Raw genomic sequence first — 66,590 nt, forward strand, 5'->3', positions numbered from 1 at the left:
TTTAGGAAGAGAAAGTCTTTTCCACACCAATTCATTAGCTGGCAGTCTAGCTCAATGTACCAACAGCTAATTGTGCTTTGTGGACCTGAGCCCCATGTTAACCTTAAACCAAGCCTGTGTGTCCTGAAAACTAAGTGATTCTTAGGAACAGAAGCAGAAATCTGCAAAGTGTTGGGATATTGTGAGAAAGCTTAAAAGTGCCAGGGGGATTTCCTTCCAGGTTCCAAAAGCATTTTAGTCATAGCAGTGAAATACCAAGGGGAAAACCACCCATAAAACTCATCTGTTTTAAAATATAACAATCATAGAATTCCCTTACTACAAATATATAAAAGGATTAAAATATAATTTTAAAACGTTTAATCCTTCAATTTGAAAACCTGCTCTCCCTGAATTTTTCATGAAATCATCATGGGTGTGATTAGGGATGCACCGAATCCAGGATTCGGTTCGGGATTCGGCCTTTTTCAGCAGGATTCGGCCAAATCCTTCTGCCTGGCCGAACCGAATCCGCCTATGCAAATTAGGAGCGGGGAGGCAAATTGTGTGACCAAAGTAGAATCCATGATTTGCCTTTATTTATCAATAAAAAAAAACAGATCGGGAAAAACTGGGACTTTTTTTTTTTTTTTTTTTAAGGATTGTAGCATGGAAAAAACTTTTTCGAATTTGGCAACCTGAAAAACACGAGTTTTGGTGAATAAACCAGTGTGAAACTGGTTAAGGGGAAATCTACCATTGACTTTAACGTGAATTCGGCAGGTTTTAGATGGCATATTATCGGATTCAGACCTTTCACGGGTTTTTGGCAACAAAACAGATGCCACAAAAAAAATTGTTAATAAATAACCCCCTAGGTATAATGACAGAATGAACTTAAAATGATTTCTCTACAAGTAATCTGTACATTCAGTAATGCATTTGATTCCCAGCTAAATTGGGTCTGGAAATCGAGTGATGTGGATACAAACATGGTGCCTGCACCCCAGAAAGGTTTGCACCCTGAATCTTTGGTATTGTGAGAAGGGACAAAAAAGAGCTCTGCTGACTGTCAGTGAATTCCTTTCCAGTGAAAGGACAAGCAGCACTGGCCCTCTGCGTCAATGAAAAGGGGACAATACTAAAAAGGGATTTAATAAAACAAAGACATAGGATATGCCCTTGGCAGCTGGAGTTCTACTAAATCTGTACATTTTGACTTGAACCAAGTATTGGAAAAACTAGCCACAAGTTTCTGCCATGTACATTTCACATCCCCCCTCCCCCCATTCAGGGCTCTGTAGGTCCACACGAACGCTGTGCCCCATGTAGTTATAGTTTGTTTTGATAAAATCCTTGTTCATCGTTGTACGGGACGTCTCATTTTTTTCTTCTTCTTGGATTTTGTGTCGCTTCTGGGTGCAGTTTCAGGTTTCGATTGTCCAGATGGGGACTGAGGTCCATGTGGTGGAGACTGGGTAGCATTAAAGATGTTTCCATTGGGCATTGGACCAAGAGAGCCTTGGAATATCCGGTTGAAAAGGTTTTGCAAATCGGCAACAGAGGTGGGACAGCTTTCAGATGGAGCCCTGGGAAGAGAAGTTTCATTATTAGAAAGAGACCACATTTAACACAGCAGGAAGCATTTTTCCAATTTCACAAGTGCTTTTTTTTCCACCAAAAATTTTCAGCATCTGAGATATTGGAAACCATTCTAACCTATAGACAATAGCATCTCAAATTTGCACATGATAATTAAGCACAAAGGATGTGGGAAATGGTAAATGCACACAAATTTATAAAAAAAAACCAGAAATGTTGTTAACTATGCCGCATCAGCAGTTGAAAACCTTTTTATATTTAAATGTATATTCCCATAGTAAGAATAATTCCAAACCTTTGTCGGCCTGTGTTTGAGGGATTTCTTGAGCCAAATGAAATGTGATAAGGAACACGGTGAGTATCAGGTGAAATGACCACACGCTGGCATCCTGCCCATTCTAGAGAGGAACATAATGAAATGACTAAGTAAACAGTTCATTCATTTTAAGGTCAACCCTTAACTTAACTAGCATTATTTTAACTGCTAATATTTGACATAAAACTGTGTATTATGAACTTTAATTGTCCCATTCTTTACATATACAGGTATGGGATCCGTTTTCCGTCAACCCACTATCCAGGACGCCCCGAATTACGGAAAGGTTGTCTCCCATCGACTCCATTATATTCAAATAATTAAAATTTTTAAAAATGATTTCCTTTTTCTCTGTAATAATAAAAATTTATATAAAGGGATACTGTCATGGGAAAAAAAATCAAAATTAATCAGTTAATAGTGATGCTCCAGCAGAATTCTGCACTGAAATCCATTTCTCAAAAGAGAAAACAGATTTTTTTATATTCAGTTTTGAAATCTGACATGGGGCTAGACAATTTCCCAGCTGCCCCAAGTCATGTGAATTGTGCTCTGATAAACTTCAATCACTCTTTACTGCTGTACTGCATCACCCCCCCCCCCCATTTTCCCCCCAGCAGCCAAACAAAAGAACGATGGGAAGGTAACCAGATAACAGCTCCCTAACACAAGATAACAGCTGCCTGGTAGATCTAAGAACAACACTCAATAGTAAAAACCCACGTCTCACTGAGACACATTCAGTTACATTGAGAAAGAAAAACAGCAGCCTGCCAGAAAGCATTTCTCTCCTAAAGTGCAGGCACAAGTCACATAACTGGGGGCAGCTGGGAAATTGACAAAATGTCTAGCCCCATGTCAGATTTCAAAATTGAATATAAAAAAATCTGTTTGCTCTTTTGAGAAATGGATTTCATTGCAGAACCCTGCTGGAGTAGCAGTATTAACTGATGTGTTTTGGAAAAAAAAAAAACATGTTTTCCGATGACAAGATCCCTTCAATGTTTACATGATTTTCTAGTAGACTTAAGTTATGAAGATCTGGATTACAAAAAGATCAGTTATCCTGAAAACCCCAGGTGCCGAGCATTTTGAATAACAGGTCCCATACCTGCAATACAGAAATAATAATACCCAATACTGCTTAGACAATTAATACATTTAATTGAAGCTTCTAAGCTACTTACTTGTGCATTAAGGATAATATGTACAAATCCCTACGGTTCCTACCTGTTATGTCAAACACTTTTCCTTGCATCATGGCAAAGTATGTTATTTTCAGCCCAAGCATACTGGACTCTGCCCAAAAGTCTCCTTCTTCTGCTGAATGCATCTTTCCACACTCGGCACAGTAACGGGCATTTGCAGGGTCACGGTCCAGTTCAAACCTCCTTTAAATAGAAGACAAATTATGATTTAATGATTTAGCTTAAAGACAAGGTAGGTTTTAGATGGTTTAATCCAAGCACAGACTTAGGCTTCTAAGGCAGAAAGAAAAATAAAATATAAACCCTTCCTCTAATTCAGTGTATTTCTGACATTTTTGGTTCAAAATCCCATATAAAGTCAATCAATCAGGGTTGCTTTTATTAATAACAAGAGGAAACATCATTGTATCAGCCATTCAGCTATAGCTAAACAATCCATAGTAATTAGGTGTTCACCCTAGAATCTTGCTCTAACTACCCACCATAATCAACCTTCAAGCTTGACTTCCAGAGGTACCTAGAAGAAGAGCTAAATCTCAATCTAACCGGCCTATAGGCTGAGCCCCCTGAACCAATGTCCAGTGGTCCCCTAGGTAATCCAGCCACAAATTTTGAGTGCTTTAGCAGTGTTGGTAGCAAACCGCTTTAAATCTGCTAAGAAATCTTTCACCACTTCTGGAGTGATATCTCAGCATAGATAAACTAATCTTTTTAAACCATAGGTGTTGGCACTTCCCTTTGTACTGTCCTGATGCCCTTAGTAGCAGTAAAAATCTAAAAAAGAAAGCCAAAACAGAAATACCTACAAAAGTGTGTTTAACCGCACAACATATTCCGAGTAACAAAACCCTTTATCAAGTGTAATATAAACAATGCAAACAAGCATTTGACATCAAAACAAATTGCATTACCAAAACCCTGCCTACATATCAAATTAGAGCAAATAGCAGCAAATTTGTTTCTTTGCAGCCATATTGCAGCAGTTTTGTTTAGTATGTTTTGGTCAGCCAAAGCAGTTGTGTCAGCTTCAGCAACTGTGCTCATAACTGTATGTTCCTGATGTGGGTGGAGGAATGGTAGGCTAGGTTTAAGAAGAATAAAGGCCGAAAACACAGAAATCACAGCTTGATTTGATAGGTAAACATTGTGAAGGATTGATTTTCTTGTTCCATAGAAACCAGAGCATAAAACCCTTTAGTCTATACACTAATTGAGATGGACTGGACTTAAAGGGGCAGAAAACAATGTGGCGAGTCTACACGCTTGACTTATTTCTTTCCAGTACACCATAGGAAAAAAAACAGAATGAAAAGGCCTGTGACACATTGGACTATCCTGCTCATCTAAGGCAACTCTGGCAGTCAACAGGCCTTTCTCCAAGGTGCTACAAGCATTCATTGATTAATAAATAGACTGCTCATAGTACCCTGGGAATGTGAACATTTCCAAGAGAATGTCTCTTGACCTATGACTTACTCAGGGAATGAAGGGAAGGTTATCAAGTTGAGTCATACTGGAAGGGTTGGACAGTTGTCTTTTTTTCCCAACACAAATGATGCCCTATTCACATCATGGTATGATTAAAGATTCTGCATAGAAAAGTCTCTACAAAAAATCCTAGGATTAAGGCAGAGCTGTAAAGGCTCCAGACAGCAGTAAAAAGCAGGCCCGGGTACTAAAGTACTCAAACTGAGGGACAGTTTGTACACTATAAAGAGCCTCAACGGAATAATGTAATTCCAGGTGAATATGAAACTGTAGAGTTCTTTCATTCACATATAACCCTCTACTCGGCAACTCACTAATAAGGTGTTACAACAAGCAGCTACAAGACTTCTCAATACTAGACCAATAGAGACTGGACTGGAATGGTACAGTACATGCTGAATTTTACCTTACCAAAAAAAAAAAAAAAGTAATTAAAAGCAGCTATTATAGTTGATCAAAAGCCTAAGGGCAGACACGTGGAGATTTGGGGAGATTTAGTCGCCCGGCGACAAATCACCTCTTCTTCGGGCGACTAATCTCCCTGAACTGCCTTCCCGCCGGGTAGAATCTAAATCACCAGTGGGATGGCACTCAGTTTCCTCGTACATTTCAGGAAACTTCGGAAAACAAATCACCCTGAGTGCCATCCCTCCGGCGATTTAGATTCTAGCTGGCGGGAAGGCAGTTCGGGGAGATTAGTTGCCCGAAGAAGAGGCAATTTGTCACCTGGCTACTAATCTCCCAGAATCTTCACCTGTGTCTCTACCCTTATAGTGTGAATCAGGTGGGTGTCTCCAACTAGATACTAAACCAAACCTAAAGCAAAAAGGTGAACTAATCCTTATCTGAATCAATCCAAAAAAGTAATAATCCAATTGGAATCCTATCATTTTACTGTAGGCTCTAAGCACATGATCACATCAAATTTGCATACTTTTATCAGATGCTGCCTTAGGAACATAGGTGGAGTTAAACATACTTGTGTTTTCCTTGACACTTGCTACACATCATGCTGTTCATTGCTTCCTTCAGATCATCCTGCAGTTTGCCGAGGAACTCATTCATAGACTTGGCTAGCTCAGTTTCAGACATACGCTTCCTGGACAGAAATGAGACAAATGAAAGGAAACATTAACAATTTCACACAGAGGAAGATACCATATAGTGGGGGCAGAAGCTTAGGGTGAAATGTCCAGATAGTCAGTACCAATCAAACGTATTAGCTAATAATCAGCCTTGAATTCCAATAGGCAGATAATTCGTACCATGGAACTGCTGTAGCCCTTGTGCCATTTAAAGAAGAAAATTATTTTAATCTGCAAGCCGCACAGGGTTATCTCTACTTTAGCACCAGCTTCAATAGCCTGCAGTGAGTTTGTATATTTTTCCTGTGTCTGTGCAGTATTCTTCCTAGTACTGCACTTTCCTCCCACACATCAAAAACATACAGGCAGGTTAATGGACTCCTGATAAAATTGGCCCTACTTTGTGTGAATGTGATATAGACCTTACATTGTAAAATCCACTGGGGTAGGGACTGATGTGAAATCTCTGTAAGCACGGCAAAAGTGTCAGAATTCTATATAAATACCAGGAATTAAACTGCAATAAAGAAGCGATTAACAAGGGCATTTTAATACAAATCCAAGATTATTGGAACACGCTTCCAATCCAGCTACCTCTCCTCATTTACCTGAATAAGGAATAGGATGTAAATGGCCGACACTAGTATTTTCAAAATTTTTCAATGCTTACTTAGGATTTCCATCAAATTTCTGATGGCAGCACCATAACAGCACCAGTATAGCACATTTAACACCAGAGTAAAGGGGAAGTGGCTGCCTGCAATAAAGGTTGTTTGGCTCATCATGGTTTTCCCAGTGCATTGACAATTTAAAGGAGAACTAAACCCAAAAAATGAAAATCAATAAAACTGCCATGTTTTACATACTGAACTTATTGCACCAGCCTAAAGTTTCAGCTTCTCAATAGCAGCAATGATCCAGGACTTCTAACTTGTCACTTGTCATGTCAGTGGGCTCTGAGCAGCTGTTGAGAAGCTAAGCTTAGGGGTCGTTGCAAATTATCAAGCAGATAATAGGTTGGTCTGTAATATAAGCTGATGCTACAGGGCCGATTATTAAATTGCAGGTGCTAGTTGCACTCGTTTCTGCGCTGCCATGTAGTAATTATCTGTATTAATTACTAATCAGCCTTATATTGTGACATTTATATTCTAGGTGTATTTTGAGTGGGTCCCTAAGCTCATTAAGTGACAGCAGCACAGAGCATATGCAGTGAATTTGCAGAAAAGAAGATGGGGAGCTACTGGGGCATCTTTGGAGGCACAGATCTTTAGTGCTAAAGGACTGTGGTTGCCTGGGGCTGGTACATAAGCCCAAAACATAATGTACAACATTTCTAGCTACTTCTTTAGTTTAATTCTCCTTGTGCTTTAAATGACCTGTGTGCCATTAGCTTTAAACCACAAGAATTGGAACCAACAGCTCAAAGTGGTAGGTTATACCTGTACAATGTGCCAGCTGTGTCAGACAAGGTCATTCCTAATGTACCTTAACACTAATCACATCCAAAACCTAGAAAACTGAGAAACAGAGATGCCAAATTGGCATGTTTTCCAAAGGAACGGTATTCCTTGGTTAATGATAAACCAGTCAAATTTCTCTTCATCCTGAACACATCCTGAAAGTACATTTAGACTTATGCTTAAAGGGGAACTATCGCGAAAAAGAAAATGTAATATTAGCTTTAAGAATACTGAAATAAGAAACTTTCTAAATACAATCAATTTAAAAATTCTGAGCCGTTTCTGAAATAATAAAGTTTATCTTTACTATTCCTCTGTCAGCATCTGTTTCTCCTCATTCTGTCTTCATTAAGGAGTTGGGTGTCAGATGAATGATACAATATATCTTATGGGGGGGCTCCTTTTGCCTAGAAGATGTATTAGAGCTCACTATTAAAATCACCAGACATCATGTCTCTCTACATGCAGGATTTGTGCAAAAGGCAGTTATTTTGTTAGATTTTGTTTATACTGGAATCATTTATTTGAATGAGCTATAATACATCTGCTAGAAAAGGAAGCCCCCCCCATAAGATATATTGGATCATTCACCTGACACCCAACTCCTTAATGAAGACAGAATGAAGAGAAACAGTGAATATAAACGTGATTATTTCAGAAACTATACAGAATTTTTTATTGATTTTGTTTAGAAAGTTTCTTATTTCAGTCTATTAAATTGTAATTTTCGCGATAGTTCCCCTTTAAATAAAATGTTACCAAATGAAAGATTATAAATCTAAAACCTAAATCTTTGCACAGAGCCTTTAACCTAATGTATTAAAAACTTTCTTTTTCTCCAAACCTATATTAGCCTTACCGTCCTTTACACACTGATTTAGCTGCACCACATGGGGAAGCATTTCTGCTATAATAATAGGAAATGAAACTAGTATCCAAGCAGCTTACTTTATATAGAATTAGGTTGATTTACAGTGTTGAACAGCAGTCATTTTGAAAAAAACATTTGTTCAATTTTTTATAGTACTGTGTGTAACTTTATCCTGATCCTATAAGTCACTGGTTATTGATATACGCTACTATCTTTTGATAACATGGGGCAATACCTATATAAAGGTTTAAGAATCTGAAATAGGGGGAAGAGACAATATACTTTTTTTTGTTTTTGTTTTTTTTTGAGGGCCACATCTAGCCAACACTGCTCTAGGTGCATATTGTAAGGGAATTACAGTTAGGCCCATAAATACAGTATTTGGACAGGGACAACAGTTTTCTAATTTTGGCTCTGTACATTACCACAATGAATTTTAAATGAAACAACTCAGATGCAGTTGAATTGCAGACTTTCAGCTTTTATTCAGTGGGTTGAACAAAAAGATTTCATAATGTGATTTTTATAAGTAACACATTAAACCTCTATTTCCCCAATAGCTTGTCTGATGTCAGGATGGAAAAGCTACAAGAGCTCAATTATGAGCAATAGGCAATTTTGCACAAGTACAGAAATTGAGTGCATATGTTTTATGGTTACTGTGAGTTACTGTGTTGGTTAAAAGCTGCTCAGTTCCATAAAAAAAGGCACTGGATTCATTTCTAAACACTGAGGAACTTGCACCTGGCCAGTAACCCATGACAATAAGGCAGATGTTTGGTTTCAATGTTCCAACTGCAGCTTGCTGTGGGTTATTGCCCTGGTGTAAGATTGCCCAATGTTTATAAATGAGCCCCATAGGTAACAATATTTTAGGCGCATGCTTTAAATCATGAATTAGTTTATCATGGTGTTGATTTTGTCATCATTTACTGCAAGATTCTCACATTTCATACTCCCTGCGCTTCTCTGGGTTGCTGACAGTGTCCCAAGCGGCACGCAAAACTTTGAAAGCTTCTTCGGCACGTGGGTGATTATTCTTGTCGGGATGAACCTGATAAGTAAACAAAATTATGTGGACATGTATGAGCTGACTTTCAAATGTGCGAAGTTTAATCTAACATGGCTACCGCTTTATGTTAAACACATATATACACACTGCACTTGATATGTTTGCACACCATGGGGCAAATTCACTAAGATTCGTAGTTGCGCCAGGCGTAACTTCGCTGCACTTCGCCACACTTAGCCAGGCGTAGTTTCGCCAGCGCTGCGCAAATTCACTAAAATCCGAAGTTGCGCTCAGGGGTAGCGTAAGGTTGCGAAGTTGCGCTAGCGTAGATTCGCTAAGCGAAGCGAAGTTACGCTAGCGATGGTTAATTTGCATACGGCGCCAAGTTCAAATTTCAATGGAGGAATACGTACAATCACTACAAATGCCTGGGAAACCTTCAAAACATCAAATAAATTTTTTTTTTTGCCCTACACATGTGCCCACTGTATAGTTAAGTTGCCATGAGTTAGGAAATAAAGGGGGGAAGGAGGGGAGCCCCAAAAAAATTTTAGTTTTTTTTCAGCCTATCACCCATAATATAGAAAAAAAGCCAGCGTTTTTGGGACTTAGAAAAAATTTGAACTTTTTTTGAAGCAATCCCTATCTACTCTATTGCGCTGCGCCTGGTCTGAGGTGGCGAAGGAAGTCTAGCGTAAAAGGTAGCGTTCAGTACAATGCGCGCATTAGTGAATTTGCCTAGTTACATCCGTTGCACAAATTCGCCAGGCGTAAGGGTGCGAAGTAACACTAGCGAATTTATGCCAGCGTTCGTTAGTGAATTTGCGAAGTAACGAAAATGACCAACGCTAGCGAATTGACGCTAGCATTAGGCACTTCGGCGCATAGTGAATTTGCCCATGTCTGAAGTGAATTCCCCCCCAAAAGTAGAAAGAAGTGCACTTTAACAAAAATCAAACACTGGAAAATGCAAAAGGCAGAATAGAAAATTACAAAATCATATATTCAAACAGCTTCTTTTGAAATGCACATTTAACCTATATGCTAGAAATTTCATTGAGGAAAAACAGGCAGTTGAAATTAGAGGAATAAGAAGATTTAGCAAGCAAGAAAGCACATAATAGGTAAATGTGGGATTAAAAGTAATTTGATGACAAAGCACTTACGAGCACAGCCATCTGACGATATGCTTTTTTGAGCTCTCCTTCAGAAGCATTCATTTCCACCCCCAACACCAGAAAAGGGTTTAGGTCTTCCTCTGGAATATCCGCCATAGTTAAAAGACGTTCTACTTCCTCCCCAGGTTGGACCTTGCCCATTCTTGGAGATCCTGTTGATGCCCGTGAAGTGTCCTGGGCTTTCCTTAACTTTAAAGGCCATATACTTGAAGTCCATCGCTTGAGATTATTAAAAAATCGGCTAAAAGTTCTATTTTGGGTTATTATTTCCCAGACTGTGTGAAGTTTTAGTGAGAATCCAGATGCACGGTATTTGCTAACTATTAGTCTGTCCAGTGCTCTTTTAATGTACTGCCAACACAGACGAGCAGAGCCCACTGAAAGCATTAGAACCAGAAACAACAGGGCACAGGCCATTTTCATCATAGACAAAAGCCATAAACCACATGCTAAAGACCAGTTCCACAAATCCTTTTTCCAATGGTTTAACCACTGACCAAAAGTCCTAAGCTGAATTTTTAAAAGGTCCAGGTCACGAGCTGGCAGCCACACTTTTGTGTACAATAGCATTCCCAGTGTCTCTACATATTCCCCAATCACAAGCACGAAATTAATAAGCATATGGAAACAAGATGTTGCAAGCCACATTAAGGGCTGAGGAACCAGAGACCGTAGGTCATGTCGTCCATCTGCATAGCTTTTTTTGCGGCCAACCTTGTGCTTACCTCCAGAGTTTGAAGTCTGATGACCATCCCATCTAATATGGGTACGGCTTTTTCCTCTGCGACTTGTTTTCCTTCCCCCTGTCCCCTTTCCTAGATCCTCTTCACCTTCTATTTGCCTCTCACAGTCTGCATCTTCATCTCCTTCACCATCTAAAGGTTGCTGCTGGTAAGATGAAAAATGATGGCAGCCTCGCCCTAACGAATGATCATCAGAGTCTAAGTAGTTATCACAATTAGAATCATAGTTTTCTTTAACACATCCGCGATCAGACTGGAGAGTTGGCGAGTCAAGCTTACTGCACCCTACTGTCTCTGATACTGATTGATGCTCTGAATGTTTACCAGAATATATAATATTCTCTTCAAAAAGAAATGTTTTGCTCCCTTGTTCTCCTGCCTTGATAAAGTGGTCTGCTGTCAATTTCTTCTCATTCCCCTTTGCATTATTTATAAAACCTTGACTGGGCAAAAAGCGGTTTTGATTAAGTTTCCCTAAATCTGCATATGGCGTTCCTGTGCCATTCTGTTGTACATTAAGCTTCACGTCTTGATTAGTGAAAGGGCTATAGGCATTTTCTAACCTGAAGAACTCTTGGTCCTTATTAAAGGGTAGGACGTGGGGTGTGTCTCCATGTTTTTCCAAATCCCCTTGCATTTGTTCCTCCATACTTTCATATCCATCACAAGGATGAGATGAATTCTAGGTTATTGCATTCATTGTACCTCATCTATCCTGTATAGGAAAAACAAATTCAGAATTAATACATGGAAAAGTTTATAATTATCACTATCTTCTACAGTCATGCTTAAATATGCCCAAACAAAGTATTTTGATCTATTAATTTGGCAATAAGAAGTTTATTTAAAAAAAAAAATGTAAATCCATCAGTTATCAAGTCATTATCAAAAAAGAGGTCAGTTACATCTGTCAAAGAATCTGACAGGGTGCATTACTTATCTAGTCTGATGAAGATTACACTTTTTTATTCTGCTGGATAGCACAGAATGTAAATTTTTTTTGATCTGGCAGTTTTAAAACATTAAAACAAAAAGCTCATGGATTATTATGAATTCCATTTCACCGAAAACGGTCCAGTCTGCATAACAATTGATTAGTAATGTAACATGCAACATCAAGGTGCTTAATCCATGCAAAAGGGTGGTTTCTACATATGTTTGCCAAAAAGTCCAGAATATATTCTGGCGATTTAGAAATTGATACAGGAGACATGGGCCATTGAGCCTTAGATGCATGTTGTTGGTAATAATGCAGCCATGAATTGGCGGTCACATCAAACTCAGCCTGAACTTGGTCAGAGGTTTTAAGTATACAAGAACACTTTTAATTCTACAGTTTTATATAGAGCTATCAATTACATTTGAACTTTAGCCTATGACTTCATTCTTCTTTGTAAGTACTAAAACCATTGTGTTCTACAAAGCTGATCTACTATTTTATTTCTTAATGTGCTTTTGTTTTTTGTCCTATTCAGCTAGAACAGATGCCCCCAGTGCTACACAGCAGCTCATCTATATAAACTATAGTAGCGTTTCTGAAGCAAACATACTGTTTTTATCAGAAGAGAAACAGTATATTATATTTAAATGCATACAAAACTGCTTACTGGTTCTTTAAAACACCAGGTAAAATAGCAGATGTTTAAAAAAATTACTTAACCAATCCTTGGTTGCTTTCCATGTCAAATAAGGAGCAAAGTGAATCATATCCTGTGTTGGACCGGGTTCAACTGCAAAGTCAGCATTGATTATGTGCATAAATTATGCATAAAGTACCAGCTTATACCGAATTTCTGGAGAGTTATGAAGTGCATGCAAAAAAGACACTCAAATGGACAGCTGCATCTGGGGGTATGCAACCAAAATAAAGTAGACACATGGGTAATACAAACAATCTTATCTCTATTCTTTAGATGGTTTGTCCATATGTTAGTGCTTTATGAATACTGGTAGAGATGGGATGTTTTGTCTCCCATGATTATGTTCATGTAAAGCAGGCAATAAAATGTCCCTTGTTTTCTTTCCACTCCTGTCTAACATGAGAATCGCCATTGAGGATACATATCCGGTGCAAAGTAGCCCAAAGCACCTCGTAGGAAAGGGACACTGCACTCAAGATTAAACGCTGGCAACAACATGTCCCACCTATGATTGATTATCCTATGAAGATGCAATGCACTGGCTTGGTTCCTTAGAAGATATTCATAAGTATGTGCATAAATATAGATCATTGACAAAAACTGGTAGTAAAGGTTTTACAGATATAAAAACATGCTACTGAATTCATAGATATCTTCCTAATATAAATGAAGACAGTGCTGTACTGTACCAAATACAGTCAAGATGAGTCGTAATGCCCCCACACTCCAGCAGTGGATTGATTTAATAAATGCCACCCTTCCCCTAATCAAGCTGACCTATAATGCTCGGGGAACTAACAAATTTGGGAAAATATGGACCCCTTGGTTGGATGTCAATCCCCAGGCTTCGTTATCAGATTGCTAGACTCTGACTGCAAGTATGTGTTTGTGATGTGTCAGTCACTGTGTTCTGATATCACTTGTACCCAATCTACTCTATAACTGTCAAGTACGATGATTATTATTACTGTTTATGTTTTTTGATTTTCTTTTGTGTTTAAAATGCAAAAATAAAAAACCTTTTAAAAAAAATACAGTCAAGATTTACCAAAATGGTCAATAATCCAATTTTGTGGTTTTCAATAACTTTACATTTAAGAGCATGAAATGTCATACAAGCATGAAGTGCTTATTGTTCCTTGATTCCAGAATGATTCCTCAGGAGCTAGATAGCATGTGGGTGCAAGGGCGTTAAAATATATATGCTTGAGTGGTGTAAAAGTTACTGACACTGGATTCTGGGGTAGTGTAAATACCTTCTCTTGAATCATATCTATATGAAGTTTGCTATTTGAGCAGCACTCTCATAGCTATAGGGTAAACAGCAGGCTTGAACTGTAGAATGTAGTTTCCTTCATTAAAGAAAAAATGGATTTTGGGTTAAGAAACCCTTTAATGTGCTAGATTTACCAACAGCAAGCAACAAAGCAGTGGCTAACATGGTATAGCCACTGTTTTCTTGGAGATCAAAGGCATAAATGCATTACTAATGGGTCTAAACAACAAATACAAACCATTCTTGGGATAGTCAGTAGCTGTATGTGTTTGTTGAAAAGAAACAATTGCAAGAAAACATACAGAAAGTTTCCAAGGAGATACCAAACTTAAAAAAAAAAATGGTAATGTGTAGGTTTAACTCAACAAGAGAAATAACAGAGGTGTGGCTGGATAAAACAGAGGGACAGAGGCATAAAACACAGTAGCAATTTTAGGCATAATACATTGTTTCAGAGGACTATTAAGCAATATTTGCTACATTACACGTAACGAAAAACTGACATCCCTATATTTTGTATGTGTCAGTATCACGGATTGCGGCAGATGCAGCTGTCACACTGGATCCAAGAGGCAGTGCAAAACCACAAGAGGTTTGTTTACTTGGCGTGTCTGTGTATCAGGTGTTTGTACTGTCGCCAGGTACAGCGTGATGCCTACAGTGAGCAGCTGCTACACACCCAAACTGATACAGCACTTCTGCTTTTGTTACCTTTTGTACCTAGCATTTCCTTTATACTCAAGGTATTCCGTTACCCGTTACCCCCGATATATTTCCCTTACGGAAAACATTAATTTATGGATAAATATTTAAGTCAAATCATACCATGAAAGAAAGAAAGCGAGAGAGATGATGCCATTAATCAGATATAAGGCCATGAGCAGACTATCCAGAACGCATCCAACACTTCCATCCTGCCCATGTCCCTTGGGTGATATAAAACATTTCAGACAAGCTGCTGCTGCTGCATATACCAGCTCATATACACACCAGCCCATACACACCAGCCCATGCCCATAAACACACACACCAGCTCATACACACACACACCAGCTCATACACACACACACACACCAGCTCATACACACACACACACACCAGCTCATACACACACACACACCAGCTCATACACACACACACACACCAGCTCATACACACACACCAGCTCATACACACACACCAGCTCATACACACACACACCAGCTCATACACACACACACCAGCTCATACACACACACACACCAGCTCATACACACACACACACCAGCTCATACACACACACACACCAGCTCATACACACACACACACCAGCTCATACACACACACACACCAGCTCATACACACACACCAGCTCACACACACCAGCTCACACACACCAGCTCACACACACACCAGCCCATTCACACACACACCAGCTCATACACAGCAGCCCATACACACCAGCTCATACACACACACACATACACACCAGCTCATACACATACACACCAGCCCATACACACACACCAGCTCATACACACACACACACCAGCTCATACACACACACACACCAGCCCATACACACACACACCAGCTCATACACACACACACCAGCTCATACACACACACACCAGCCCATACACAGCAGCCCATACACAGCAGCCCATACACACACCAGCTCATACACACACACACACACACACACACACACACACACACACCAGCTCATACACATACACACCAGCCCATACACAGCAGCTCCTACACAGCAGCACATAGCAGCTTCTACTGCGTGTGGCCCTATAGATTTATAACACTACCAGTTGCCATCGGCTGAGGCAGGAGGGACAGGTAACCAGGGCGTGGTGGGTTTAAGAGGGGACCCTACTGTGCTGCACTTCCTTACCCCTGCTGCCAGCGAGCTGCAGACTTTGGAACAGAGGGCGAGGACATGCTGCCCGACAGCTCCGCTTTTTGCGGAACACTGCCGCTTTTCTTTACACAGACCGCACACTCGGATCGCTACTTCCACCTCCCACACAGCTGTTAATTGCAAGATCCTTCTCCTACAGATAATCCCGACAGCACAAATCTCATCACGCGAGATTGTAGAATCACGACTACACGTAAGCGCAGTGACGCGACACGTAACCACCTTGTGGGCGTGGCGAGCAGAAATAGCGTAACTCAGCGTTACCCAATCCGAATCTGCTAATAAGTGACTGTGTGGTTCCTTTGTAATTCGTTTTAACGCTAAACGCTGCTCTTACTTTTGTTTGAGAACAAATGAAGATTAAATGATTTTCTTTAATGATGGTTGCCTGTCATGATTTCTCTTCACTTCCCAGTATTTATTCATATATTTCCTGCTCACAGCTCCGTCGTGTGCCAGACTAAATAAAATACTTTTTTTTTATAGTTGCCAACAATACCTGTCACCAATAGAACCGCTACAATGTGACTACAAAGGAAATTGAGTTTTTGTGCAAACTAGTGAGAAAGAATACAATTGTGTGTGTAGATTTCCCCAGGAGTTATAATAAAATACATTTAATATTTTCACCTCAAGTGGTTTCTGGTTCTTAAAGTTCCACGACACTAGGGTTGGGTGAAATTAAGTCATCTTTTTAATGTTTTTTGTACTTTTGTATTTTTTTCACACAGTGGCTAATTTAGGAACAGACAATGGGTAAAATTCCCCAAAGTTGATGGTTTCCTCATACGTTCTTCTGGTCCTGACTCCAGGGCCGGATTTACATAGCGGGTGAACCTAGGCCCGCTGTCATTCGTCGCCCCTGTTTTATTTGCTCAAATTTCATCATCGGGACCAGAGCGCACAGGAAATTAAAAAAACTTTTGTATCTCCTGCTCATCCCCAGTGTTTCTGAATGTTGGTGCGCTTGGGTAGCATGCCACCCCCTAAAATCCTGGCACCCTAGGTGGCCTTGGTGGCCTCTCCACAAATCCAGTTCTCCCTGACTCCAAAGTGTAAAGGTTCCCTGTCAGTTGTGCAACAGAAAATGTTGGGACCCGAAAGCAGGGTCGGACTGGGGGCCCACCGGGGCTGCTGTCGTAGGGCCCCCTCTGGTCCCTTGCTGGGTTCCCCTACCAAGCCCCCCCCCCCCCGCTGCACATTTACGCGCTTTGTATTTGCGCAACCTGCTCACAGGAGCCATGGGCCCACCGGGCTTTTTCCTGGTGCCCCACTGGCCCAGTCCGACCTTGCCCGAAAGGGCATCCAGTGATTTATGTGAAGACTGAGACAATATTTTCACAATTTAGGGAACACATAAGGGCTAATTTAGGAGAATATAATGTGTACCACCAGTAATGTGGTACTGGCAGAGGCTCCCAGAAATTTCTCCTGGTTGCCAACAGTACCTACCACTATTAGAACCTCTTCTCACAGTTTGACCAGAAAGAAAAGAGATCTTGTGCAGCCTAGGGCCAGGTGAAATTAAATAATTTTTTTAGTTTTATGTACTGCAAGGGTTACGGTGTTTTTATGCAAACAAGAGCTAATTTAGAAGACCCGGGTGAAATTTACCAAAAATAATCTTTTACCCATTGTTGTTCTGGTTAAAACTCTGGTGCGGGCAGGTTTCGTGGAAGTTCTGCACCAAAAACTTCCAGGGCCCCAAAAGGGTTTTGCTAAAGACACAGAGAAGGTAGACCACAAAGGCTGTCTCCCACCATTACCTATAAACAGACAATAAATTATTGCGAGTTCCAGTCCAGATTTCAGATCAGATTGTGGCCTCTTGTGGACTACAACTAGACACCACGGGTGCAATTTCTACTTTTCAATACCCTTTGTTTATTCCAATACCCTTTGTTTATTGTGTATTCCACAGAATGCATATCTATTAAGGTAGCATGCAACAAAAAATTTAGGTGTGAATTTAGCTCTTACAACAACTTTTAGATTATATCTGGATAATTTTACTTACAAGTACTACACTATATTATTTGTCTGTTTTTTCCCCCTCAATGGTTTTTACCTTTGAGGTATACAACAATCCTATCTTGAAAAGTGTCTTTTAAGGATGGAGGAGAGCCTTCTTTGACTGCTGAACTGGGGAGACACCATTCGTTTTAGAGGATTAATTATCTGTATTTAAAGGGATACTGTCATGGGAAAACATGTTTTTTTCAAAACACATCAGTTAATAGTGCTGCTCCAGCAACATTCTGCACTGAAATCCATTTCTCAAAAGAGCAAACAGATTTTTTTATATTCAATTTTGAAATCTGACATGGGGCTAGACATATTGTCAGTTTCCCAGCTGCCCCAGTCATGTGACTTGTGCCATCACTTCAGATTGGAACTACTTTCTGGCAGGCTGTTATTTCTCCTACTTAAAGGGATACTGTCATGGGAAAAAAAAATTCTTGTGTTAGGGAGCTGCTACCTGGTTACCTTCCCATTTTTCTTTTGTTAGGCTGCTGGGGTGGAAAGGGAGGGGGTGTTATCACTCCAACTTGCAGTACAGCAGTAAAGAGTGACTGAAGTTTATCAGAGCACAAGTCATATGACTCGGGGCAGCTGGGAAACTGACAATAAGCAAGCACAGTTATATATGGTCCCTAGAATGTTGTTGTTGCAGGCTGTGCTCCCTGTTGAGCAACAATACAAACAGGTTTAGGAAAACTATACCCCCTCAAACAATGTAGGTCTCTATATAAATATATAAATATATATAAACAGCTCATATATAAAACCCTGCTTCATGTAAATAACCCATTTTCATCATAATATACTTTTTTAGTAGTATGTGCCATTGGGTAATCCTAAATAGAAAACTGCCATTTTGAAAAATAAGGGCCGCCCCCTGGGATCCTAGGATTCATGGTGCACACAAACAAACCATACATGTTAGGTCACATGAGCCAATTAACAGACAGAGTTCAGTTTTTTGCTTCGACACTTGTCCCTTTTACAGTTACAGCTGTAATATTTCTGGTCAGGTGATCTCTGAGGCAGCACAGAGACCACCACGAAATGGTGGTTCATGGTGGTTGATGTACAGTAAAAGGGCAATATTTACGTAAATATATATATTCCAGTTTGGTAAGATTCCTTATTATGCTACTTCATTTTATATAAACTGTTGCTTAAGTATTAATTTTGTGGGTTTATTTTTCCTTAATATAGATATTTCACGTAAAGAAATGATCTTAGAATATAATGTCTCCTTCTTTGTTGTAAAAAAAGTAGAAACTCATCAACCCAATAAATTACAAAACATGTAAGGCATGTCTTGTGGTATCTTCTTTGAATACAACTTTTTAAACTGCATTCATAATGTGAAAGTCTGGTCATTACCAGCCTGCTTTATGATGAGAAAAGTATGATTTACTCGCCCTAAGCTCATGGTCTAGGACTTGTGCACCCACGTTATCTACAATGAGTGTTCCACAATTATTAATGGTTACATTGTGTACAGTACCCTGTAGATATGCACTAGTTTGTTATGGTAGCTACAGATGTATAGAACTCTAATGTAAATACTTTGTTATTAAAGTATGTTCAAAACACAGATACTGGTAGAGCCTTACTCCCCTATCATCACTTGCAAAATAAATAACACATTACATACCAGGACTATACCAAGGCTATTCATGTTGGATGAGAAACAGATTTTATTCAAGTGATATTAATGCTCAAGTATACTTAGTATAATCTGAGGTGGAACCATGTGGAATATGATACAACAGTCACACTATATGGGAAATGTCAAAGAGAAAATATCTATACTGTATTAATAACACTAACATATGATTTAAAAAAAAACAAAACAATTGTTAGCTTAATTGCAGTGAAAGTACCAACATAAACCAGAAGATGTCCCTAAATAGCAGAAAAATCACATTTTTGAGATCCACTGAAATCAATCTAACAAATCCAAGGTGCAGCAAATTACATTTCACAAAATATTAAGCCAAATACTGAACCATACTTTATATATTCAGAATTGAGCATAACTGGTAAAAAAAAAGCCTTCTATAAATAAAATCTTTCAGCTTCACATTCCAACATTTTTAAGTGACTATTAAAAGGGTTTGTTCACCTTCAAACACTTTTGAAGTTAGGTTGGTTTCAAATTATTCACCAAAAATAAAGACTATTTCCATTTACTTTCTATTCTCTATTTGTGACCATTTTTCTAATATTGAAGTGTGAATTTTCATTTTTCACCTTCTGAAGCAGCTCTGGGAGGAGGGAGGTCGCCGATTCTATAAGTTTAAAATTGATATATTTAGTTGATAGAATTCTTATGTTTGTCCCTGCTGAGAGTAGTTTCCTTAAAGGCAGCTGTTAGAATTGATACAATAATTGCTAATATTTAACAGATGCTGGTGAGAAATGTATAAACTAAATCTATAAACTAAATCTAGCAAATTGTAACAATTCAGAATGCTCCTGGATCACTGAGCTGCCAGACTAAAACACTAAAGACAGGAACATTAAACTTTAAGCGGTAAAAAAATTAAAACAGTCTGTGTTTATGGAGAACAATCTGAAAGCAACTAAACTAAGAAAAGTGTTTGAAAGGTGAACAAACCCTTTAATCAATAGAACACATAGTGATTAAGCACCGAAATTGCATGTGATGCTTATATTTTAGGGCTTAGAGAACTGCCTATACCAGAGTTTTCTATTTAGGTTGTTGGAATGCCCATGTAGCTTCAACCATTCTTTTAAATACACTTCTAACAAACAGCCCTGTGTGCTATTACCCAGGTGTGCACTGGGGGTCATTTTAGGGGCTGAACTTAATAGACTTGTGTCTTTTTCCAACCTAGATTTACTGTGTAACTACTGTATGTGCAGCATGGATGCTAAAATTTTCCACCACAATTTTTAAAGACGCATGATACAAACCAGGACAAAAGACATCTTGGCACAATGGCAGCAAAATGTATTTAAACCAGCTGCTCTTTCACAACCTTGAAGGATTCTGTCACAGGAAAACATATTTTTTCCTCAAAACAGATCAGTTAATAGTCCTGCTCCAGCAGAATACTGCACTAAAATCCATTTTCAAAAGACCAAATAGATTTTTTTATATTTAATTTTAACATTTGGATTGACATGTTGTTAGTTTCCCAGGTGCCCTCAGTCATGTGACTTGTGCTTTGATAAACTTCAGTCACTCTTTACTGAGTGATAACAGAAGTACAGAATCAGGATCCAGAAGCATAGTCAGAAAACAGGCAAAGGTCAGTTTAAGCAGCACTACAGCAATGGTAAAAGAACAGTAGGTTAGACAAGAAGTGCACCCAGGAACTATCTAGAATAGACCTACGTTGGGCAATAATGTTCAGTATCGTCCCTGGTTAAAACAATATAAATATATAAAATCTGAACTTCAAAGCACTTTAAGCTTGGATAATTGTGAAATAACACAGTCCCTTTAACAATGCTCTGATTATGCTATTTGCCTTATTGTCATGAATGTATTGGGTGGGACCACTTTTAACTTACTGCCCTCTTTTAAAGCTTAATCTTACTCAGCCCTTTACAATATATTATAGTTGCTTGGAAAGTTCCCCATAAATCTATTTATGGGAAAGCAGAATGTGTATAGTAGAAACTTTTAAGGGGGAGAGACTGGGTTAATAAATCTTGAATCATTTGTATCTTTAATTTCACTCCATCTTCACTGGGTCAAGCATAGAAGAACAAAGGAAGCTTTGTGTATGCACTTGATACTAAGGCAAAGAAGCACATGACAGAGAACAGACTGACTGAGTCAAAAGCCAAATGGCACATCAGACAGCTCTGATGCTGTCACCATGTTCTGGGTCACTCTTCAGAATATATGCAACTGATGCATTTAGTGGAGACAATCACAACTTACTTTGGTCTATTGTATTTTTTTAAAGGGGCAGTACGCCCCCCTTGTTCAACATGTGTTAAATGAATATGGCTTGGGCTGAACAAGTACTTGCACTGTATATTAAGAATTTTTTTTGATAATGAAACAACCTTAAAGGGATACTGTCATGGGAAAAAAAATTTTTTTACAAAATGAATCAGTTAATAGTGCTGCTCCAGCAGAATTCTGCACTGAAATCAATTTCTCAAAAGAACAAACAGATTTTTTTATATTCAATTTTGAAATCTGACATGGGGCTAGACATATTGCCAATTTCCCAGCTGCCCCAAGTCATGTGACTTGTGCTCTGATAAACTTCAATCACTCTTTACTGCTGTACTGCAAGTTAGAGTGATATTACCCCCTCCCTTTTTCTCCCCAGCAGCCAAACAAAAGAACAATGGGAAGGTAACCAGATAGCAGCTCCCTAACACAAGATAACAGCTGCCTGGTAGATTTAAGAACAGCACTCAATAGTAAAAACCCATGTCCCACTGAGACACATTCAGTTACATTGAGAAGGAAAAACAGCAGCCTGCCAGAAAGCATTTCTCTCCTAAAGTGCAGGCACAAGTCACATGACTTGGGGCAGCTGGGAAATTGACAAAATGTCTAGCCCCATGTCAGATTTTAAAACTGAATATAAAAAAATCTGTTTGCGGGGGCGTGGTTTACGCGTGCATGTGAGTACACGCATTTCTCTGCAGCTCCGTCGCCGGTGTCGTCTATAAGCCAGCAATAAGCAGTCCCGTGTCATTATATAGTCACAGATCCTTTCGGAGACAAGCGGTAACATGTCGAGGAGGAGAAACAAGCAAAAACCTCTACAACTCACCGACTTTTACGGGTCTCAGCCGAAAGTTCCGCCACGGGACGGGATCCAAGATGGCGCCCATTCTTCCTCTGCAACCTCGTCACCAGCGCGCCTGGTAGTGGAGGCTGAGCAGCTGCCAGATAAGTATGCTGATGGTGCCCACAGCCTAACGCAAGCTGATTTGAAATGTATGCTGGCGCAGCTAAGGGAGGATATATGCGCTGATACGAAGCACGCAGTGCAAGATCTTAGAAGTGAGCTGCAGGCCATGGGGGAGCGCACGGACCGCTTAGAGTCCAAAATGGCGGAATTTGTAACAGCGCATAATGATGTGGCTGACACAGTCAATGCGCAAGATGCAGAAATAGAGAAGCTCCAGAACAAAATTGCAGATCTGGAAGACCGCTCACGGCGGAACAATGTGAGGCTTAGGGGAGTCCCTGAGGAAGTCTTACAGCCCCAACTATGCCAATACGCCCAAGGCCTTATAAAGGCGGCACTACCAGACGCCACAGCAGAACACCTGCTCATAGACAGGATCCATAGGATTCCTAAAGCAAGGAATGCGCCGAGTGCTGCGCCCAGGGACACTATCCTCCGTATCCATTTTTTCCATATTAAAGAGGATTTAATGCGTTATGCTAGGCAGCGTGGAGAACTGCCGCAGCCATACGAAAAAGTACAAATATACGCTGACTTGTCTGCTGCTACCCTGGCACGGCGGCGTGACTTAGCAGTGATCACCCAAAGCCTGCGCCAGAAGGAAATTCCCTACAAGTGGGGATACCCGACTAAGCTTATAGTCCAGTGGCAAAACACGACGAAAGTCATTGCAAATCTGGCGGAGGGCAAGGCTGCGCTCAAATATTGGAATATCCCCATAGAGCCGCAACACACGGTACCACCGGCTCAAAGCCGACTGCATGTCGAGGAAGAATGGCACACGGCCAAAGCTTGAGAGTCTCGTTGCCACTCGACGACCATTTTCCTGGGTCCCATACCCACTGTGTACATTCTGACACCGGCATGGAGTTGTTTAGGATCTCAAGACATCAGATCCAAGCACACCCCGTATATATTTTCTTCCTCTGCTGGACTCTCTGCCACTAGGCATGGAAGCTGAGGGGATACAGCCTTTGGTTTTGGCTTTATTGTATATATGTTTTGATTACTTTCTTATTCTCTTTCTCCCTACCCCTCCTACTTTATCTCTTTCCCACCCTCCCCTGGAGACTGTTATGTGGTTTATGCATGCTATGTCTACTGCCCTGGGTCCCGCCATCTGTACGCTGCCTAGCAAAACTCATTACCATTATGGTACTTAAGTGTATCAGTATTAATGCACGGGGACTTAATACCCCCAGAAAGAGATTATTGCTGCTAGCTGAATGTAAACGACAGAGTGCAGATTTAGTTTGGGTGCAAGAAACTCACTTTCGAACGAAAGATCAATGTAAGCTTGAGAATAGATTCTATACTATGCTGGCGGCAGCAACCTCCACGTCAAAAAATAGAGGAGTTGCCATCTTAGTACGAAAATCTTTGCTCTTAACTAGCGTTAAACATATGGCGGACCCCAAGGGCAGATGTCTTATAGTGGTTTGTAATATTAACCAGCAAATGTACACCCTGGTAAATTTATATGCGCCTAATACCCAACAGAATGTCTTTCTGAAACAGGCTCTAGAACAGGTGAAACTCCACCAGCAAGGCTTCGTTTTAATTGGGGGGGACTTTAACATTATCCTTGACCCTCAGCTAGATAGATCGCCACGATTCGGGGCACAGGTCACTGACTATGGCAAACGTGTGGTTAAAAGTTCTATGCAGTTTGCCAAATTGTTAGAGCAACATAATTTGTACGATATTTGGCGTGTACTAAACCCGACAGGTAAGGACTTTACGTATTATTCGACCCACCATCAAACCCACACTAGGATAGATTTTTTCCTGGCTTATCCACAAACTCTGTCCTTAGCTTCACAGTGCTCGATCAAACCTACAACTTGGACGGATCACTCCCTTGTAGAACTTTCTCTCCAAGAAAAATACCAGTTTAGTGCTAGGGCCGCCCTGGAGACTTAATAACACCCTACTAGTGGACAAAGATATTCGCAAGCAACTTGACACTGATATAGTAGAATTCTTCTCCCGAAATGACACCGCAGAAGTTAAAGATTTGACTCTCTGGTGCGCCCATAAGGCCGCTTTAAGAGGCACACTGATTAGTATTGCTGCATACAAAACTAAACTAGCTAGACGGAAACAGGACCAATTGCTCCTCAACATCAATAGTTTAGAGAGACAGAGACTTATAGCCCCTTCGCTTGCTTTACAGAAACAATTGGATAAGCTTAAAGAAGAGGTAAACCTCCTCATTTTGAGTAGATGTCAAGCTCGACTTTTGAAGCTTAAAAGCGAGACCTACATTATGGGGAATAGAGCCTCTGCTCTACTTAAGAAACAATTACTCCACCAAACCCTGCAGAGTAGGATTGGGAAAATTCGTACTTCTTCTGGTGAATCAAGAATTAATCCTAAAGATATAGCTGACACATTTGCTACGTTTTACAGCACCCTTTACAACTTGAAGGATGACTCCTCTATGGTTGTGCCCTCGGAGCAGGTCATCACTGCTTTTTTGAACCGACTAAACCTGCCATCTCTGTCGGACACGGAGTTGGCTGGGTTAACTGGCCCTATAACCATGGAGGAAGTCCTGGCGGTGATACAAGCCCTCCCCAAAAACAAGGCCCCGGGACCGGATGGCTTTACTAATCTATATTACAAAACATTTCATGCTTCGCTAGCTCCCTACCTCACTAGAGCCATCAATGAAGCTGCTTTGCAAGGTACATTCCCCAGAGAAATGTTGCAGGCTTACATCTCAACTATACCCAAACCCGGCAAAGATGACACATTATGCTCAAATTATCGTCCTATCTCCTTGCTAAATGGAGATCTTAAGATTTATGCATCTGTACTTGCTAAGAGACTGCAGGAAGTGTTGCCAGTACTTATAAATAATGATCAGACTGGATTTGTCAAGGGGCGTCATATTCATGATAATACTAGACGGCTTATCACCCTCATCCAACACATGCACTGTACTAAAAATCCATCACTAGTCTTAGCGCTTGACGCCGAAAAGGCTTTTGACCGAGTGAATTGGACCTACCTTAGACTAGTTTTGGAGACATTTGGTATACCGCCCCCAATGATTACTTCTATAATGGCCCTGTACTCAGACCCGTCAGCCCAGGTGAATGTGAATGGGTTCTTGTCAGACTCCTTTTCATTAACTAACGGGACTAGGCAAGGGTGCCCCCTTTCGCCCCTTATCTATATCCTTAGTATAGAGCCGTTAGCCCAAGCAGTTAGATGCTCGAGTGACATACGGGGAGTTTCTGTGGGGCCGCATGAGCATAAAATTCTGTTGTTTGCTGACGATATTGCCATCACTGTGACTAATCCCATGTTTGCTTTGCAGAAATTATTTGATTTGATTGAACTGTTTGGTAGCATGTCATACTACAAACTCAATGTCTCAAAGACACAAGCCCTTCCCATATTACTACCTCCACCGGTTGTCTGTAGCTTACAACGGATTTATAACCTGGATTGGCAATCTACAGCAGTGAACTACTTGGGTTCAAAGATAACTGCCAATCCCTTTCAACTATACCAGCACAACTACGGAGAAATTCTGAAGGACACGGTTACTACCCTTCAAAAATGGAAAACTACATACATCTCTTGGCTGGGGAGGATAAATGCTATTAAAATGCTGATTGTCCCAAGGCTCTTATACAAATTCAGAACTCTTCCCATTCCACTTTTTACACCTTTTTTCCAGAGGCTTCAGAGGATACTGATGCACTTCATTTGGAATCAGAAGAAACCGAGATTGGCGCAGGATATTATGTATGCCACAAAAAGAAATGCTGGATTGGCCTGTCCTAATGTACACAGGTACTATAAGGCTACTTTGCTGGACCAACTAGCGGATTGGCACCTTCCACCAGGCGTAAAAAAATGGGTAGATCTGGAACGTTGGATCTACAAATCTCAGTTTGGTTGCTCGATTACTGCACATGTCTGGACTCTTGGCAAACATTGCCGCTCTGATTTGGATAAATTGCCGCAGGCTACGCAGGCGACTTTATATGCTTGGTATACTTCCAGGAACAATGTACACCTGGCGAATCCACCTACTGCATTAATGCCAATATCCATTTTGGAAGAGGTAATACCGGATCTGACGCTGTCCCTCTGGAAAACCCGAGGAATACAAAAAATGGGAGACCTGTACGAACAGAACAGTCTGGTCACTTTCCAGTCTTTGCAAACTACATACGAGTTACCAAGCTCGCAACTTTACACTTATTTCAGGCTGAGGCACTACCTCCATGCGCACAAATGGAATGGATTGCATCAACCGACTTTATTTGAAATTAGATGTTGGTCTCAACCTGGAAAGCGAAAGGGAACTCAGGGACTGTACCAAGTGTTGCAACAGAAGGCAGCTGATGTTGCGCCTCTAGCGATAGAACGATGGCAGACAGAGCTGCAGATGCCGCTGCCTATAGAGGTCTGGCGAAGGCTTTTCCGACGTACGATAAAACACTCGAAAGCGCTTAATCACCATGAACTTACTGTCAAATTAATGTATAGGTGGTACATGACCCCTGACAAACTACACAAAGCTTTCCCTAGCTCTCCCAACATCTGTTGGAGGTGCCGACGAGAACCAGGCTCTTTCTTTCATATCTGGTGGGCATGTCCCATAGCAAGGGTTTACTGGAAGAGAGTTAATGAGCTTCTGAGGGACATTACGGGTGACCCATCCACCCTCGGCCCAGAAATGGCCCTATTGGGCTATGAAACGGTGTTACGGGACACAGCAACACAGAGACAAGTCACAAGGCTTCTTCTGGTCAGCAGAAGTTTATTGGCAAGACATTGGAAACAAGTTACTCTCCCCCAGCGAGCACATATCCAAGCTGAACTTGACAGAGTTGATTTATATGAACGTTCTTTTTCCTCCTAATCATACTTCAAAAGGTGTTGATTCCCAATGCCTAATGTCATGACATGTCATTGCAGTCTCCAGCTCCCTCCTCCCTCTCTCCCTCCCCCTCCCCCCCCCCTCTCTCCTTTCTTCGTCCTCCCCAGTTTCTTTTTTTTCTCTTCTTTTCTTTCTTCTCTCATGCATAATGACTGTAAATTGCAAAAATTGTTAATAAAAAAAAAAAAAAAAAAAAAAAAAAAAAAATCTGTTTGCTCTTTTGAGAAATGGATTTCAGCGCAGAATTCTGCTGGAACAGCACTATTAACTGATTCATTTTGAAAATTTTTTTTCCCCATGACAGTATCCCTTTAAGATAGTGGCAATTGTACTGCTGGCCACAAATGAGAAAATCTCCTTTGTATTTTAAAAATGATATTTAGTTAGGGTTGCCATCTTTTTAGGAAAAAAAATCCTATATATTTATCTTTTTTCCCTATTAATGACATTGGGATCAACCATCATTTTTACCGGCCAAGCCGGTAAAATACTTGCCAGATGCCAACCCTATATTTAGTCCATATTCAGTCCAGTCTATAAATCAGCTACTAGGGGTGTAACTGCTGCTATACTGGAACTGTGGGGAAAAAACAAAGCAGCTCATGCCTGTAATTGCACTTTGGACACTGCACTTCTGCTTGTAAATGAGCCTTTGTATTTAAGAGAATATCCCTTGCCTGACAACCATTGCACATCACTGCTGAATGCAAGCAGTGCTATATTCAGAGAGCAAAGACCTGCATTAGATTTCCTACTTTTGGAACATGGAGTAAAGTCCCAGAACAAGAAGGATTGTGCCTGTTTTTTGCACTTTGCACCCTGCCCTGCACATAGTACATGACCCCTAAAAAGTGATGCAAATGTGCCTCCCCTACCTGCCCCTAATGAACATTGCTGCTGAAACAGGCAGTGCTATATTCGTGGGGTAAATACAGGTTTCTTTGCTAGTTTTTTTATGTGCAGGGAAGGGTGCAACATGGCAGATAGCGCCCATTTTTGCACTTTGCACCCTGCCATGTACATAGTAAATAATCCAGACAAGACAAGATTGTCTGTGATGGATTATATTATCTTTGTCTGGAAACATTTCCACTGTCACTAGATTGAAGAATGTGAGATAGCTGCAGCAGAGAAAGACAAAAGTGACATTTAAGACAGGCTTATGACACACTGGGCGGCATTTTATTGGTGAATGAGTGTCATAGAAAAGTTATGTGATTGGGGCCTATTTACACAGTTAACTGACAAAGAGTAGACAGATTAATTTGTCTGTGTGTTTGAGTAGACATGGGGAAAAAAATCACACACAATATTTCCCAAATGTTCATGCATTCATGTAGATCATAAAATATTTTCTTCTTTAGTGTTGGGCCAGTAATTGTGAACTGTTTTTGCTTTTATATGCTTTTGCTTTTATATGTAATGTAAAGAAGACAAGATCACTATTTTACCCTTCCCTCTTCCATCAGGTGGAGGGGAAACGATGCTCTTCAGATTAGGTGCTGCAGTTTCTGGGCGATGCATGCTCTCTATGCCCAAGTGTAGGCCATAAACTCGCCAAAGCAATTTGTGGAAATTCATGGGATAATTGTAACGATGCCTACACTTGAACTAAATTGCCTAATGTACATCTATGCATCTTGGTTTGTCATATGAATTATCCTGAAGAATTAAGGTTTACAGCCCTCAAAACTTGAGTGGGAAAATAATTGTTTACCCTTACTTCAGTGGGATGTATACTGCTTCTTTACTGCTATTTCTGTTAACTGAATAGAAAAATCAATTAAAATATAACCAGAATATATTACATTCTTAAAGGGGTAGGTTACCTTTTTAAAGAAACAGTAACACGAAAAAAAGAAAATAATTAAAGTATAATAAATATTCTGTTGCCCTGAACTCATAAAATATGTTTTTTGCTTCAGAAACACTTCTATAGTTTCTATAAATAAGCTGCCATGTAATGATGAGGCCAGCCATTCAATCAGAAAAAAAGAACAGGTACAGGTTACATAGCAGATAAGATGTGTAGAATACAATTGTATTTTATGTCAGAGATTATCTGTTTTCTGGTATATCACCTGTGCCTTTTCTATTCTTTTCACACTGAATGGCTGTCCCAATGACTACATGGTGGCTTATTAAGGGGATCCTGTCGTCGGAAAACATGTTTTTTTCAAAACACATCAGTTAATAGTGCTACTCCAGCAGACTTCTGCACTGAAATACATTTCTCAAAAGTGCAAACAGATTTTTTTTATATTCAAATTTGAAATCTGACATGGGGCTAGACATTTTGTCAATTTCCCAGCTGCCCCTGGTCATGTGACGCTTGATATGCATCTTGAATAAACGTCTTCACTGTTTCACTAAAAATAAGCTCTCCAGTGAAATCTTCATTTCTTCCCTGGTCATGTGACTTGTGCCTGCACTTTAGGAGAGAGATGCTTTCTGGCAGGCTGCTGTTTTTCCTTCTCAATGTAACTGAAGGAGTCTCAGTGGGACATGGGTTTTTACTATTGAGTGTTGTTCTTAGATCTACCAGGCAGCTGTTATCTTGTGTTAGGGAGCTGTTATCTGGTTACCTTCCCATTGTTCTTTTGTTTGGCTGTTGGAGGGGGAAAAGGGAGGGGATGATATCATTCCAACTTTAAGTACAGCAGTAAAGAGTGATTGAAGTTTATCAGAGCACAAGTCACATGACTTGGGGCAGCTGGCAAATTGACAACATGTCTAGCCCCATGTCAGATTTCAAAAATTTAACTAAGGAGCTGCTGACAAAACAAAAAGTAATTTTAGAATTATTGTGCCCATTTTTCCTGTCGGTCTTTTGAATTTAGATGCAGGGGTCAGTGACCCCAGCAACCAGTCTGTTCAGCTACATTTTTATTATATTTATATTTTGTATAATATTTAGCATTCTATGTATGTGCTATCATATGCCATTTTGTTGTTGAATTCACAGCCTGGTTGCATGGAACAGTTGCCCTTCCAAGGATCTGCAGAAAGAAAGGCAAATAACTCAATCACTATCATTGTATTATACAACTGCATGTTATGTGAAACTAAGAGAAGTTGATGGAGTAAGGGTTGTACGGTTAATGATAGGCAGAGCAACCATTATTACTTTATCCCTGAAAGAAATGGGTGGCTTGCGTATAAGGTCCTGCCTTCCTTGTGCTACATAACAATGTATTTAGGCACAAACTTTAGCTCTACTCCTTCACTCAGCTAAGGTAAGCAGACCATAAAAATAACAAATAATTGGGAATATTAGTCCTTCAGGCTTTTTGTTTCTTGTGAAATGCGTCAGGCGAGGGGATGTTGCACAGGGTTGCAGGCAGGGCCGGCCTTAGGCCAATTGGACCAATTGGGCCCAATTGGGCCCCGCACCTCTGGGGGGCCCCGCACCACAGGGCAGCACAGATAATATTTCCCTCAGCACATGATGCTGCCTGGCCTGCCCCCAACTTTGAGAGTCCAGCCCATCCCCAAATCCATAGGTCTAGCCTGCCCCCAACTCTCATAGGCCCAGCTTTCCTCCAACCTTGCTAGGCCCTGCCTGCCCCCAATCCAACCAAGCCTGCTCCCAAGCTGAATCGGCCCAGCCCCAAACTAATTGGCCCAGTCCACTCTCCTATTTCCTCCCTCTCTCTCTTACCCTGTGTGCCCCTATTATGTTACCTTGTCTGCCCCTTTCCTTTCTATTTTGTGCCTGTATGCCCTTATTTTCCTAAATACTTGGTGTGTCAGTAGCCAGCAACACTTTGTCTAGGGGCCCCGCCAACATGGTCCCAATTGGGCCCCACATGTGATAGGACCAGCCCTGGTTGCAGGAAATACAACAAGGAGGATCCAGGAAAGCTGGCAGGATTGCTGAACTATATGCAATTGACCCAAAATAATTTAATGTGAGTGCAATTGTTTTTAGAAAATTTTATAAATAAAATAGCATTACACTATTTTGGATTTTATTTCTATTTTGGAGTCTAAAGATTGTGCGGTTGGAGGGGGATCTGTGTGAGGAATCACTACATGTACCATACTAAACCATTGGTTTGTAAGTAGGCATTTTGGCCAACTAGTGGAGGTGTTTTGGACTGAACACAGAAATATCTATAGCACTAATCTGAAAACCTTTTTCTCTTTGACTTTATATATGATAGCTAAAGGTGATAAGTAGAAAGGGAAACACTTCTGCAATAACCTATCTGAGCACTGGGTGGCGCCCCATATGATTGACGTATTACACTATATTTGTTTCTAATTTCTGTTGACACAGGTGCTGGTCTTTTTTTTATTTGGAGAAATTTAAGGTAAGCAGACACCAACTGGCCAAATTTACTAGCATTTATGTGTTGTTGCTTACACTTTCTATAAAATATTCCCCAACTCTAGCATTAGTTTTCCAGATTGTGACTCCTTTGAACTTTGCTAGGAACTATTATTATTATTCCCGCTGGCCTTTTTTAGCTGCCTGTTAAAGACCCTGTCCATTAAGATGAGTCTACAAACAAAATAAAGTAGTCCCAGAGGAGACTGCATGGCTTAAAGGGAGATTTTTTTAACCTTTGCTGCCCCATCTCTGGGAAGCCTAAACTTCCTGGATGTGGAATCGATCTTTTTTTCCTAGAATTGTGTTGTGGGTTCTATTCAGTTACTCGTTGGCTTGGGGTATTCCTAATTGTTTCAGCAAAGCTAAAAAAATACTCATCATCATATTTTTTGTATGCACCTAACTGACATGGATCAAGAACTTGAAAGGAATAATAGCAGTGTTTTTGTTCTGTGAATTTTATTGCTAAAAGCCAGTGCTGAACTAAACATTTTTAAAATAGATGAAGGCTTGCTCAGCCCATAGCAAAACACAGATTTACATTCATCTTTCCATCTGGTGTTTTCCACTACTCGGTGTGCAAAATAATCAAATGTGTCTAAATCTGCATGAAAATGTTATATTATAATTATGCTACCTGTGGTATTCTGTTCCCTACTTCCTTTAGAAATGATCTAGTTCACATTTCTAAATCTTTGAGACTAGTACTAGTGTTGGCTTGTTATTCAGAATGCTCAGAACCTGGGGGTTTCCATATAATTTCTATAATTTGGATCTCCATACCTTAAGTCTAATAAAAAATTATTTAAACTTGAATTAAACCCAATAGAATTGTTTTGCAATGATATGGATTCATCATACAGTGTCTTAGATTGGATCAAATTACTATTTTAATATTATAGAGAAAAAGGAAATCATTTTTACAAATTGTAATTATTTGATTAAAATAGAACCTATGGGAGATGGCCTTCCCTTAATTTGGAGCTTTTTGGATACTGGGTTTCCAGATAATGAATCCTATACCTGTATATTGGACCCTGCCATTTTTATGATAAGGATCATAATCTACCCGCCAAGATCCTCCATAGTACAAGATGAGATCAACAATTGTATTTATACTTTTTATGCTATTAATGGACAGTTCTGGTATATTAGAAAATTTGAAACTTTTGAGCCGTTAAAGAAGATCTAAATACAAACAGGAAATGATTGTAAACTTACTTCTAGTGTTGATCTGTTTGCTAATGCCAGTGATGCTCGGGTGAACTGATTATGCAGATAGTGTATACAATGAGTGATACAATTCCTTTTTCTCTCTACCAAAGAAGGTTCTCTGTATAATTCTGACATCTTCTGGGCTTTCCAATCCAACAATTTATGGTATTATGGTGCCTCCATTTTTTTTCAATATCCTCCGTTTTCTTCTCCCGCTGTCTTCCTTTTTATAGCAATTCCTCCTGACAATTTGAATTTGACCTGGACCTGGACTATTTTACACCTGCTAACTTGAGGCTCTCACTTTTCTCCATATTCTAATACCCCTTTTTTTAGGTGTGTAGGGGCTACCTTTGGGGGCCTCTGGCCATCATTTGCACATAGGGCTGTATCAGATTGTTTCCTTGTTTCATGGAAATGCAGTGCCGTAGAAAGGAAACCTTTGTTTTGCTTTTAATAATATTATAAGTGTTGCTCTCTGTATGTATGTTGTTTTCTCAGCATAAACCTAGTTGAATATTTTCAGGGCTCTCTCTCACTTCACGTCATCTATTTTTGTTTCCTTCTTTATCTTGTTTTTAGAAATCTGTCTCCCTTACTTCATCTGACTGGTTCTGGCACTTTTATCATTTTCAAGGAAGCTTTTAAAAAAATATACAGTTACAAAGGATTCCTACACAAATTCTATGAATCAAATTCAAAAGCAAATAAAAGAATTCTTCCATGAGATTAGAGGCAAACTATAACTCTCCAGGGGATATAACAAACCACACAAAAGGAGTGCTTGCAAGCAGTCCTTCATCACTTCAGAACAATGTCATAAGGGGAAGTCAACTAAGTTTGGCTTACCCACTAATGCTTGGTCATTATAGCACAAAATGTCTGGAGGATATTTAATATACTGTATTGGCAAATTCAGAGAGGAGGTCATCATTTTGACTTTCATTTATAACCAGCATGAAAAAGTGACAGTTTGACTATAATTTCAATTGAAACAATGGAAATGGTTTGAGCTGGTGTCTATGCAACACAGCAGAACATTTGTTTTAATAGGAATCATGTAAGTCTCTCTTTCTCTTATACTAAACTATTTTCTGCTAAAACATTCTAATTTGCTTATGCAGGTACATATACAGGGCAGGATTTACAAATTGGACGCCCCTAGGCCCCCTACCATTCGTCGTCATGTCCCCTCCCCTTTATTCATGCAAATTTTCATCATCAGGACCTGAGCAATGGGGATTGGCACACACAGTGTGATTGAGCAGCAGGTCGTCCCCTAAAATCCTGCCGCCCTAGGCCTGGGCCTTGGTGGCCTTTCCACAAATCCGGGCCCGTACATTATATATTGAGGGCAGAGGGATCATAACTTGCTGCGATATACAGAAGTTTTGTGGGTCCAAAAATAGATATTGCTGATTGTCCCTATTATTTGTGGTTATATCCATGTTCTGACCTGAGGAGAATTCCATACATATCTGGGGGAGTCTCCTTAGCAAATGGGGGCTATTGCTTTTGAAGTACGGGTAATAGATCTATTATATGGAATTCTTGGGACATGGGATCTTCCAAATAAGTTTTTTCCATAATTTGAATCACCATACCTTATGGTTGCTGTAAGATGCCATAGACAGTCACTATTTAGTGAGCTGGTGGGGGCTGTTTGGGCCTCTGTGTGTGTACCAGTCCAGGCCTCCCTGAAGCTACCACCACCTCTGAACCAGGATGCACGGGTCACTCTCATGCTAAATCTCATGTTAAATCTCATGCTAAATGGCAAGCTGTGTTAATTTGGACGCATCAGTTGCATTCATTGCAGTTCTTCCTGGTGACTGCAGCGATGCTGGAATTATGGGGGAAACCACTGCATTGTGGGTAAACTACATGTCAATTGCGTCTAATATTGCACTTTGCACACTGTGGTGCGTTAAGTATATAATCTCTTCAAAATATGAAATAAACCCAATAGAACTGTGTTGCCACCAATATGGATTAACACGGCTTAGTTACCAACAAGAATAAAGTACTATTTTATTATTACAGAGAAAAAGCAGATCATTTTCTAAAAAAATATGCTTAAAATTAGCTCTATGGGCGATTGCCTTTCTGTAGTTGAAAGCTTTTGCAATATTGGTTTTGGGAGTTAAAAGACCCAATAGCGTACTGTTACTATAGTATAATAGAAGCATTCATTGGGCTTCCATTAGAGAAAGTTTGAAGGTGCATTTCACTCAGATGCTACAGCCTTATATGAACTGAATTTAAAGCAGCTTTAGCCTGTCTAGAAGCCATCAGGTGAGCTCAACATTAATTCTATAACTGGAACTCTCAGCTGTCAGTAGTAGCTAAATTTATGGCAGTGGAAGTATAAAACATATTTTTTTTCCTCCAAACCAGACATTTTATTGAATTATTGAATTTAATGAATTAAGCGGCCCCGTCACTCAGACACAAAAAGCTGTACAATAAAAGTCCTTTTCAAAATAAACATGAAATCCAAATTCTTTTTTTATTAAAGCATTTTAATATTATTAAAAACATTATCAAGAAGGGATAGAAGGGAGCATTACAGTAAAACCCAATCATTTAAGGGGTTTGTATATATATACCAGTATAATGTGAATTTGGGCACAACCTGGAGCTCAAAAACATTGTGCCCAAAATTTCCCCCATCAACTTGTATTGTAGGTGCCTGAGGGACATGTGGCATTTCCAGGTAACTATAAGCATTTGCAGAAACATCTTCAGTTGTCTATAATGCAAGTAAATGGGGGTGAATTCTTCTTGTCCAAGTGTCTCAAAGTCCCATGTGGCATTTTGCTTCTGAACTATGTGTGGCAGCACAACAGTGATGTATTGTGTCCTAAAATGGGCTCTAGACTAGTGATGGGGGAATAAATTAGCCAGGCATGGATTTGTGGCGAATTTTTGCATTTGGTCACCCACAAATGTTTTCGCAAAATCTGCCGGCAAAAAATAAATAAAGAAAAACCGTTGCGTAATAAAAATTGTCCCATGCACAAAAATTGTCGTGCATCAAAATCATTTTGGACGCCCATTGGACAAAATGCATTTGGACAAAATAGTTGCGCATATAAAAATTGTCACTCTCGTCAAAAATTGTTGCATGTCAAAATTATTATGACGCATGACAATTTTTGATGCCCATCACTACTCTAGACCATAATTCATAAAGTATGACATGTTGGTGCATTGTGAGCCCAAGGAAGGCTAGGCTGAGACCTTCTCTGTACTGACTGATTAGTGAAACTGACAGTACAAGTGGACGTAATGCAGAATTTTACAGTGGGACCTCCAGCTAAGATAGTGATAGAAACCAGAGCCCTTGAAAGAGTGCACCGAGGACAGTCTGTGCCAGGAGATGCATTTTCCTAGATTGAACTTATTTCTATTACACACACCCACTGGATCCTGAGAAGTCTGTTCTTGTTTATGGAAGCTTTGTTCCCATTATTCCAAAAACCACCAGAGTAGGGTCACTAAAACATGACCTTTACCTAGTGGGCTGGATAAGCATTTCTGCAATGCCTTTGTGATAGATATAAAATTAACCTATTGGTTGGGTCACAAAAATGTGTCCTAGTATTGTTTAGGGTTGGGCTCCATGATGTGACTTTTTCAGATAGAGGCCTATTTATTATGCTGTGTACAGCAAAATTAGACCAAAGAAAAAGTGTATAAAGCTGTGTAAAATAAATGACGAATATATAAAGGTGTGTTCAGGACCGGGTCAAGCTGACAAGAGCCCTAGGCGCCCATCTAGCTACCCCGCCCCCCCCTTCTAAGCGCAGGAGCGAGGGAAGGGAAGGGGAAGGGCAGGGTCGTGATGGAGGGAGGGGAGTGACAAGGGGAGGGAGTGACGAGAGGATGGAGGGGAGTGACGAGGGGAGGGAGGAGAGGAGCAGGGGAGCGAACAACCTGGACTAGGGGTAGGCAGAAAACCTTTGAACAGGTACCTGCCCAGCGCCCCCACAGCTTTGCACCCTAGGCAGGTGCCTCTTCTGCCTACCCCTAGATCCGGCCCTGGGTGTGTTATATTTTACACTGCACGCATGCCTGATTTTCCACCTTTATTTTACACTGCTTCAGACCTTTTTAAATAAATTCTGGCTGAAGTTGCTCAAAATTACACAGTTTTTATGCTGTTTTTTACACTGAGCTCTCTGGCAATGTGTGGTGAATTATTCTACCATTTTTTACACCACACAATAAATCTGCCCCATAATGTTAATTCAAGTTATACACAGAACTGAAGTTAATTTTTTGTGATGATTTTTTTTTTGTGTCACCCAATGCTGCTGCTGCAATGAGGCAATGTGAGAACCTTGTATCAGGAAGCGGTGAGTGGCCAATTACATGGGGTGGCAATAAGCTACCTCCTGTAGTGTAAAAGCTGAATTTCCAGTTTTTAAACAGGAAATTCAGAGCACTATAGCGCTCATTGCAGTAGCGAGGAGGCAGGCGGCATCAGGGTTGCCCCTGTGGCAGTGACCCATGTGAATGTGTCGCTATATAAATAAATAATAATTATAATTATAATCGTCCCTAAAATGCATAAATGCTCAGTGTTGGCAGATAAAATCCACATACTTACAAAGCCATACTTTTTGAATGACTGACAGCTTGAATATAGTAAGTTAATTCTCCGATCCATAGCCTTGAATGTTTCAGTCCTACGGAATATATTATTCTGTACAGGATATAAAATAACAGCTTGATTTCCTTTCACATATTTTCACGGTGCTACATAGTTTCACTAGCAAATGACTGTTGCATGTCCAGGATCATGATTTATAAATCCCTGTATGTGTTTTCCCCTATCCCAGCATGACTTTGGAGTGGTGTAGGCATACCACTAGTCACACAGCCTGCACTTTCTGTGAATAGCGCTCTTACAGCACAGGTCAGACACTGTGCTTAACATAGCATGTCTCAGAGCTCAGCATCTTATGTCTTCTTCTATACTGGGAAAGGCAGGAATTTTTGGAAGTCTGTGACCTGAGGACACAGTCCCCAAATACTACTTATACTTTATACAGCCAAAGCCATGTTAATTTATTCAACCCTAAGTAAATAAACTAGACACTTTGGACTGGGAATATAGTTTAAATCACTATCCAGATATCATACAGAAGTTTTTTGTTTGCCATTCTTGGAAGTGAAATGACATTACTGTGTTAGAAGGTGAGGAAACACAAGTGTTTAGAATGTGCAATGTGTGAAGAAATCTATATTAAGGAGAGGTAATCTGAGGTGGGCAGTGTAGCCCAACCTGAATCCTTTTGTCACAATCACTAACCCACAACCCAGAACAATTGCCAAGGTCCCAGTCGCAGCTCACCCTTCTGCCTATAACAGCCACCTTTGGCTTCTGATGGAGCCCTCCACTACTCGGTGGCTGACAAGCCTTAAAGTGAGAGGACCAAGGCAAAGGTTCTGGGTAAGCAAGGGAACCAGATTGTAGGATGTGGACTGAGGCAACTTACAAGAATCAGAGTCAGGCAGGCTGGGTTAAAACCAGAGCAGCAGCACAGTACACAATCAGGATCCAGAAGGGAAGTCAAACAGGCAAAGCCAGAGTTCAGTCAAAGTCAGGATACAAGAAGGGGGTCAGTAACAGATAAGCAGAACAGAGAGCACACGCAGGGACTGAGCTAGATAGACCTATAACGAGTGTGGCAGGAACTGAGAGGTAGGGATTTATAGGCTGGATAATTGGAGATTTAGAACAGATGTGGGTAAACAGAGATCACCTATAGCCATCATTCCTGCATGGAAAACGAAGGATATTATTGAAGTGAACCAGGAACCTAGCAGTTTGCTCAAATAGGTGAGAGGTAAGGAAACTTCATAGTAAGCAGTGGGTTTCTGGTTTCAGTCCAGGCTGGATGTTACACCTTTGTAAAAGATTCAATCAAATACTGAACTGAATTTGAACCATAATTTGCATATTCAAATAAAACATTTTGACTTCCTTGTTTGTTTGATGAAAAGTCACATAATTTTATGGATTCAGATTCAGCATCGTCTAATCTGATCTTTTACTACTTTATTTGATCTGAATGGTAAGTGGCAGGTCGGGAGATGGCACAGAACGATTGTTCGTCTGGTAAATCTGCACATCTATGGCCAGCAACAGTTTTTAAAATTTGAGAGATTTAATCACATATGATAAAATACCTTGCAACCCAGAAGACTTAATTGCAGGAAAATTACTTCTTTTGCATCTTAGACTGAGATGATCAACAAATTTAATGTGTTTTAAATGTGGAGACTCATATTCTTCTACATTACAAGATATTTTTGGACACTATGTCCAACTGCTATTTATGTCATTGTCCTAAGCATACTTGTGTTATACCTGTGCACATCCAACTAATTTATAAATCCTCTTTGGGTGTCTCAGTTAAGATCCCCGTACTCTCTTGAAGAGGAAATGAGCTATAGGTTAAGCGTTTAGCCTTTGATGTGGGATCTCAGAGATCCTGGCTGAATTCACTGAATTATTATATAAATAATTTCCCTTTTTTCTTGTAACTTTGGTCTCTAAACCCAGGGGTAAGCTAGGAAACTTTCCATTGTCACAGCCAGATCACTATATCTAATCCCGCTCAGCACCACTCTTACATAAAAGTTAAAGAAACAGCTGTAAACATTTTATTAAAAAAACAATATTTATAATTTAATAAATAGGTGAATCTTGTTATAATATGCAATCATAGAGTACATCTGCAAGAAAATAATTGCAACTAATAAAATTTAAAATCTTAGTAAAAGCTGAATTTTCAAATGCTTATTTTACTTCATTCATAAAGGTGGCCATAGACAAAGAGATCCGCTCGTTTGACGATGTCGCCAAATGAGCAGATCTCTCCCCAATATACCCACTTTAAAGTGGGCGATATCAGGCTGATCCAATTGTATGCCCTAGGGCCCAAGGATCGGATCATAATGGATCTGATACTGGCCGTTCACGCATAGATGCTGCTGCGATCCAACTGGATTTTTTATCCTGCCCGACAGTGATCTGGCCGACTTTTGGACAGATATCGATCGGGTGGCACCACACACAGGCCAATAAGCTGCCGACTCGGTCTGTCTGCAGCTTTCATCGGCCCGTGTATGGTGGCCTTAACTCTGGAGAATTTATAAACTTCTATATAAATAGCCTGGGGTATTTTAGCAAAGTATGAAATGGAAATAGTGTAGTTGAGGTTGTGTTCCTCAACTTTCCTTTCCTTCACAATTTTCCAAAAAAGAACAGAGAGGATAGAACGGCTTTCATCCATTTTGCTTTCTTCTGAGAATTATCCTTTTGGCTTTTCCCCCAGGGCCACGTAACATTTAAGGATAGACCTAGGCAAGTCATCAGCTTTGGATTTTGTGATTTCAGAAGACAGCCAAAGTTATCTCATTCAAGATCATACAGAATCAAGGGGCGCCTAGTTTCTTTGTGCTCCAGGCCCTTTTAGTCAAACCCCCTGCACAAAATTGTGAGTTATGTATTGTGCCCAGGGAATTCCAATTAAATAGACTGCTTCATTCCCCTCACGTGAACTTGCTAGAGCTGGCAGCTTCCAGATACATATAAAGAGATACAGACAGACTCTGCAGGTTGCTATACAGAAATTGGCAAGTACAGGAAAGTCTTATAAGCAGCAACATTGCCACATTAAAAATAATATACATATACTGTATGCAACATATCTGTATGAATAAATGAAACACATGCTTTATTTGATCACTAGAACCTTTGTATTTAAACCAAAAGCACAACTGATGGGTTTGAGTGAACTGTAGATGAAAACTAGCCCCTTTTATAATGCAGTAACCAGGTGTGGACCGAGATTCAAAATAGGGTCTAGCATTTCAGATACAAAGATGCTCAAAAGCTCCCCACAGGTCCCAAAAATTGTTGCTTTCTATGGCAACTACATCATCACCTCTGGCATTTGCCAGAATCTACAATTTGCTAGTCTGGGCCTGAATGCAGCCTTTTAAATATTTCTAAACCCAATAAAGTTCATGGATAATAGAGTGTGACTGATTGGCCTGATACTATGTATATGACCATTAATTGGTTAGTTCTTCTAATTGACCTAATCTAGCAGATATACAAAGAAAAGAAAGCAAGCTGTGGCCCCTGTGTACTGTTCTATTTCTCCGTGTTGCTAAACCAGAGAGATAAACAGCGCTCCTGTTTAAATTGCAGCATACTAATGCAGGATCATATATAGTTTCCTTTAAACAGATCATAAGAATAACTTTCTGAGATTCTGCCATAGCCACTATGACACACCATCTCCAATCGTGTCTTTTTACCACTTGTTTTGAAGCTTAATTTGAACTGAATGTCATGGTCTTCCCTTTTTTCTGTTTCTACTCCCATACTTGCTCTTGTCTCCAGTATATGTCTGTCCTGTTAACTAGTGCAATTTGTTAATAGTACTTGTAGTAATGTCTTTGGGGTTGTTATCTTCTTATGCTTTCAGTGGTGTTCTACTGTCTTTCTGGATGGCCTTTAAGCAGTAACTGACAGTTTACCTCAAACACTTGTTACTGATTCCCATACAGGTATATAGGTACTGATATACATATCCTAGGTCCCATCCTCCCTATCTCACTGCAAGACAGTGCCAGATGTAATAGTTGTTGAAACCTATGGTTGAAACAAGATAGGACAAATGGAATTGGTCTTTGACTGGACTCCTCTGGTAATCTTGCAGGCCAGTCCAAAATTAGGGCCCTGACTGAGATTATACTGTGATGAATCTCCTCTAGAGTGGGTGACTAATCTCCTCTGAATGCTATCCCACCTAAAATAAAGTGAATTGTCATTGGGAAAAGATATGAGTATCTTTAGCTTCACAAAGCTGCCTTGCGAGGAAACTTCAGGTGACACTTGTACATACCTCCCAACATTTTGGAAGTAAAAAGAGGGACACAAATTTTTTTTCGCACATAGCGCAGCAATTTTTTGACCACACCCCTTTATTTGGCGACACCCCCTAATTACCATGTTTGTTTTACAAAATTTGGCAGGTTATGAGAGTTTGAAAATATTTCTCCTTATCTAAACTGTGTTTTTGTGTCTCAAAATTGTTACAAAGTATCTTATTTGCACCTGTTAGCTGTTCTGTGCTCTCTGCTAAAAGCCAATTAAGTGAGAAACTTTGTTTCTTTTTCTGGCTGTTCAGTGCATAGAAAAGAGGGACTTTCCAGTACAAATGAGGGACTGCGGGTTGAGCTGTCAAAAGAGGGACTGTCCCTCCGAAAAAGGGACAGTTGGGAGGTATGCTTGTATGTTTCACCCTTTGGCGATTTACATGGGAAAGCATTTGGAAGAGAGAAATCACCCATGCTAGAGCAGATAAATTGCGGGTGACTGATCTTGTCTGTCTATGGGCTTAGAGATCCAAGAGAAGTGTTCTGCTTGACAGACAATAAGCTCACTTGGGCCTATTAATGGTAACTTAGGTTGAGGCCTGTGTCCCACTTGCATGATGCACATAATGATGCACATACAATTTGTATAGGATTTACAAAAAGTGTTGCATCTACTGTATATTATTGCATTACAGAGAGGGGCAAAATAATGTGGAGGTTGCTCTGCTACTGGAAAAAAAGCAAAGCTGATAACATCATGAAGTACAGTGTAGATATGCATGCCATGAAAACCCAAGTTTCTTTATATGAACCTGCATGTGATACTTGTCAGAATTCTGGAAGTGTAATGTTCTCAAGAAACTGGGAAAATATCAAAAATATTTTTTTTGGTTAATGTGTAGTTTAAATTTTTAAAAACTATTTACAAAAACTATAACAAAGATATATATCAAACCCCTGCTGTTGTAAGATGCAATTACTGGCACCCTCAAGCCTTACGTCTTTTCAATAGCCTCTCCAAAACAATTCTAGCTTATAATTGTGTATAGGATTATACAATTGCAGCTTTTGTTGGGTAATGCTTTGTTTGAGTGCTGAAGCCCCAGAATACAATGTAGCAAGTAAGAAAACTTCAACGTATAATGTATGTATAACACACACAGTGAGCTTTTGTTCATTAGGTCACATTGCACTGGCCATAGAACAAAGCTCCATAATACTAACTGTGTATTCATCCTCCATTTGTTCTGAACAGTGCTGATAATAGTTAGGACTTTACATTGATAGCCTTGCATACACATCCTGGAGAACTAATCTCCCAATGATTAACACTGTATCTTTGTGTCTGTGTCTGTGTCTTTAATTTGCATTTGTGTGAATAGGGAATAAAATATTATGCAGTTGTCGCTCAAACATGTTACATAAAGGCCCATAATATACTGTTGGAAGTAAACAAGTTACTGTAACAAAAGGCACAGAGGTTTGTTTTTAAACGGCTGTTTAGTAAATGCTGCCTGCTGATTGTACCCTGTATGTTACTAGACCTTAAGCAAACATTACCCCATTTGTTTAATCTGCTTGCACTTTAACAAATATTCTGTTGCTATTCGTGTTACATTGGTAGAAAGCTCAAGTGAATGTTCTGTTTGTGAATTGAATAGAGACCATTTTAGTGCTACAGTATCTCTATACTAAATGGGATACTAGCATGTGACTGTAACCACAACATACAGTGTAAAATAAGGGCAAATTTAAAATCAACGGTATGTAAAATCGAGGTTTCACTATACATACTGTATACATATGTATATATATATATATATATATATATATATATATATATATATATATATATATATATATATATATATATATATATAAATATATATATGTATAAACACACAGGTAAACTGTGAACAGGTGAACTAAACAATTACAATATTCCATTAATACAAACCCCAAAGTTATAAACAATCCAGCTGTTTACAAATTATGTTTTAGTTATATTTGTGTTGAACATGTTCATGTTCATCTATTAAGCTGTTACTGTTTATAAATACATGGATACAGAGAGAGAGAGAGAGAGAGAGAGAGAGAGAGAGATGTCTTTGACATAATCGTAAAAATGGCAAGGATTTATTGCAAGTGTGTAAAAAGTATTATGTATAGCCATACCTCCCAGCTGTCCCTTTTTCAGAGGGACAGTCCCTCTTTTGACAGCTCAACCCGCAGTCCCTCATTTGTACTGGAAAGTCCCTCTTTTCTCTGCACTGAACAGCCAGAAAAAGAAACAAAGTTTCTCACTTAATTGGCTTTTAGCAGAGAGCCCAGAACAGCTAACAGGTGCAAATAAGATACTTTGTAACAATTTTGAGACACAAAAACACAGTTTAGATAAGGAAACCTGCCAGGTATGTGTATAGCTGTATACATTACCTCAATGAAGCAATGACACTTGGGGGCAGATGTATGAAGGGTTGAATATCGAGGGTTAATTAACCCTCGATATTCGACTAGGAACTAAAATCTTTCGACTTCGAATATCGAAGTCGAAGGATTTAGCGCAAATCCTACGATCGAACGATCGAAGGATTATTCCTTCGATCGAACGATTAAATCCTTCGAATCGAACGATTCGAAGGATTTTAATCCAACGATCGAAGGTATATCCTTCGATCAAAAAAACTTAGGCAAGCCTATGGGGACCTTCCCCATAGGCTAACATTGACTTCGGTAGCTTTTAGCTGCCGAAGTAGGGGGTCGAAGTTTTTTTTAAAGAGGCAGTACTTCGACTATCGAATGGTCGAATAGTCGAATGATTTTTAGTTCGAATCGTTCGATTCGTAGTCGTAGTAGAAGGTCGAAGTAGCCCATTCGATGGTCGAAGTAGCCCAAAAAACACTTCGAAATTCGAAGTTTTTTTAATTAGAATCCTTCACTCGAGCTTCATGAATCGGCCCCTTACTATTGTCAATATATATATATACACACGCACAGATATAAATACAAAGATTGTGTCCTGCTCAGTTCTTTTGCCAACAGTGCACGGCTGTCAAGCTGTTAATGCATAAAGGGATGGAAGCAGGAAAAAGAGAGATAAGATTCTTGAGGCCTGTGGCACAATTGGCAGATTTTAGGCATTTTGTTTGTGTGCCAAAAACATCTGAAATCCAATCTTTATTTCATTGGAGAATATACACATTCATTGATTCATATATTATATATTTATATATATATAAAAACACATTTATTTCTACTCATCTTTCACAGTGTATATTATATATCTATAGATGTAGCATAGAGCAGGCCCGGACTGGCAATCTGTGGGTTCTGCCAAGTGCCAGAGGGGCTGCTATAAGGTGCCATAGAAAGTCAGTATTTAGTGGGCTGTTGGGGGCAGATTGGGCCTCTATGTGGGCTGATTGGGTCTCTGTGTACCTGAAATGCCAAGGCCTATTTTAATTCTCAGTCCGGACCTGGCATAGAGGTAGATGTACCAATGTAGCATGACACAGAAATGTAACATTATAGTTTCATCTCCATTTTTGCTCTTCTTTTTCACTTCATTGACAAATTTCTTTGTAAATAATCTTAATGTAAGCTGCAGAAAGAAATTATCTATTTACATGTCAGTGAACCCAGCAAGCAGAAACAGACCAACCATGACACTGCATTTGTATTGATACTGGATGGCTCCTATTATTCAACTTTCATGTGGGCTGGCTGCTTGGGTTACTGATTCTACAAATTATATAGAAACCATATAGCAGTTTAGAGTTTATTATTTATTAGGTGGATAAAGTATGAGTTAATTTAATGAACATGCCTTGCTTTGGGTGTCATACAATTTATTTATTTTGCTCTTGTTGAGAATATACTAGTATATGTTGCCCCTTAGAATCTGTGCAGTCCATCCTTGCAGATTTTGCTCAGAGTACTCTTTACCCAAGAGCTGGCTCAGTAGATTGGACAAATAAGTCATGTTGCCTTTAAAACTGTGTTTATTATCCCCACACTGAAAGACTAACAACAAATGAATTTTAATTGCTTTCTGCATGACTGCATAAAAAACTGTGGCATTTGCAAAATCTTCACGCCATTATTTGCTCGAAACATACTTCTTAGCACAATTGCACATTACTGTCCTGCAGTGTGGGTTTTATTCAGGTTTTCTTGTAGGTGCAGGCAGCAGGGCCACCATCAGGGGGGGACATGTGGGACAAGTGGCCCGGGCATCAAGGGGGGCCCGGCAGTGCTGCAGTTTTGAAAGAGCCTTGCCCCCCTTGCGAGCGCCGAAGATCTGTGTGCCGAAGTGGCGAAAAGACCTGAAGTCACGAAAACAGCTGAAATTGAAGTCCTGAAGCGGCAAAAAGACCCAAAGTCACGAAAGGAGGCAAAGTTGAAGTCCTGAAGCCATGAGTTCAATTCTACTGAACACCAATTTGTGTTGGTTTTTTTTTTTAATCCCCTGGCCACCAATGTATTATTTTAAAATTCTATAGGCCCCTGCCACCAATGTTTTTTAAAAAAATATTTTTTAGGGCCCCAATTTTTTTTACTTGTAAGGGGGGCCCTGGCGCCAATGTTTTTTTAAAATTTTTATTTTGGGTCCCCAATTTTTTTTTACTTGTAAGGGGGGCCCTGGCACCAGTGCTTTTTTAAAAAACTTTTGTGGGGGGCCCTGGCGTCAATGTTTTTTTTTTTTAAACTTATAAGAGGGGCCTGACCATCAATAGCTTTTTATAACTTGTGTGTGTGGGGGGTTACTTTTTTAGCGCTGATGTCTGTGTGGTCATGTAACTGTGATGTGGAGTGGGCGGGGTCTGGGGCGGGGCTTGTCCACCAGGGGGCGGGGCTTGGTCACCAGGGGGCGGGCCCAGGGCCCCAAAAATATTGTTGTACGGGGCCCGTGATTTCTAATGGCGGCCCTGGCAGGCAGCTTAATTTGCACCTGATAAAACTGACCATAGTGTGTGTGAATATGATAGGAGTTAGAGACAGGGATATATAATCTCTGAACAGCACTGTGGAATATCTCAGCATTTCAACTTTTAACTTCTTCTTTAAAAAACAAAATAAACAGAGGTAATTTTCTTCAGAGTGATGCATCATAGCATAACTTTGTGGGTCTGCCCCCCCCTAACAAGTATTTTCCAAGCCCTCTGTACCAATACCTGCACAATATCAGCCAGAAAAGCTTTGCAAATGCCACAGTTTTTTATGCAGTCATGCAGAAAGCAATTAAAATTCATTTGTTGTTAGTCTTTCAGTGTGGGGATAATAAACACAGTTTTAAAGGCAACATGACTTATTTGTCCAATCTACTGAGCCAGCTCTTGGGTAAAGAGTACTCTGAGCAAAATCTGCAAGGATGGAAAAAATCATGTAAAATCATGGGTTCACCCTGTTTTTGCATGCATATTGGGTCATTCATAAAATTGTGGGTCACCCCCAATCCCCCATTGTGGGCTCCCTGTATACAGGAGGCAGATCTGCCACACTCTGCTTCAACTATAGTTACGTTCTTACATCACTTATAGCATCTTGAACAAGGTATATGCATGTTACAGCATGGCTTCAATGCAGTAGTACTTTACAAGCACCAACCCGTGGTACAACTACAGGACAGGTAGTGCTTTCATATTCTAAACCAGCCAGTCCTGTACTGGCAATCTGTGGGTTCTGGCAAATGCCAGAGGGGCTGCTTGAAGATGCCATAGAAAACCACTATTTAGTGGACTAGTGGGGGGCTGTTTGGGCCTCTGTGTAATTGGAATGCCAGGGCCTATTTTGATTCCCAGTCCACCTGTTACCTGCCCTTTAAGCTGTGAGTCTAACTTTTCCCAAGGGACCTGTTATCTTATATTGTTACAATTACTTATTTGCTTATCTAGATTGCTTATCTAGATACATTTGAATCTTATCATCTGTTGTGGCTGTTCTGGGCTCTCTGCCAAAAGCCAATTAAGTTAGAAGCTTGTTTCTTTTTCTGGCTGTTCAGTGCAGAGAAAAACAGGACTTTCCAGTACAAATGAGGGACTGCGGGTTGAGCTGTCAAAAGAGGGACTGCCCCTCTAAAAATGGGACAGTTGGAAGGTATGAAAATGGCATCCCCCCAGAGGAGGGGATGCTTGTCCTTTATAGAGATACTGACACATTTTTTCTTAAAAAAAATATCACCTGTACAGTATGTCATCCCCAAGACCAATGTTTTTCAGAGTTACAGCCACACAAAATTTGAAGTCACATAACTTTGCACTTTCATAATTCTCCTACCGAAAATAGTGCATGGGGGAATTTAACATTCTAGGAAATCTAGTACTGGGAATTGCAAGCAGATGATTTATAAAAATATTTTAGTGTCCCTTTAAAGCTTCTCAGTTCAGTAAAATACATTTACAAGTTTCTATTTCTTGTTAGAATGCTGACTATGCAGTATTTCAGCCAGCTGGAGTGAAGAGTTGTATCCGAGCCCATGTTTCTAATTGCTAAAGAGAATATGTTTGAAGTCACTACAGAGATGTCCAACTCAACTACAACTTTCCTTATTATATATTTTAGCCACACTCTCATCTCTGTCAGTGGATCACCCACCTCTCCCCTGCCCCCACCACCCGATGGCAGCCCTGCTGATAATTACTGATAACATATACCCTCACATATACCTGGCTGTATGGTTATATTAAAGGGGTTGTTCACCTTCTACACTCTGTTTTCTAATTTTCTTGATTTTATTCCCACCGGTCCCCTTTTTTGGCTGGGGGGGCCCAGCAAGCAGATCCGCACCCAGATCCCACATCTGAAAGATTCTTCCAGCTGCCACCTCCCCATTTCGCATGGCAGCGCAACGCTATGGGGCAGCAGGGAGGCAGCAGTGGGGGGTGCGGAGCGGGCCACGGGCCCCCCAGTCCAACCCTGCCTGTGACCATTGGTAGATATACAGATATACAGGTAGAAACAACAGAATTTTACCTGTATCTGATGATTCAGTACTGATGAACAGTGGCCGATGTTCAGGTGCCTTCAAAGGTGCTCGATCAAAATTTTACAGCCAGTCCCATCGACAAGCCGATCGATATCCAAGTCTTCTCCTAATTTTGGTCAGCTTGTCTCCCGCCATAGACGCACCCGTTTCATTTAATAGTATTGGTGCTTCTTTGACCAACTTAAGGGAAAAACTATGGGCCATGGATAGCCAAATCTTTTAATATCTGCTGTACATTCTAAAACCAATCAGTTGTTTTCTCAAAGGTTGGCCTGTAAGCACATTAATTCATTTGTTTGTCCTTTCTTGATTTAACTTGTTATGCTTTCTCGCCTATGGTTTCCACCCAAGGTTTTTTCCCTGATACAATGATTTGATTGTACATGTGAAAACAAATTACCCTCAGACATAGATAGACACAAATTTGCTAACAATTGTATAGTGATTTTTTCAACAAATTTTGAAAATTTTGTGGTTTTCCTCAAAAACTCTAAAAATGCAAGATTTATTAAGTGTAAAAACTATGAAAACTTCTAATGCCAAACTTCGCCAAGTAAAAGATTTGGATTTTTTTCCACTAGCGCATTGTTCAGCCTTTATTTGTTCGTACTTTTTATATTCGTATCTTTTAAAAAATTTTGACATTCATGGTTTTAGTTTGTCAGTTTAGTCATTGTGTCCGAAACCTTTAAAACCACTAAAATCTAATAAATAAGCCTCAGGCAGTGGCGTAAAAAGCGCGCCAGTCCGACCCTATTCACAGGAATGATCATCCATTGTCATCTTTACAAATGAATGGGCAGCAATCTAGGGCAAATTACTGATCTTAAAATCTCACATATACCATAGCCCTGTAAATGCAGGCATGTTTCTTCTCTACAGAAACTTAATTTGGTCCAAACTTAATGAAAATGATTATGTTTTAGTTCTTGTCTTATCAACCATAAAGGGAAGTGACCAACAACTAAACAATTGGCTCAGTGTAGACTTTCACTCAATGGCATCACCGCCAGGTACCTGACACCAGAATTTGAAAGCTTTAAGCAAGGGCCAGACTAATCAGATCTTGGCCTGCACAGAAACTTGTTCCTCCACTGCTGCTGTATTGTATGTACTGTCAATTACATTGACAAGCAGAGAGCATTGAGCAGATCCAATGACAGCAAAGGAGTGGATTCTTGGCTTGTGTTTCTCCATAAGCCAAGACCCGACTCATCTGGCTTTAGCCTTAGAATTAGATGAGAGAGGAAGCAGGAGCAGAACTGTATGCAAACAGTATACAATGTATTCACATGCATTCTTCAGGGGTCATTTACAACCTGTCGGGTAGTGTGCAAAGTATATAAAATGTACACTATAAGTGTACACTACAGTGTTTATTTACTTGCATAATATAGGGTCATTTACATTGTTTCATTTTGAGGTAGTATGCAAAGTGCAAAAAATGGGCACACATCCTTACCCATAAAGTGGATCACCGTACCAGAGGCCACCCCGTTAGACTAGAAGAAAAGAACTTTCATTTGAAGCAACGTAGAGGGTTCTTCACAGTCAGGACAGTGAGGTTGTGGAATGCACTGCCGGGTGATGTTGTGATGGCTGATTCAGTTAATGCCTTTAAGAATGGCTTGGATGATTTTTTGGACAGACATAATATCAAAGGCTATTGTGATACTAAACTCTATAGTTAATATAGGTATGGGTATATAGAATTTTAATTAAAAGTAGGGAGGGGTGTGTGTAGGGATGCTGGGTTTTCATTTGGAGGGGTTGAACTTGATGGACTTTGTCTTTTTTCAACCCAATTTAACTATGTAACTATGTAACTATGTAACTATATAAGCAAAAACTATTTTAGGGAGCGAATTTTAGAGAGGCAGGCTACAGAAATTGGTGCTTTTTCAGTTAATATTTTTATACAATAAGGCTGATGGCACACAGGACTTTGTTTAGCCCACTGCTTCCTATTTTGATTTCAATGGGAAACACCTGTTAGCCAATAACCCTTTTTCTATGCTTACTTTGTACCCTGGCTACAAATGTGCACCATGTAGGGCTTGGATGAAGTATGTCTTCTATTCTGTTACAGGGGACTGTGTAGCTGAAGCATTATACATTGGCAGATATTTCAGAAGCAACTGCAAATTTCTAAAACCACAGCTGTGACCTGTTCTTACGCATGTAAATATTTTCTTAAACAAATTTCAATTATTCATGTGGAAGAAAGAAGACTTCCTGGCAATTCATAAATGAATTCTCTGAAATTACTTGAGTAAACACAAAAAGTCTGAGAGAACTAGCTGCTGCGTGCTGGCACTAAATCTCAGCTCAATTCTCAATGGTATGGAGAAAAGAAACTGTGACCATGGTTCACATTGACCTAGGATGTGGGAATACACCTACATATAGCACCACTAGGAAATAATCAAAGCTGCTTTAAGGCATTGGAGGGCCCATGGTAAAGATCACATTGGTAGGCACTGAACCCCCCCTAAAAAAAAATATTTGTGGCAGTACTAACCTAATCCTTTAATAAATTAAAGTAATAATATGCAAGAAATAAACACATAATTAGTAATGGAATTCCTTGGGGATGCTCTAGTCACAAGTTAAAGTGGCCACCTACACTGTTGAGTCCTAAGTACACACAATGCTCAGCATGATTGGTTTGCCAACACTTGGCAAATTTGCCTTAGTACAATCATTGTGCTTAAACAGACCGGTGATAAATTGCTGTGGGTTATGGAATGGTGCACACTAACCCATTGCTAGTAACTAAGCCCTAATAATTTACCTTTTGAATTTTTGGATAATAAATAGTAGCTATCCAGAGTGAGAACATGGGCCCAAGTTCGAAATCTGCATCCAGGCACCACCGGTGTCAGACTGGCCCACCGGGATACCAGGAAAAGTCCCGGTGGGCCCTCATGCTGCTAAAGTGTAAAAGAAACGGATCCGCACACACTCCGATTAATGCAGTCGGGGAATATCCCCTTTTATTCAGCCACCAAACATCAACGTTTCGGGGAGGAACACCCACCCTTCATCGTTCCCCCCCGAAACTTTGATGTTTGGTGGCTGAATAAAAGGGGATATTCCCCGACTGCATTAATCGGAGTGTGTGCGGATCCGTTTCTTTTACACTTTGGTTGCTAAGGGACCCTGCCGGGTCAACGGAAGGAACGCACCACCAGCTTGCAGGATTGGTGAACTACAGGTGTGCGGTAGGAGAATTACATTGCCCTCATGCTGCTAAACATTTGGCTTATTTCATGGCCATTCCCTATTTCTATAAGAATAAAGAGGCTAAATAGATGCAATAATAGGTTATAGTATGTACAGAAAAGAGAATCGGAGAATAGAGGTTGAGTGAGGAGAGGAAGAAAATAATACTTAGAGTGGGCCCCTGGTCTAAAGGTTTTTGGGTGAGCCCCTCGTCTAAGGGTTTTTGGTGGGCCCCTGGTGTCCCAGTCCAACACTGGGCACCCCTCAGTAACATACCACCCACCAAGCACACACCAACTGCCATCGCCTTACCAATTGCACGCCACTGTCCAGGCATAGATTGAGATATAAAATAGGCCCTGGAATTTCAGGTACATAGAGGCCCAAACAGGCCACACAGAAGCCCAAACAGCCCCCCACCGGCCCAATATATAGTCTATGGCAATTTACAGCAGCCCCTCTGGCATTTGCTAGATCCCACAGATTGCCAGTCCAGGCATGCCCTGTCAGGGCCCTCAGGGGCACTGCTGACATGGGCTGAGTTGAGTGCTGAATATGTTACAATGGCTTGCAAAAAGCTACTCCTGGTAACTTTAAGAGCCAAATTTAAATTTTTTAAGATTTTTTGGATTATTGCCTTAAAACCAGAAAATCTTTGGATTATTGAATGAAACCCAGCGCGGATCAGGATATCTTCCAATTTTAAACGGGACATCTGCCATTGACTTCTACATGAACTCGGCAGGTCTGAGATGAAGTACTTTTTTATTCGGACTTCATAATAAATCATAAAAAAAATTTGTGTTTTCCCCTTTAAAAGTCCCACCAGGGGGGCGTGGCCTGGACGCTGAAGGAGATGGCCGCTTGATAACGCAGCTCCGCTAAAAAACCCACCCTAAGCTTACATTAGCGCCCTGTCTACCGTTACCCACCCGCACCATTGCCTCCCGCAGATACCCTGAGCCCTCCGATACTTGTCGATAACAACCAGAGGACTCCGGTGACTCCTACCTGGCAGATCTGGTAGACGAGGGAGGAACGCGGCGGCCATTGCCATGTGCGTTACGCAAAGCTGACTCCTCTACAGTGGCATACTAGCCGGCGATCCCCACGCGATCCGGAACGAGTGGTAAGCGGCGGCTTCTAGCGCACTTTCCTGCCGGAGTGTTGTGGTGCGGCAATAACGGCCCTGCGGCTCAGACCACGTGGTTACCGTGGAGTTCATCCACAGGACGGCGCATTAGGCCCTAGCTCCCCCCGCACATTACTGAGAACCGGGTCCCTCCGGAAGTCAGCAGGAGAGCCATTAAACTCTCCGATATTTGAGGGCCACAGCCTAACGCCTCATAGTTGAGATGATGCAACATCCCCTACACGCTGTTCTTCACTGACTAGCTTCTGGTTCGTATAGGCGTTACTGTGGTTACCCCCCTCTCACGTGTCACCTTCTACGGCCTTGGTGGAGGGTCATAAGGCGTAGTGTATGTCTCCTTGCCACTCCGTTTTGCCTATGTGGAGGGACTGCAACATGTCCCGTTGAGGGGAAGACGACCTGCCACGTCCTCTCAGCCTGTTTGGCGCTTCGACTAGCAAACATACACGCACGCACAGCTTGAGCACTCGGCTGATCGTAACCAGAGCCACTATTCCGTTTGATTGCCACGGCCAGCGTCTCGGACGAGCTTGGTGGGGGCCAAACTTGTTTTACGCGCTACGCTTCACCAGGATTTGCTCATCTCTCTTGAGACATATTCAGAACCTTCCACTAGTCTCTCACCAGCCATCACTGACCCATCATGACGAGTAGACGACAGCAGCAAACACTTAACCCTCCTGAAGGTGCGTCTGATTTTTTCAAAAGCAGACCTACGAAAACTGTCAAAAACTCCAGCCCACCTGTGGAACTGGACTCTGAATCACCCTGCACTAAAAAAGATATAAATGAACTTAAAGCTCTCCTCCTGGGATTCAAGGAAGAGATCCAAAACGAAATACGGAATTCGCTTACAGATGTTAAATCTGACATTGCAGTGCTGGACAATAGAGTTCAAGTGTTGGAACAAGCTCAAGACTCTGTCCAAGAATCCACGTCTAACCTGGAGACTCTGATTCAGGATCTACAGACACAATTGCGAGACCTCCAGGATGCTCATGAGGACCTGGAGAATCGCACTAGAAGAAACAACTTACGCTTTCGAGACATTCCGGAAACTGTACATTTGGACACTTTTTTACCTAAATTTTTTAAGGCTTTATTGCCGGGAGTTGACGATAAATATCATCTGCTGGATAGAGCCCATAGAGCTCTTCGCGCTAGACCGCACCCGAATATGCCGCCCAGGGATGTGATAGTCCGATTCCACTATTTTCAGACCAAGGAGGCTATCTTGAAAGCGTCTCGATCCGCGCAACTGGAGCTGGATGGCGTATTTCCAAAAATATACGCTGACTTAGCTTCCTCAACTTTACAAAAGCGGAAGGACCTCAAACCTTTGACAGAAATACTGAGACAAAAAGGCATCCCTTATAGATGGGGGTTCCCCTTTAAACTCACGTATCAACAAAATGGCCTTACTTATACCGTCAAACATCCTAGCGAAATTGAGGAGGCACTGCCTTATCTTCAAGATCCTCCAATGGATTCCCTGGAGGTAGAGCCACAGGACCCTGGGGAACGGGATAATCTGGCGTAGCCGCAGGCTGCGACCGCTTTGCAGTGCGATTGGGGATTTCCTGAGACGTTTCTTGGAAGATATTTTACCCATTACACCAAACCTATGGCATATCGTTACTGCCTGGCCACAGCTCCACAATGACGGTCCATGTCCCTCTTCCACTTCTACACCAAGGTCAGATAAAAGTTGGGATCTGGGCCCCATGACTTGGTAGATGGAAAATTGAACACCCCCTGAGTTGCTCGTTACCATACTAACGGGTCTTGACCATACCAGTAAAGGCCTCTGATGCTCTCTGCCTGCGGTGCCTACAGTTCGAATTATGTTGGTCGATTCAGCTTTCTAGTTGGACTTTGAACATGTTTTACTTACGGCTTTCAGATACTCCCATGCCTTAAAACTTTTTGGTTGGTTTGAGATCTTTCTTTACAGGGAACCTTGGAATCTCTTGTGGACACACTTTGGTTACAGTTCATATAGTTTCAATGTCTACCAGTTCGTTAAAATTTGCCACAAAGATAGTCCATATACCACTTCCACTTCTACACCAAGGCCGGATAAAAGTTGGGATCTGGGCCCCGAGACTTGGCAGCTGGGAAACTGAATGCCCCCTAAGTTGCTCGTTACCATGTTCACGTTTCTCGACCATACCAGTAAAGTCCTCTGACACTCTCTGCCTACGGTGCCTACAGTTAGAGATGTGTTGGTCGATTCAGCTATTTAGTTGGACTTTGAAAATATTCTACCTACGGCTTTCAGATATTACCATGCCTTCCAACTTTTTGTATGGTTTGAGATCCTTAAACACAGGGAACTTTGGAATCTCTTGTGGACACACCTTGGTTACAGTTAATATAGTTGAAATGTCTGCCGGTTCGTTAAAATTTGAATCTGCTAATATTCTGAAACTTATGAGTTACATTTTACTACCATTGGGACACAGGGTATAAATAGCTTTAATATAGGGTGGGCTGCGCGGATAGGCTTCCCTTTTGGACTCCACTCCGTGACCCCCACTATTGAAGGTTTCCTAGGGAGGGGCAACAAAACTGCCCTCTCCCCCCCCCTTTTTTTTTTTATTTTAGGAACCTTCACCTATCTTCCTACTTGGAAGATTATAAGTTGATTGACTTGTGATTTGTTTTTTGTGTTGTTTCGTTATTGTCTATCTCCTCCTCCTTCTCCCCTTTCTGCTGTCTAATCTTTCCCTACGTTCTTATTTCTGTTTTCCCCCTTCCCCCTTCCTTTCTCCCTCACCTATCACTTTCTTTTTGCTGTCTCACCATTGCCATTCTATTCCTCCTTGCCTTCAACACTTTTTACCGAGTGTTTTTTCCTCACCTTTCTTTTCTTTTCTTTACCAATAGCATATCTTCACGGAGACATCTTGTTCCCTCTAAACTCTCCCAGGATGGCTGCACGGGTGCCCCCGGATCCCCACTCATTTGACCTGAAGGTAGGCTCACACAATGTTAATGGCCTCAATGTGCCCCAAAAACGCACTATGGCCTTCTCTGACTATTTCAAATTAAAGCTTGATATCTTGCTGCTGCAGGAGACACATTTCAGCAAAACTTCATCACCCAAATACCTTTCCAAATACTATCCCCAGATTTACTTGGCAAATTCGCCCACAAAAACGAAAGGGGTGGCCATCCTTATCGCTAGACAGGTTAAATTTCAACTTATGCAGCAATATATAGACCCCGATGGCCGATTCATTATCTTAAAGGGACACCTTCAGAACCACTTGACTACGCTTGCTTCAGTTTATGCCCCCAATAACTCCAAACAGAAATTCTTCAGAATTTTTTTTTAAAAAATTGTCAGAAATCTCGGAGGGCAGAGTCATTGTGGGGGGGGATTTTAACACGACCATGAATAACAATCTAGATAGATCTCGGGACATATTGGACAAACAGACCACCAGTACAGGCGATAGAGACTCGAAATACCTCATCAACCACCTGAGAGAGGAGGCGCTAGTAGACGTATGGAGAGAGAAACACCCCATAGATAGAGACTATACATACTACTCCTCTGTCCATGCCACCTATTCACGCATAGATTTCATCCTCACCAAAGCTCCATTCTTACACTATATCCACACAGTTAAAATCCACGACATCACTTGGTCAGACCACGGTATGGTGGAAACGCTTTTCAAACGATGGGACAAGATCAGAGGAGGAGGTAACTGGAGACTAAATGACTCCTTATTGCTAGACAGGGATATCTGTGTGGAGATAACCAATTCCATTGCAGACTACTTCCACAACAACACTCCAGCGGATACTTCCCTTGCTATCAGATGGGACGCCCACAAAGCTGTAATTAGAGGGCTCTTGATTAAACATGCCTCCCGAATAAAACGTGTCAAGGAGGAGAAGATTAAACAGTTATCTCAAAAGCTCCATGATGTGGCCACGGCACATAAAAAACTCCCAACCCCAGAAAAATACAGGGTAATACAAGAACTCAGAACCAACCTAATTCACATGCTTTCGGAAAAAGCTGCCTACGCAATGCGTAGAACTAAATACCACTACTATGAATATGCAAACAAGCCCCATACAATGTTGGCACGCAAACTGAGAGCCCTCCACACTACTCAAACGATCCATGCACTTAGGACTCAAAAAGGGACTGTGACGAGAGACACGGCACAAATTCTAAATATGTTTAGTAATTTCTACACGGAATTGTACTCCGCAGATAAAGCCCCACACGCCCACCTAGCCCGGGAATCCGACTTTTTGTCTAAGTGGAACCCACCTCAACTCACTACAGAAGACCGAGACACGCTAGCTGCACCCATAGCAAAAGAGGAGATTGAGCAGGTGATTAAACTTTCCAAACCGAATAAAGCCCCAGGCCCCGACGGCTACACAGCAAGGTATTACAAAAAATTTGTCACACTTTTAGGCCCACACTTAAAAGACCTCTTCCAATCGCTCCTAGATGGATCACCCTTGACAAAACCTATGCAATCGGCAACCATAACGATGATATTGAAACCAGGAAAGGACCCCTATAATTGTGACAGCTATAGACCGATTTCATTGATAAATACTGATATCAAGTTATTCGCTAAAATACTGGCCAACAGACTTGCTGTGCTACTTCCCAAGATAGTTCACAGGGATCAAGTGGGGTTTATACCGGGACGGCAGGCAGCAGATGGCATACGCACGGTGATCGATCTGATAAGCATAGCGCATAAGATCCCCACTTCCTCCCTTCTATTATCTCTAGACGCACAAAAAGCATTCGACAGGGTAGATTGGAGATATATGTTTGCAGTCCTCGAAAAATTGGATATACCTCGATCATTTCTTGCCGGGCTCAGACAGCTATATGACTCCCCTTCCGCACGGGTGCTTAGCATGGGCCTGCTGTCCACACCTATTGAGATCAAGGGAGGTACTCGGCAAGGATGTCCCCTGTCGCCATTAATCTTTGCATTGTCCCTAGAACCCCTGGCTAATGCCATTAGACAAAACCCGGATATCAAAGGATTCCGTGTGGCCGATGAGGAACATAAAATAAATTTATTCGCCGATGACATTCTCCTTACACTTACTTCTCCTCAAACTTCGCTACCTAACCTGCTGCGTACCCTAGAACACTTCCAGCAGATTTCAGGATATAAAATCAATTCTACAAAGACACATGCTCTCCCCTTAACAATACCCACATCAGAACTGAAACTACTCCAGCTTAACTTCAATTATAAATGGGAAAGCGATCATCTAGAATATCTGGGTATCAATCTCACTCCGTCTTACAAATCTTTATACAAAGCTAATTATCCAACACTAATAGATAAACTTACGAAGGATCTTTCCGTCTGGCATACCTACTCTCTGTCTTGGTTCGGGAGAATAACATCTGTGAAGATGACTCTGTTACCCAGACTTTTATATCTCTTCAGAGTTCTACCTATTAGCTTTCCTGAAAAAATAGCTCTCTCACTTCAGAAAACTATTTCGACCTTTATATGGGGAGGCAAGAGACCCAGAATTAAGTCAATGATTATGACCAAACCGAAGTCATTAGGGGGTCTTGGGGTTCCACACGTATATAGATACTACCTGGCAAGTAGATTGGAGTCCATGGTGCACATACACGCTCCTACTGAGGAATCCTGGAAGATGATTGAAAATCACTTCTCGGCACCCATGCAATTAGCTCATCTATTCTGGGTTCCTAGAGCGCACAGAGACACCCCCAAGGACCTCTTACCCTCCTCGCAACAAGCCCTAGATTTATGGGACTCCATTGCCCTTAAGATGAAACTGAGCACATGTAACAGTAGATATAGAACACTATTTTGCAATAAGACCTTTCTACCAGGATGCCACCCCCTCGATTTTAGGCCGTGGATAGATGCAAATATGGTCACACTAGCGGATTTCTGCCCAGATCAAACTACTCTCTCCTTCCAACAACTTAGGGAGCAACATAACATTCCCCATTTGCAATTTTTTCGATATTTACAAATTAGACACTTTGTAGAGACCGAAACCAAATCTCAGGGCACCCACTCTATGACATACTTTGAAAATATCTGCTTCAAACGTATGTACCCGACACATTTGATATCCACATTGTACGGCCACATATCATCAGATACCACTGATATACGCCAACCTTACATGACTAAATGGGAAACGGATTTGGGTCTCCCAATTGCGGATAAGGCATGGTCATATATCTGGGAAAATGCCAAAAAAACATCCATCTGTGCGAGTTCCAGTGAAAGAGCATATAAAATCATCTATCGCTGGTATTACACCCCAACACGTATAAGTAAATTTAGTGGAAACCCGGAACATGCCACATGTTTTAGAGGATGTGGTGAACAAGGATCCTTTCTACATACATGGTGGACCTGCATAGTAGCCCAGAATTTCTGGAAGATGATCGCCTCTCTGCTCTCCGAGATTCTGAATTGCACTATTCCGGCAACCCCACACACATTTCTACTGGGTATGAAAATCGAGAACATTAATTCTAAATTATCCCATAAATTAGCCACACACATCCTGACAGCAGCAAGATCTCTCCTAGCAGCTAATTGGAAACGGCCACAATTACCTGGCCTACGATTACTGATTACTAAGGTAAACTGGATCCGAGCGATGGAAACCATCAGGAATTTTCTTTTTGATAAGAGCTATGAGGGGGAGCTGGAGTGGTACCCGTGGACCCGATACTTGGAGGAAACCCAATCTGACTCACACTCCCCCGACTCTGGAACTACTTGAACACTGTGGGAATTTAGTTGTCATTTGGTAAATATGCATTGTAACTATGATATCTGTCTCTCTTCTTAACCTTTCTTCCCCCCTTCTTTCTCTCCCCCCCTCCTAATGTCTGTTTCTCCCTCCCTCCCCACCTACAAGCCAGCTGCAGGTATGGCATTACGTTGAACTATCTTGAGCAGGGCAGGATTTACTTACTGGGAGCCTCTAGGTCCAATGCTGTTATCCGAAAAAAAAAAAAAAAAAAAAACCAAAGTAAACCATTAGAGCATATGTATAGGGTACAGTATACTAACCTGCACTGTTGCGGCTCCCCTGGGCTGAATTCGAGACTACCCAAACAGACTCGAACTGACTCACTGGTTTGGCTCCTCTGCTCTCATTCTCTGAACTTCCTCACTTTCTTTTCCCTCTTTCCCCTCGCTACTACTTTTATTGTTTACTTTTTTCCTCCCCTCTTGGATCTCTGCAAAGCATTGATAGCGGATTGGCCAATACTTACCACATACTATAGCTTGAACACGTGACGACAGCACTAATACTGACAATTATTCGCTTATATGCTCAATACATAGGTTTATTGGTGACTCAAAGATATGTCTTTAGCAGTGCCTACAAGTCTTGTTATTCCATTCTTCGATACTGTAACTGAACCATTCGCTCATGTGTTACTTTTATGCTTGTAAGAGTTTTTCTTTTTTCTATGAAAATAAAATCTTCAAATAATAAAAAAAAAAAAAAATAAAAGTCCCACCAGAAAACCCCCTTAGTGTAGAGCATGCTACGGTGCTCTCTGAATTAGCATTGCCCTGTACCCCCTCCAGTGCAGGAAGGGTAAGCGTGTGGGGGCATGGGGGCAGATCACAGTATAGAATGGCTCCTGAGGGCCCTGATTTCTCCCGCTGAAGATACTTCACTGAAACTATCCAAAGAATCTATAGGCAAAACTATAGGCAAAAATCTGCCTATTGATTTTGCAGGCCAAACCAACTTTCCAGTGCAATCCTTAACTCAATCCCAATTTCTTACTTACGTTACGGTGAGTAATTTAGAGATGAGTAACTACTAAGTTAAAGGAGAAGGAAAGGCAAAACATAAATAGCTTTCTATCCTAAGTCTGGTGGACTTATAACTTGCTGAATGCTTCCTCCCTGCTGCCCGAGGCAGCCTTGAGGCGCGTTGGGCACAATTTCAGTCTAATGCACATGTCTCAGCCTTTCTCCCTTGGATGATGATGCGCATGAAAATCTGGCTCTGCGTGTGTCATCATTGACCCCTATCAACACGCCCCCCAGCCAGCCCCAGCTCGTGGTGCTCATGCTCCTTGTGCTGCCTGTAACAAACTGCTCGTGCTGCTTAGTAATAAGCGATACGTCATAAGTGACGCGCTCCTAGGGTCCAGGCTTTTTTTTGCACTCGCACAAGAAAGGGGAAGAGGCAAAGGAAGCATCCGCTACTTTACAAACATGGCAGCTGCATGTCTGCAAATGCGAACAGGAACACTTATTTAAGGCGATTGGATTGGCATAGATGAGTTGCAACTATAGCGATTTAGGAGATCTTCAGTAGTACTTTAGAGGGATATAGGTCATGATTTTTGCCAATCCTTCTCCTTTAAGATATAACCACCTTTAGCAACCAATTCACAGGTAGCATTTAGAGGTCACCCATTTAAAAGCAAACACCTTATTTGATGCTTTGGGTTACTGCACCTGGGTAAACTCTGTGCCTTTATTATATATATTGGGTTTATAGATTTATAACCATATAGTTCAACCATCTCCCAGCAGCTGTCAATAAGTCAGAGCGGGAAGTTAGGCTATTGTGTGTATTTACAAGTAAGCTATCCTATAACAAATATTGGTCTCTACTGCAGATTGCCTTCAAGAAAGTCATGTATGCCTTGACTTTGTCTAGAAACACTTCAACAGCCCTCAAATTCTCTCAGCCATGTTCTAGCTTGGCTCAGCTTGTCACTTGAATTAACAGCCACAGAAATGTTCTCAGTGTTATATATTTCACTGTGAGTTGCTCAACCTAATTACTTGAGGGAGTTCTCTCCAGCTCACCGCAGTTCCTCCTTATATGCTGCCATGAATTGTAACCAAATATATACAGTAACATATGATATATAGATTTGTGTATTTGTATATGATATCTACAAATGCACAGAGGCCCAAACAAAGTTTTGTATAGTAAAAGAAAATGTTGCCTCCAGTGGCGTAACTTCAGATGCCAGGGCCCCCCTGCAAAAAAATCTTCAGGGCTCCCTCTGCACAAAATAGTGCGAGAATTTCATGTATAATATCCCCTAGAACTATAGAAGGATGGCACAGTCACAATTTCACATGATTTGGAAATCCAATATTAGCAAGTCCATAGCCCAGCTTACAGATCCAGTGTGGGCGGGAAATTCAAATCATGAGTCTGTCACCGCTTGGCTCTTCTGCTGCTCCTTATATTTAACAAGAGGAGGTGGGGGGAATGTAGCCTGCAATCAGCCTGAGTACCCAAGCAGGGTATCTGAGGACATCATTGTCAGGGGACATCAGGTTTTCTGCCCAAAACCCGACACCCTTGCGGGTACCAGACCCAATGCAGCACTCTAGGATAAGGTCCAGCATAATTTCTTCACTCCCTACCCACCCTCTGCAGCCAGCTATAGAACTGATCCCTGTAGTATCAATATGAATGTTCAAATTATGTAAATTGTTAAATTAAGTAGCTGCTATTAGACTAGCAGTATATATATATATACGGTATATATATATACACACTTGACTAATACTAATTCATACTAAACAGACTCAACTATGCATACAAACAAACACACATTCTGACTCCAAAAAGCTCACATGTGCACTCATACAGGTATTCACACATACATGCAAAATCACACGCATAAATGTGCACTCACACACTCACCCTCAAACACTTTTTACACGCTGCTATTTTCTCATTTTTAACAGGTCCTTTTACTTGGCCTTAAAAAGATTTATATTACAAATATTACAAATACACCTTTTTACTAAGAAATACCCAATGTGTTGACAACTGTCAATCCCATGTCCGCTTTGACCTTGAAGTAAAACTAACATTTTGAGTATACTAAACCTATTTGCAGACTTCATTAAGGGGGTGGTTCACCTTTAAGGTAACTTTTAGTATGTTATAGAACAGTCGATTCTAAGCAACTTTTCAATTGGTTTTCATTATTTATTTTTTTATAGTTTTACAATTATTTGCCTTTTTCTTCTGACTCTTTACAGCTTTCAAATGGGTGTCACAGACTCCCTTCTAAAAAGAAAATGCTCTATAAGGCTACAAATGTATTGTTATTGCTAATTTTTATTACTGATCCTTCTTTTCAGGCCTCTCCTATTCATATCCCAGTTTCTTATGCAAATCAATGTATGGTTGCTAGGGTAATTTGGACACTAGCAACCAGATTCCCTAACATGCAAATTAAAGAGTTGCTGAATAAAAAGCTAAATAACTCAAAAACCTCAACTAATAAAAATGAAAACTAATTGCAAATTGTCTCAGAATATCACTCTCTACATCATACTAAAAGTTATCTCAAAGGTGAACAACCCCTTTAATGCTTTGTGAATTGGGGGGGGGGGTTATCATTCTGCTGATAATAACACATTCCTGTGCGTTTGTGTCACACACAATTGGATCGGCCAATGTAGGCAGGTGAGTGTGGAAGTTGAATGAAATACCATCCTTTCGCTGAGATATTAGTTGCAATTGGTCTGTCTTTATCGAGCTACTAAACAAACTAATTATGTAACACCGGAGTAGCCAAATGAATTGAAAGTAGCCATCTGAGTATGTGCTTTGCAATGTATCAATCAATGCAGGCGCGGCTTTGTCATTATTTGTGTGTTTGCAGGAGCTCAGTTATACATCAGAATTCCTAAGTCTCAGGACTTGTACCACTTGTGTGTATGTGACCAGTAAGGGGACTAAAGGCAGGTAACAGCTGCTCACTAGCACTCCAGGTGATGCAGCAGCAAATTATAACCTATTTCTACAGTAACTATCCACCTTTTCTACTAACTAAATGTGAGCAGTCACACTGGTAAATACAAGCAGCTGGAATGTAATTTATTAGACACAGGGGACTCGTACATACATATATATATATATATATATATATATATATATATATATATATATATATATACTGTGGGAGATGTCCGAATCTGTACTTACCTTTCCTTCCTCATATTGTCCTTGCGTCGTGTAGCTCTGCCCCTTTTACGACGCGACTCTGCCCCTTTTACGACGCGACTCCGCCCCTTTTACGACGTGGCAACCCTATTGGACAAAATTAGCCTAAGGCCGGCACAATGCAGAGGTCTGGATTGGCCGCACAATGCTCTAAAATGCTCCCTGACGGTTGTGCATACTATTGAGGAAGCAGGCCTCGCCGGGCCCCCTGAACCCCAGGCCCCCCCGCGACTGCGGGGTCTGCTTCCTCGGTAGTTATGCCACTGGTTGCCTCTAACTGTATTTTCTTTTGCCTTTAAGCTGTCTTTTTACATCCGTTTTCCAGTCTTCTCTGGGCCTTGCTTCTCCAATCACTTGAGTTCTCTACATGATGTGGTTGGCTCAGCCACAGTCCCTTCCCAGAGACTATTATCCCCACTGCTACTATAGGCACCATCTCTTCTACTATCCCACAGTCACAATCCCTTCCCAGAGACTATTATCCCACTGCTACTATAGGCACAATCTGTCCCTACTATATCTGCTATCCCACAGCCAAAGTCCCTTCCCAGAGACTAATATACCCACTGCTACTATAGGCACCATCTCTCTCTACTATACCTGCTATCCCACAGCTACAGTCCCTTCCCAGATACTATTACGGTATCCCATTGCTATTATAAGCATCATCTCTCCCAACTATAACTGATATACCAAAGCCCCAGTCCCTTCCCAGAGACTATTACCCCACTGCTACTATAGGCACAATCTCTCTCTACTATACCTGCTATCCCACAGCTACAGTCCCTTCCCAGAGATTATTATCCCATTGCTATTATAGGCATCATCTCTACCTACTATAACTGCTATCCCACAGCCCCAGTCCCTTCCCAGAGACTATTATCCCACTGCTAATATAGGGCACCATCTCTCCCTACTATACCTACTATACCACAGTCCCAGTCCCTTCCCAGAGACTAGCATCCAACTGCTACTATAGGCACCATCTCTCAATACTATACCTCTTACTATTACAGTATCCCATTGCTATTATAAGCATCATCTCTCCCTACTATAACTGATATCCCAAAGCCCCAGTCCCTTCCCAGAGACTATTATCCCACTGCTACTATAGGCACAATCTCTCTCTACTATACCTGCTATCCCACAGCCACAGTCCCTTTCCAAAGACTATTATCCCGCTGCTACTATAGGCACCATCTTTCCCTACTATACCTGCTATCCCACAGCCCCAGTCCCTTCCCATAGACCAGGGATCCCCAACCTTTTGAACCCGTGAGCAACATTCAGAAGTAAAAGGAGTTGGAGAGCAACACTAGCATGAAATATGTTCTTGGGGTGCCAAATAAGTGCTGTGATTGGCTATTTGGTAGCCCCTATGTGGATTGTGAACCTACATTAAGTCTCTGTTGTGCAGTGCACCTGGTTTTTATGCAACCAAAACCTGCCTCCAATCCATAAATTAAAAAATAAGCACCTGCTTTGAGGCCACTGGGAGCAACATCCAAGGGGTTGGAGAGCAACATGTTGCTCACGAGCTACTGGTTGGGGATCACTGCCATAGACTATTATCCCCACTGCTACTATAGGCACGCACCATCTATCCCTACTGCTATCTCACAAGGCCTCAGAGAAGTTGCAAATTTTGCACCAGTTTTAGACACTTAAATCAACCAATCATAAGGTATCCTTTATTGGTCTTTTGGTTAAAAGCAAACAAGGGGTTTGTTGCAGTGGGTCATGTGCACAAGTCATAAAAACAAAGGGATTCATTATTATTTTTACTATTAATTTAAACATATTCGTATTTTCTTAATTCATGAAAAGTCAGTTTCAAACTAGCACAAACTAGTACTGTTTTCTGAAAATGTGTATTGTGCTGCTATTTACAACTTTTTTTTAATTTAGCTCAGTTTTTTGCCAGAACTACTTGAGTAGAGCAAAAACACGTGACTGGTAAAAGGACATTTGATGGGTGAATTTACTCACTTTATTTCACTGTTGTTTTTTTTTTTTAACAAGTAGCAGTAAATTTTAGGCAATTTTTAAAACTTCACTGAGGATAAGCGGGAAAGGTCGAATTTTGGGTTATGTGTAGCTCTAACTAACAGTAACACTCATATATTATATATATAT

At 40.8% G+C, this 66,590-nt stretch overlaps 1 protein-coding gene across 3 annotated transcripts; it reads right to left on the reverse strand.

The window, feature by feature from the left end:
• Window positions 1-568: 568 nt before the first annotated feature.
• dnajc14.S (DnaJ heat shock protein family (Hsp40) member C14 S homeolog) lies at window positions 569-15,958 on the reverse strand. Of its 3 annotated transcripts, XM_041584392.1 has the most exons (8): window positions 15,747-15,958; window positions 12,606-12,675; window positions 10,191-11,660; window positions 8,960-9,066; window positions 5,573-5,692; window positions 3,128-3,288; window positions 1,877-1,979; window positions 569-1,568 (listed from the first exon to the last, which is right to left on the reverse strand). In XM_041584392.1, exons 3-8 carry the CDS (start codon window positions 11,592-11,594, stop codon window positions 1,340-1,342), a joined length of 2,124 nt encoding a protein of 707 aa, XP_041440326.1. In that variant the 5' UTR covers window positions 11,595-11,660; window positions 12,606-12,675; window positions 15,747-15,958; the 3' UTR covers window positions 569-1,339. The 3 variants fall into 3 exon arrangements, with proteins under 3 accessions (XP_041440326.1, XP_018105519.1, XP_018105520.1); XM_018250030.2 differs by lacking the exon at window positions 12,606-12,675; XM_018250031.2 differs by lacking the exons at window positions 12,606-12,675; window positions 15,747-15,958 and adding an exon at window positions 14,687-14,899.
• Window positions 15,959-66,590: the final 50,632 nt, after the last annotated feature.

Source organism: Xenopus laevis, chromosome 2S (genome assembly GCF_017654675.1).
Source record: "Xenopus laevis strain J_2021 chromosome 2S, Xenopus_laevis_v10.1, whole genome shotgun sequence".
In the NCBI taxonomy this organism is placed as follows: Eukaryota; Metazoa; Chordata; class Amphibia; order Anura; family Pipidae; genus Xenopus; species Xenopus laevis.

Bases quoted from the DNA above. Each gene is read 5' to 3' on its own strand.
- dnajc14.S (XM_018250030.2), bottom strand. From the start codon at position 11,594: ATGGAGGAACAAATGCAAGGGGATTTGGAAAAACATGGAGACACACCC. The intron at 5,693-8,959 runs GTGAGAATCTTG...ATTTCTGTCCAG, and splicing joins AAGCGCAGGGAGTATGAAAT to GAAGCGTATGTCTGAAACTG. The intron at 3,289-5,572 runs GTATGTTTAACT...TTCTATTTAAAG, and splicing joins AAGTGTCAAGGAAAACACAA to GAGGTTTGAACTGGACCGTG.